We start from the raw sequence: 72,089 nt of genomic DNA on the forward strand, positions 1-72,089 counted from the left end.
ACAGCATGATGCTAAGTGAAATACATCAGACAGAGAAAGACAAATACTGTATGATCTCACTTACATGTGGAATCTAAAAGCAAAACCAAACTCATAGAAACAGAGTGCAGACTTGTGGTTAGCAGTGATGGAGGGTGGGAAGGAGAAGTGGAGAAAAGTGGTCAAAAAATCGAAACCTCCAGTTCTAAGACAAGTAAGTACTAGGGGTAGAATGTACCACTTTCCTCTAGTAACACGGCTGAATGGTATAGAGCAAAGTTGTAAAGAGAGGAAATCCTGAGAGTTCTCAGCACAAGGAGAAAAAAACTGTTTCCTTTCTTTTTTTCTTTTTATTGCATCTGCATGACAAGATGGCCGTCAGCTGCACCTGTTGTGGTAGTCTCTTCACAATACGTGTAAATCAAACCAAAAAAAGAATTAGCTTCCTTTGCATTCTCCCCTCTTAGGTGGCTAGAACCAAAGCTGATAACACTGTAGTGGTTCTGAGGTAAAGTCACATCCGTTTTAGAGAAGGGGTATTCTTTTAGCCTCCTCTCTAACATCTGAGATCGCGTAGTTTTTTTTATTATTATTATGTTATGTTAATCACCATACATTGCATCATTAGTTTTTGATGTAGTGTTCCGTGATTCATTGTTTGCATATGATACCCAGTGCTCCATGCAGAACGTGCCCTCTTTAAAACCCATCACCAGGCTAACCCATCCCCCCACTCCCTCCCCTCTAGAACATCACGGAGATTTTTAAAAAGTCTTTTGATCTGGCCCACAGCTGGGCCGCTCTAAGGCAACTTTCCCTCCATACATGTGGCATTCTGATGTCAGTACCTGAGACCACTTGAGGCCCCTGCCTGTGGCTTTTGACAAACTTTGGCCAGGCCCACAGCCCTGAGATCTGAGAAAATCAATACCTTGGTTTGCCTATAACTCTGCTCTAAGGCATAAGAGAGACCGAAGTGTGCTATCATAAGAAGTATTTGAACATATTCTTCTAGGGTCTTGCTGGCCAGCAGACTCCACTGATGCCCCGTGTGCCTTTGAAGAATACAGGGAATCCGTCTCTGACCTCAGCCAGCACCCCCAGCAGGTACAACTGCAGAATGTACCACATCCACCCCACAGAGAAAACATGGGATGCCTCGTGCACGAGAAAGGTACAGTTCTAGGTGCTAAAATAGGAACCGTTTCCCTTTCTTCCATGGTCTCTCTCCCAACTTGTCACGGTGGCTTTTTATTTTAATTTGCTATTGAACTCTGTCTTTGTTTTAAAAGAATTAAAATGTTGCATGAGTTTCATTGGTCATCTTTATACTGTACGTTGACAGTTTGAAATGAAAATACAAGCGCATTTCACTCTAATGTGGAAACCATCAAAATTGCATAATCTGTTCTTCTTCACTGGTGCATATGTATTTTGTTCTCACCAAGACAGTGAAAACACTGCACCAAACTAACTCAACTGTTTCCATTTCACTTCTTAATACTCACACCTTCTATCAACCCTCTCTACCTTCGGCTTCCTGGCAGGTAAGGAAGGACAGGAGGAAAAGGAGCTATGGGTGGCTCTGCTTTTCCCCTTCCTTCCATGTCCTACTGTGAGGGTGAATGCTTGCTGAATAAGAAAGTAACACAAGTAAGAAACACTATGATGAGGTTCACTGGCCATTTGTGTGACTTAGAACATCATCACCCCCTTTCTGCATTCCAGGCAAGTTCTCACTCAGATGAAGCCATGGCCCTTGGGGTCAGCAGTGCTCCTACTCACCAGTCCCAGGGGCATCGTGCTTGCTGGTCCCCACCTTGTGTCTTGCTGGACTCCCTCACACCCCTGGGGGGCACCAGAAGTTTGTGCTCATGGGGCAACCCCAAGGCTATATGAGAAAGCAGGCATGAGGCACAGAAGCCACACATAGTATGCCTTCTCTCATGTGGCCTGTTGTGCTATCCCATCAGACTTCGTATACAAAGCTCACATTCAAAGGCAAAATGATTAGGAATTTCAAGATGGCAAAAACAGAGTGTTAAAGTGAGCCCAGGGCCCTCCAGAGCACAGGACCCTGTGGGATACAGGTTACACACTCACGATGCTGGCCTGGGCACCTAGACTGGGCTGGGCCACACACCTGGAGCCACATGTGGCTTCTTGAGTTATGTATGGAAAACATTCACTACCCAGACAGGGGAGTCTTGAAAATAAGGACCCATTTCCTGGAGAATAACGAACCCTTGAAATAATGAATGTGGTCATTCAGCCTGGGTGGGTGCTGGTTATTAAAAAGGAAGCTCTGGGCCTTACCTGAGAGCTCGTTGAGCAAATTGTAGGAAATCACTTGAGAAGGCACTGAGATGATCCCTTTCACCAAAAAAAAAAAAAAAAAAAAAAAAAAAAAAAAATCCAGGAGAGAAAATCTGAGGTCTGGGTGTGAGTGAGGAGCCACACAGATAAGCTCAGCCCTGGAAATACTTTAGAGATGAGCATGAGCAAGGTTTTCAAGACCCATGGGGCCTACAGGCAGTGGTTTGAGGAAAAGGGGTTCTCCAGTGTGTACAGTGGGAAACAGCTCGAACAGGCCAACTAAAGTAGGGGGCAGGCTGGTAGAGAGGACAAGAGAAAGAAGAAAGGAGGAAAAAATCCTGTTTTGGAAGCAGCCACGTGAAGACCTTTGGGAAGAAGGGAAGATAGATTATCTGTGAGGTGCTGTTGTTTGAACTCTGAAGGCGGGACTCTGAGTCCAAACTTCAGAAAATAAGAGGAAGCAATTACCAGAAACAGTGAATGCAGGGAGCAAGGGAGAAGATAGGGGAGCATGTTGGCAGGGGGCTCTGAAGCCTGCATGCAAGGGACAGAGGAGGTTACTAATTGATGGTTTGGCTTTGAAGATTTGGAGTGTCATTCCAAGATCATTTGTACATCTATTTGAAACAGACTGCCATGCACAATTGTGTATCATGGTGCACAGACCACAGTGGTCGTCCCCAGGATTGCCCAGGTCCTGGCTTCATGCAGCCGCGTCTTCCCTTTCCCTTGGGCGTGCATGGCACCTGTGACATGTTTCTAACCACTAGAAAACAGCAAAAGTGACAGGAAGTCTGTGGCTGCATATGTGAGATTACGTTGCACAGGACCGAAATGTCCGTCCTGCAGAAAGTGCCTCTCCCTTGCTGGCTTTGGGAAGCAGGAAGCGTGTTGGTGAGGCCCAGGGAGCAAGGAACTGAGGACAACAGAATGCAGCCAGCCCTTCCCTGGTCCAGCGTCAACATAAGCTTTATGACCTATAAAAGTCAAGGTAGGCTTTCTAAAGTTCCATACCCATGTACTGGTTATCCCTTGCTGCGTAACAAATGAACACAAACATGGAGGCTTAAAACAGCATGCACTCATCATCCCATAGTTTCTGCGGGTGTGGCTCAGACCTTGATGGCAGTCTTGTGAGCACCAGAGCAGGAGCCCCAACCATGCTGTGTCTCCCTCCAGACCCACAGGAACTAGGAGATAAGTGTGTGCCTCCCTGGCAGTTTCATCCTTCTCATCATCCTGACCTCAGGACCATGTTGCAGGTTCTAGCACCTTTACTTCAGTGGCTTGGTGGTCACCTCCTGCAGATGAGTTCCCAAACCAGTAGTTCCAGCTCTGAACTGCTCCCGACTGCCAACTTCCATCTTCCATTTCCTAGAGTCACTAATTCAAAGAGTCAAACAGTTACTATCTAGTCATTCGAGTATTTAACCAATGTTTGCTAAGTGACTTCTCTGTGCCAGGCACTGTTCTGGGCACTGGAAATGAACTAACATCCCTGCCTTTATGCCACTTATTTTCTAGTATGGGAGGAGACAGATGCTGAATGTTTGTTGGATAATGTTAAGAGCTAAAGAGAAAAAACAAATGAGAGAGAAGGATATAAAGTGCCAACGTGGGGAGCTGAAATTTTATACAGGGTGGACAGGGAAGGTGGTGCCTTTGGCGTAAAAACATGCAAGTAAGAGGGCAAGCCAGGCATGTGTGAAGGAAGAAAGTACTCCAGAGAGAGGGAACAGTAAGTGCAAAGGCCCTGAGGCAGAGTGTGCTATTTGAGGAACAGCTAGGAAGCCAGTGTGGCTGACATAGAATGACCAAGATAGGGAGAGTGATAGGAGATGAATTCAAGGAGGGAAGGAAAGGGACAGATTTTGGGGGTCTCATAAGTGATTGTACCGTTTTGACTCACAGTGAGATGGGTGTGATTGGGAGATTTTGAATGGGGTTCGCTACTGTGATAGCAGTATGGGGGTAGACTGGAGGGGGACGCGGGCCAAAGTAGGACTTGCTTATTCACTTCTAGAACAGCATCAGACACATACTTATTGGTCAAGAAATAAATGCTTAACACTTGAATGTTGTCAAATCTATTGATCTTTTACAATTTTTTAAATCAATGTCTTAAAAATACTTTCTAAATTTGGTGTGGTAATTAGAAATGGCCTTTCCTACCATTACATTCTAAAGATAATTAACTTACATTTTCTTCTATCACTCTCACAATCTCATTTCTTAAATTTGAATTTTCATCTATCTACAATCTATTTTGGTGAAAGGAATAAAATTAGGAAGCCAGCTTTATAATTTTCCAAATGGCTGGCTAGTCATTCATCCAAGCTCCGCTTATTATATAATCCAACTTTCTCCTACTGACAATCGGGTGAGATTTAGTTCTTATTCTGACATAAATATGAGCTATTGATAAAAACCATTCCTTATGCCTACTTTGTCATCATACCAATATCTCCAAACAGGGGCATTTACATACCATATAAGGTTGTTGATTGATGATCACTACCTAAATTACCTGCTAACACAGTGACTAACAGTTCTATCTCTTACTTTTCATCGCCAACAATTACTCCCTGTGATTTAAAAAGTAGGAGGAAAAAAAACAGAAGCAGAGAGTCACAGAATTTCCCCCAGTCTACATGGGAACAGACTTGAATGTTTAATATCACTCTGCGTCTCCAGCACGGGATGAGAAAGCAAACAAGAAGTTAGATACAAGGAAAACCATTTTCTTTCCCTCCATCTTCCAATCCTGTGAAATATTTCCATTTTAATTGAAAATGGGAAATGGGAAAAATTACGTAAAGAACTCACCAGGAAAGAAAGCCTATCGTCACGGTATTCCAAGAAATGTTGTTAGAAAGTCAATAACCAACATTTACAAAGTGGGGATGGCTGTGACACCCCTAGGAGCATCGGACTCGGACATTTGGGTTGAGTTATGTGACCAGATATTCCACAAGAGGTTCAATCTGTCGTCTTGTGTTTGGTTGATTTCGTGTTCTCAGCTTCAAAGAAAGGGATGCCTGAACGTCCCCCCGGGCATCCTAGGGAAGGTGAGTCACTGAATGCGGGCCTCTAGGGCAGTGGATGTGGGGCCCCATGAAAGCCTCCAAGTTCAGCTTCTTTTGGAAATAAGAGCAGGTGGCGCTGTTGTCCCAGGAAAGAAGTGTGATCAGACACCTGGAGCTCTAAGGTTTGTAAAGGAAAAGCTGCCAGGTCCCACAGGGAAACACTCTCCTTCCTCTGCAGGTAAAGGGACAGGGAGTTCAGAAACAAGACTGGTCTGATGTCCAACCCCACGTTGCTGGGGCAGCTGGTCCCCGGGCAGAGGCGTGCATGTGTCACCAAAGGAGCTTCTCCCAACTGCAGCTCAGGCAAAGGAAAAGGGACAGGGCCCTTCAAAGGACAGCAGTGGACAAGGGTGCACAGATCCTTTCAATAAAGAGTGGACCAGGATGTGGTCAAAGGGTACGAGCTCTCTAAGATAAATAAGTGGCAGGGATGTAACATACAACATGATCACTCTAGGTAACACTGCCCTATGGTATATTTCAAAGTTGCTAAGAGAGCAAATCTTAAAAGTTCTTACAAGGAAGAAAACCATTTTTTATCTTTTTTTAGATATCTATATGAGAAGATGGATGGATCTTAAGAAAACTTGTAATCATTTCATAATATATGTAAGTCGAGTCATTGTGCTGTCCACCTTAAACTTATATGGTGCTGTGTATCAATAATATCTCAATAAACCAAAAGGGAAAAAAAAGATAGAGCCTGAAAAAGGGGGGAAAAAATGTCAAATAGTTGCAACAGAAACTCTCTGGCCCACAATGCCTAAAATAACCATCTGGCTCTTTTTTTTTTTCCTTCTACTTTAAATTTTTTATTGTTAGGCTAATCACCATACATTACATCATTAGTTTTTGAGACCATCTGGCTCTTGACAAAAAAGTTTGCAGACCCCTTCCTCAAAACAATAAATATAGCTTTATTACCACAAAATTGAAAAGTATGTGTAGATCTGTGGTTTTTATATAATTGAAAGTAAATGAAATATTAAAGACAACTAAATTCAATTATGATTTCAAATGATTCGTCTTGTGTTGTGGCCAGCAAGATTTGGATGAGTAATACATTTATAAAGATGTAATACATTTATAAATTTATTTCATAAATCTTCCATTGATATGTTCATAAAATTAAGTTTTCTCTTAATTTTAGTAAATTCAATGTTTTATCATTTAGATTTCACATAATTTATGTTGTTGATAGTAAAGATTGGAAGATTAAAAATACAATATAACTGTACTTGAAGTATTCAGTATTTTCCTAAATTTTCACAAAACTGCAAAGTAAGTGTAAATTTTAAATTATTTTTCATATGTTGTTTCAAAAACTTTTTGTTCTACAATATGCAAAATGTATTAGATTTTAACAAATAAATAAGTTATTATTTTCAAATTTAAGTCAAAGCGATATAAAAATCAAATCTGTATTTACTTTTAAAAATTTAATAAAACCTTTAAAAATATTTTTATAACATTGAAAAAAAGTAGACCAAGGTGATGGCTGAACTGTTTACAACGAGTTTTCAAAATCCACACGTGGAATCATGAGAAACAATAGGAAGAACAGTTAACAAATTGCCAGTGCTTTTTTCCTCAGGGATGAAGTCAAACTGAGGACTACATAAACCCTGGCAGTTTTGAGCAATTCAGGAAGGGGAGAACCCCGAGATGGAAATCCTGAATTTCTTACTAGTGGGTCATATATCATAAGACTGGAAAAAAAAGAAACATGATCCTTTCTGGACCTCAAGGTTGCAACTTCAGTCATGCCTACTACTTTTGGAAAGAAGCTTTTTAATAAGGTTACGAATATAATTTCTATCTGCTAATAGAATTGGTAACAGTGATGAGTGATAAAAGTTGATATTTGCTTTTTTTCCTTAAGTTTTGTTCAGTAAGTTTATAGTTTAGGGGAGGGATGAAGTTCATTCTGCTTAGATTTAACAGTTTAAATACATGGACATTACTCTGATATGCTTAATAGCTTAATGAAACAGAATAGTCCAGGGTTAGGATTGCAGGTTAAATTTAGCCTTGGCTAGGGGCACTGGGGTGGCTCAGTTGGTTAAGCAGTGGATTCTTGATTTCTGCTCAGGTCATGCTCTCCGGAGGTTGTTAGATCGAGCCCGGCATCGGGCTCCACACTCAGCAGGAAGTCTGCTTGAGATTCTCCCTCTCCCTCTCCCTCTGCCCCTACCTCCTCGATCTCTCTCTCTCAACTAAATAAATAAATGTAAACAAACAAACAAATAAATAAATAAATACCCTTGGCCAAATACTGTTTACCTGACAGCAGCCAAATCGAATTCTAATGATAGTAAATATCCAAAGATGTTGAAGTTGAAAGCCCAGCAGCAAAGATGTATTCCCAGGGAGCGAAACGATATTCTAAAAATTTTAAGTACACTTCACCATTTCCACATAATGTCTGATGATGTATTTTCAGGATTTTTATTATTCTTTCTATTCTTTTCTTTTGCAACTAACCAGCTTACATCCTGCTGGGGTTAAATCTATCCCCATTTGATTTCCATCTTTGACCCAGTTGTATTACATTTGTGAAACTTATCACTAGTGTCAACTTCTTTCCTTTTTTTTTTTGTTTTGTTTTGTTTTCCACTTGCTTTTCTACAATATTAAGGAGTAAACATGAAAGTAAATATTCAAATAAGTACGCAAATAGTGCAGGGAGAAAAACCTAACAAATCTGTGGAAACTGAGTTGGTGCCTGGCAGGGGGCCCCCCATGTGGTGTAGCACACAATTTCCTTTGGTTGGACAATATAGGCGAATCCCATGTAAGGCAGTCCAAAGGTATCAATGCATGATTTGGGGAAGAATATGTTCTACAGCAGTCAAATATGTGAAAGACAACAGACAAAATATGGAAAGACCAAAAATGACCTCTGGAAGTTTGAAAAGATACATTGCAACCTTCAAATATCCAGGCGTGAGCCAAGTAGGAAGGGCATATGGCTCAACAGGGGGCGTCTCTCCATTTCTCCTGCCTGGTCTGTAAGCCAGTCAATGGCTCACGATCCAGATGGAGAGAGGCGGAGAGAGGCGGAGAGTTCGTCAACCCTTTCCCTCCCGACTGTTCAGTCCCCTTCTGTTTCTCTCCCACCTCAAAGCCAAACCAAAGGAGCAAACCAAGGAAAGGTCAGGGTCTGAGGATCCCAGGCACATCTGCGGTGAATCCAACTTGAACCTGTCAGTGAAGCTCATGTCTTAGAAGGAACAGGACAGTGGGAACATTTGCTCTGGCTTCAGAGGGGGGAAAAAAAGAAAAAAAAATGAGATTGGTAATGAAGCAGAAGCACCGTGTCAATTGCTTAAAGTTCACTCACATTTAACATTTCACACACCATTTACATTCCTGTTCTCTCTCCACCAAGTGAAAAAGGCAGCGGTGCCCTTTGGGGCTTAGCCAGACTATTGGCCTCCCTGAAGTGCCTCTCTCTCTTTCTCACTCTCTCCTTCCGCTTTTTCCTGACTCAGTGGTGAGAGGTGTTCACGCCAAAGTTGAAACCATCTGTGGCTCAGTGACGCTTCACCCCCAACGGAGCGCCAAGAAATCACACAGGCCCTTCCGGCGTGAAAGAGCGACGATCCTCCAGCAGAGCCCGGCTTCGTTGTGCAGCTCACTTCGCAGACCCCGCAGAGCCTGCTTTTGCGCTTCGGAGCCCTGATGGCCCGGCTTGATCAGTGAGATCACCTGCAGCACTGCTGTCTCACATTGGGCATTCCAAAGAGACCTGACAAGTTTACTTTGCCATTTACTGAGCGACTTCTCTGTTCCAGGCTGCTATAGGCTGAACCATGCCCCGGCCCCCATTCATATGTTGAAATCCCAACCGGCAGTCCCTCAGAATAGAACCATATGTGGAGATAGGGCATTTAAAGGGGATGATTAAGTTACAATGAGGCAATTAGGGGGCCCTAGTCCAATGTGACTGGTGTCCTTAGAAGAAGAGGAACTGTGGACACACGCAGGGAGACACCAGGGATGCATGCAGGAGAGACCGCGTGCAGAGGCAGCAGAGGGTGGTTGTCTTCAAGCCAAGAAGAGAGTTGTGGGGTAAGAGAAACCCTAGCTCAAACAAGCCTAAATTAAAAAAAAAAAAGTGCCCCCTCATCTTCAAACTTTCCCTCAAGGAGACAAAATGGCTGCTGTGATTCCAGACTTCAGGTCTTCACACCATAACACTCCGGGGTAAGACCTTGTCTTTGGGCTTTACTTCCCAGAAACCTCAGCAAAGATTCCTTTGCGATGTTAAGGCTTTCGGTTTTACATTCGTGTTTGAGACGCTGCAGCCAGGGTTATGGAATAGAGTAATTGACTTAAGACAAGGTTCCCACCCAAAACACAGAGCTGAGGGTCTCAGGGTGGAGATGGGAGAGACTTCTGGATACCTTGTTAAATAAAGGTTTCCAGGGGCTGGGGGGAGGAGAGAATGAGGACTTATTATTTAACGGGCACAGAGTTTCTGTTTGGGATGACCAGAAAGCTCGGGAAATAGATGGTGGTGACAGTGTGCAACAACGCGGATGTACTTAATGTGGCCGAACTGTACACTTAACAATGGTTAAAATGGCAAACTGTATGTTACCTCTATTTCGCCACAAGAAATTAATCTAAAAAATAAACTTGAAAACTTTCTTAACACAGTCCACGTGCATGCCAGCTGAAGCCAGTTGGTATTTCATCCCCAAAGTGCCCCTCTGCCATTGAAAATAGTCCTTGGGAACACTCCCTAGCCACAGAACCAGGGCCAGGGCCAACGGGCATAAAAAGAAACCTGCCAAATGTCAACACGGAGAATTATGCTCAGATTGTATTGAACACTGGCCTGTGACAGGGCTCAGGAAATACCGTGCTATTCACGAGAGCAGAGAACCCTTATCTTAGACTGCCAGATATTTCACACGGGGAAATAATTAAGGTCAAGTCTCTTACTGGTGGTTTGAATGGGAAAAAAACAGTGAGCTTTTTAACAAATATTTGCTAGTGACATTTTTTAGTGTCTAGAGGAAGGGAACAAGCTCCAGTGGGGCAAGTGACAGCTACAAATGGAAAATGAGCTGCAGCATCTGTTTTGTCCTGTGTCTATGTATGGTGAGGTACCTACACAGAAGTCTCAGACAAACCTTCCAGAGAGCGGAGTTCTTGCCTTCTGACAGCTACAACAAAGCTGAGCAGATTGCTCTGTGATAAAAGCCATGCCATTGCATCCTGTCTCCAGCAAGTGAAAAACCAGGTGTGAGGCAGCCATCTAGCTGCAAGGTGACTTCACTGTCATGGGACGTTCTGAGTAGCGGTTGTTCGAAAAACAATGAATTTACATCCATCACGCCCTGTGTCAATTTCAGAATGATTTTATCATGCGCGCTCTTGCGCCGCCGCTAAGCTGGAAAATGTGGACTGTGACATACCGAAGCAGAAAAGGAACAAATTTGCATGTTACTGGGCTGGAAGAGCCTTTGATTGTTGGAGACGCCCAATGATGCTGTCAAGCACCGGCAGACAGGGCACCCGGAACGCACCAGATCTCCGCTCCCGGCGGCTGACAGCAAACTATTGACTCAGCACAAGATCAAAGAGTTGGAAGTGTCTCAAGTAAAAGCGTTAAAAACACAAAGAAGCCGGCATCTTGATAAGAGGACATTGAGAGGCAAGAAATGCAGAGAGAGAAAGAAAACGACCTTGAGTCTATAATATGTTACAAGCCTCGGAATTGTAAAAATGCCCGATACGAAAAGAAAAGGTGCAGCTCAAATGAGAGTTGCAGAGCTGAAAAGGTTGGAAGTTGTATGCTTGTCACAATGGAAGAAGAGACAGGGGAGCAATAGAGTTCCGCAGGATTATGACTGAGATTACATGTCTGTGTTCAAGGCTGATCACTTGCTTGCACAAGTAGGTCTGTGACTTCAAGCACCGACACATATGCGTTTTCGCTGAGTGTGCCTCCTTGGTGTCAAGCGCAAGACTTTTGAAATACAAATACTCTTTTAAGAAGAAAAGAACTGATCCCTGGCAACAGTCAAGTCAAAGTTTGCTATTTAAAGAAGCAAATAAAAATATTGGAAATGAGACCTTCAGTAGAAACATTAATGATAAATTTGCTGCTTTGGGAATTGGCTTTTCAGCAAAATGAGCCATATAATAACATACCTATCAGTGGGGAATATATTAATGATTCCCTTCAAGAGAGGGTTTCATCTTCTGGCAGCATTCTAAGTGTTTCAAATCTGACTCCCCGATTTTTTTTTTTTTTGCCCTTTCCTACTTTCCATAAAAACAGCTACCGTCATCATGTCTGGGATCCCCATTGGAGAGAACCACCAAAGAAAGAGAATAACAGGTAGCTCCATTTTTCTCATGTAAACACGTCTCAAAATAAGCCAAACAAAACAAAACAAAAGGGATTGGGGGGGGGGCGCCTGAGTGGCTCAGTCTATTAAGCATCGGACTCTTGATTTCGGCTCAGGTTATGATCTCAGGGTCATGAGATGGAGCTTCACTGAGCGTGGAGCCTGCTTGAGATTCTCTCTCTCCTTCTCCCTCTGAAAAGAGAGAAGAAAGAAAGAAAGAAAGAAAGAAAGAAAGAAAGAAAGAAAGAAAGAAAGAAAGAAAGAAAGAAAGAAAGAAAGAAAGAAAGAAAGAAAGGAAGAAAAAGAGAGAGAGAGAGAGAGGGAGGGAGGGAGGGAGGGAGGAAGGAAGGAAGGAAGGAAGGAAGGAAGGAAGGAAAAGGAAAAGAAAAAGGAAAAGCCCTGCCCTTTAATTCCCCCTTTAATCTTTACCTGGGTACACATACTAGAAGGGGAAACTATAAAAACTAGATAGCATGCTTTCTTTACCCTTTGAGTCCCTTTTCAATCACTTAATATCAGATAAGCCACTGTGGGCACCCAAATAAATATTTGCTTTTGGTACCATCCTGCCCAATAGTCTAGTCTTGAAAAGTGAATTTTCCACAGTGAAGGACATTTCCTGACACCGTTCACACCCTCAGCTGAACTTAGACACTTAGATCTGGTTTCAGTTCACTGATTCAGTATTTTTTTCAGAAAACTTCTAAAAACTTTTTCAAAATTTGCCAGCTTCTCGATAACAGTTTTTAATTGAAAAAGAAATTTCTCCAAACTCCAGCTATGGTATGATCATATAAATAATATTGTATGATAAATTATCCCCTGTGTATATTTGACAAGCATAAAAGAGTTTTGCCTGGTAGCTGAAATGTTCCCCCAAACTTTTACGGTTTGCTGTTGAACATTCAACATTTCAAAATATATTAAAAAGGAAATTCTAAGAGCCTTAATTATGACTACCTTGCCTGCACAGGAAATCATTTCCTTCTAAATATTGTGCTTTATCTGTTCTGATTTCTGAATTCATGGCAAATCTTTCAGTATTTGTTTTTTGTTTGTTTGTTTGTTTGTTTGTTTTCCCAACCCAGGCAATTAACCACCGTATTGGAAAACAGCTCTAAGAACTTTACCACATGGTGCAATTTTCTAATAAAACACAAGAGGGCAGGTTTTGCTTTATTGTAAGCCTAATTCCACTGCTGTTCATCAGGATGGTCTTTGTGCTAATTACAAATTCAGAAACACTTAATAACATACAAAGTGAATGAGTCATCAGAGTGTGTGCTCTGGCAGTGAAATCTCTACGATTTTAATGAAGGACAAGCTTAAGCTTTTCTATGAGGCATTATTAACGACACAGAGCACAATTACACTTGGGGGAAACGGTGATAGTTTTAGCAAAGAATGGCTTGAAGAAGGATGGACCAAATTCAGTCATATTACACCCCTGAAGTCTGACTTGAGTCAATGGGGCAAATAACACAAGTAGGTTAAGGATTTTTGCCAAAGAGACACAGTCTTGATGAGAATGTATAAAGCATACACGCTTTGAATAGGAACCTTGAGTTTTGTTTTATTTTCTTTTAGACAACTTCAACTTATCATATTGCTCACAATTTTCTTGCATGTTGTTTTCAAGATTTCATTAAACTACCTGCCAAAGCGTACCTACCTACCTTGTAGCTAAAGCCAAAGTAGCATGTCATCAGTGGATAGTTTCTGAAGAAATTCGTGGGTCCATCTGCATAAGAAAGGCATTGGTTTGCCTGCCTTCATAATTTGGCCGCTAACTCCTTCCACTGAAACAAGGCTTTTAAGACACCAGATAGTGGAGGACCCTAAAATGATATCAAGAGGTCTTCACTTTCTATCGTAGTCCCTACAAATGGTAGAATTAAGGTCTACCGATGGTGGGAAGAAGAAAATAGCTGGATGCGTACACTTGCATTAGGTTGCACGGAGTAGATGTCCACATAGTGTAATGGACAACTCAGAATCTGAAAGAGAGGTTGTCACTAATTTCATGGCAGGGATTGAAGACCCCACTATCTTATGTTTTATCCAGCACATGTTAAAACAGATACCAGAGGCCCTGAATGAAAAGTTCTACCTTGAGATCAGCTTATTCCTTAAAGAATGTTTATAAAATACTCAGGATGAGCAAGGCTCTGTGGAAACAGGAAGAGTGCAACCTTGGGTTTTGCCATTGCATTGGGGAGAGTAATTATTTCCCCAGTGGCAAGTGAACTGGCTCTTTTCTGTCCCTGTATCAATTAACCACCAACATTTTCTGGGTACTTAAAGTGCTTTGATAAAATGGCATTGGAGCGTAGAGAGAGGTGCCCAATCCGACCTCTAGAAGCTTCCATTCTAAATATGGAAGCGAACTCCACATAACCATTACTTCATTGACTCTAACTTCTTTCTTCTGGGGTCTCCAACAAAATGATTGAACCGGAACGCTTCCCAGGAGGATCAGCAAGTTAGTTGCTACAGGCCCTTGCCTCCCTGGTCAGTGACTTAAGTAGCCACCCTACCCGACCTCCACCCAGAGATCCCTTTAGACTGTGGGCACATCAAAAGTAACTCAACACTTGGGAAGAGGCATGAAGTTGTAATTATGTATTGTATATATATATATATACACGTATATTCCAATATATGTATACCGAGTGCCAAAAAGATGGGAATTGATGTTCACAAATTAAACACAATAGCCTCCAAAAGATGAACAATTTGCAAAACATTTATTTTTATTTTCCTCTTTAATAAATTTTTTACTTCTGGTTAACATGAGATTAAAATTATTCATTAGGATGATTATAATTAACAGTGTTAAATCCTAAGCAAGACACAAATTAATATCAAAGAATTTTAGAATTAGAAGGGAATTTAATTCACAAAGGAAAGAGGCTATTAGATTTCATTCACTTCTGGACGTTAGCTTTATAACAGCATCTCTTTTGAAACAGTAATTCATATACATACAATTTTTCTAATTCTGAGGATATAAGCATGTAAAGTGATCTATTCAATTTCTTCAAGGTTGATGTTTTCCCCCCTATCCTTGAGAAACATAACCCTACGACGCTTCGTGGTATTTTCTGAGTTTATTTGCATAAGATTCCGTGTAAGTAAATACTAACTTGTTCTTTCTAACAGGTTTGTTCTACCTTTAAATTTCTTAAAACGCATTCATCACAAATTGACTGTAATGTCAGGAAATGTTAGAAAATTTTATTCCTCTTCTATGAGCTACAAAATTAAGAAATCATTTCTCTTAGGAAGACATTACAAAACATATTTATAAGAAGTTGCATCTTCTATAGATAAAAGTGGCTAAGTATAAATGATTACCCTCTATTTCTACCTCAGATAAACCTTGCTTTAAATAAATTATGCGGGAATGCAATAAATGAAAATTCTGATGTACCAGAGAGGCAAGAGAGAGGTGGTTATTTGCTTTATGGAATTATTCATATAGTTCATCTATAAAAAGTCATTTTCCCTGCTACTCTTATTTTTATTTTATTTTTTTAAGATTCATTTTATTTATTTGAAAGAGAAAGAGAGCGAGAGAGAGCATGAGAGGGAGGGGCAGAGGGAGAGGGAAAATCTCAAGCAGACTCCCGGTGGAGGGCAGAGCGGGAAGCAGGGCTCCCTCTCCTGACCCTGAGACCACGACCTGAGCCGAAACCAGGAGTCAGGCCCTCAGTGGACTAAGCCACCCAGGTGCCCCTTCCCTGCTACTTTTAACATGTAATTAATTTAAATGTAACTTTTCGGAGACACACCTACCACGCACAATTATATCTTCATTTCAATATTTCTCTTTTGGTTTAAAAACAGGATGTAAAACTGTATTATTCCCCAACAACCCTGAGTTTGGAGCATAAACCTTCCAGAGTGGAGTATGTTCGTGAAACTTTGCCAAATTTTCTCCATAGATACTGTTAAAGGCAGGAACTGCGATCTATGTGTGGAGGGGTGGGTAAAGAGACCCAAGCAGGGCTTCAGCCCATGAAGGACTCTGGGCTTATTTGATTCTCATCTGCTGAGCCCACTCTCAGATATGCCTATGGCTTTATGAGGCTCGCTCAGACTCAAATTTGGTTCTGATGGGGCTATGTCCATTTCTCCGGCTTTCACAGTCTTATTTTGGGGGGATAACACTGTGTCTTGATGAATCTTGCACCATCTAGCTCCCTCCCCTCTATGTAGAAGGCAGCTAGCTCCAGGGTCCACTTCCCCTTCCCACCCATCCTTCACACACATCCATTCCAGTAGAGAGCAGCTGAAATGAGTGGACAGACAGGCTACCTTCTAGAACTTTGGCCTCACCCCTGAAGCATAGGTACCAGATATGAGCAGATGAAATTTACTTTGCAATCTCAGTAACCGCTAACTTCTCAGAAGTAGGGATCATCTCGGTAAGCCTGAGCATCTTAGTAAATAAAGATGGCTTCATTCTTATCTCTCACGATATGATGATTACTTAGTGGAACATAACCATTTAATTCTGAAATGTTATATTTTGTATGGATGGTTTGCTTTTAAATGATAAGACTTAATTGATTAGCATTCATAAGTAACTGTCAGCACAGTGCGGCATTAATAAAATCGGAAGTCAACTCTTAAAAATAAACCAACTGCAGGGCGCCTGGGTGGCTCAGTTGTTAAGCATCTGCCTTTGGCTCAGGTCATGATCCCAGGGTCCTGGAATCGAGTCCCACATGGGGCTCCCTGCTCGGCGAGAAGCCTGCTTCTCCCTCTCCCACTCCCCCTGCTTGTGTTCGCTCTCTCGCTGTGTCTCTCTCTGTCAAATAAATAAAATCTTTAAAAAATAATAATAATAATAATAATAAACCAACTGCATTATATGTGGAAAATTTTTCATCTGAGGCTACCTGGTAAAGAAACTGGTTCAGGATCAGCCAAATGAGACCTCAGAGCAATGGAAGTCTACCCAAGTTGTCAGGATTCTAGCCTCACAGCCTTTTTCAGCCATCCCTTCCTGGAAGAAGTGGTTCTATGCGGGTTAGGAGATTTAACACAGTATATTAATTAACTAGAAAACTCTATAATTTAATCTCTCATTTATTTTTCACTATAGAATCAATGTTTACCCAGCTACTGAATCTCATGATATGTCTCCTGTTAAGAACTACAGATTTTGATAAAATCTGGACAAAAGAGAACCAAACTGATCATCCATTCCTTCCTTTACTCTCCGTCCTATTTGGAAAATAAGGCCTATTTTCCTCCTCAAGACTGTTTTAAAGGCTGGAGAAGAAGAGAGACAGAAAGGAGAAAAATAGGCCACAGAAAGATGATCAGGAAGGCGTCTAAAAGCATAGCTGTTTATAGCTAACCTCATGGAGACTCAGGAAGCATCTGCCACCCCCACCCCCTGCCCCATTCCCACTGAAGACACTTGGGCTAAGAAAAAATGAACCATGATCTTGCTCAGGTCTCAAATTACAATGACCTGCAAATTAAAATGAATCTGCTCTATCAGTTGTGTGTGTGTGTGTGCGTGCGCACGTGCACTTGCACTCTCATGTCTTTTCAGAACATGAGGAGGCTTAATCAATATGGGGAATTATTATCAGATACCACAAATTGTCAGCTCTACCTTTGTTTGATGGTAGAGATAGCCTCAAACATTCCAGTTTGTGTTTGTTAAACAAGTAAACCAGAGACTACAGCTAAGCATCTTCTGTACTGGGGATGATCACCTTAATAGGAGGGACCGCGTCAAACGTCTTCAGCTAAAGGAAGAACACGGAGTACTAGTTTGTTCATCGGCAGGGTCAGTCCTACAACTTGGCTGGCGCCTCTCTAGGGGAAGGTGTGAGCTCTCTAGGCTTCTTCTGTGTACTTCTTGTTGCTTAAATGTGTCTCCACTAGGGGTGTGTAGCCTTTTCGGAGTCTTCTGTACTGAAGGAAAAACAGCACCACAAAAACACCAGCCAAAGCCCCCAGCATCCCTGCGACCACCAAGAGGGTTGTGGTCCAACCTGGAGTTTCTTCAGCTGGAATTAAAGCAGAAGAGAAGGGTCTTCAACTGGGATTTTCATCAGCTGAATACTCTTAGAGACAAAAAGAATGAACCAATTTGCTTTTCACATGATTTTTGTTGATAAAGCAAAACTATACCAGCTAGAATAAAATTTATCTTCTTCCCCACCAACAATTTGTCATATCCACAATTGTTTTTCTTGAGGAAATGGCATTCCATTATTTAAATACAGCTAATTGCATGTTTTAAATTTCTTACAATAAACATACAGAATAAACCCTCCAAGGAAGTATATAACTACTTTTGTGAGTTAGAAACTCATTTGTTAAAGTGTATGCTAAAGTAGTATCTGGGGAACTGGAAATATACAACCCTCAGGTGGAGAAATTCTGCTATTGTCTCTACCTTTTTATAGGGTGATAAATGTATAAGACAGATCAGATGGGCTGTTATAACAGAAGACATTCAATAGCAGGAGCAGATGAAATTTGTACCCATTTAAAGAGTTGTGAATAAAACCTGAATCTTCCACCTGATAAATCTAATACTCGACTCAAATAATATTTTATAAGCACTCTCCACAAAATTAATGGATTTCATTTTAATGTACCTATGCCTATCTGTTGTGTCTTTTAAAAACTCTCTTATCAGCTGTTTTTTTTAAATTGTTTTAAATATTTTATTTATTTATTTAAAAGAGAGAGAGAGCACAAGCAGGGGCAGGGGGTCGGGGAGAGGGAGATGGAGAAGCAGGCTCCCCGCTGAACAGGGAGCCGGACACAAGGCTCCATCCCAGGACCCTGAGATCATGACCTGAGCCGAAGGCAGACGCTTAACCGGCTGAGTCACCCAGGCGCCCTAGGCCAGCTATACTTAAATTCAGTTTCTCTCACCTGGGGTCTTATTCTATACCCTATACTTGCCTAAATGTAAAATCCCCCTTCTAGTTTTTTCCTCCATTCCACAGAGGGCCCTTACTCATCCTGCAGGGATTCCTCCAAGATGACTATAATTTTTCTCCTCCCGCTACAATCCAACATCTGTTGCCAGAACCATCTTCTTAAAAAACAGATGTTTATTCTGACATTTCTTTGTTCAGGAACCAAAAATGATTGTTCTTTTAATTGTGGTAAGATACACATGACATATATTTAACCATCGTAGTCATTTTTAAGTGCTCCAGTCCAAGCATTAGTGCATTCACAGTGTTCTGCCACCGTCACCACTATGGGACTTTTTTCATCCTGCAAAACTGAAATAATATCTCCCCAGTACCCCAGCCCTGCAGCCTCTGCAACCCCCTTTCTACTTTCTGTCTCTATAAATTTGACTACTCTAGAGACCTCACATAAGGGGAATCATACAGTTTTTGTTGTTTTGTGACTGGCTTTTTCATTTAGCATAATATCTTCAAGACTCATGCATGTCATAGCATATGACAGGATTTCCTTCCTTTTTAAGGCCACATAATATTCCATCTGTGCATACACCACACTTGGTTTATCCATTCAGCTATCAGTGGACATTGACTTTTCTTTTGTCTATTGTGAATAATGCTGCTATGAACAGAGGTTTACAGATAATCTGTTTGGGTACTTGCTTTCAATTCTCTGCTGGATCATAAGGTAATCTGATGTTCAATTTTTTGAGGAGCTTCCATATTGTTTTCCACAGAGGCCGCGTACCACCCTGCATTCCTACCAGCAGTGCACGAGGCCTCCAATCACCCCACAGCCTCATCAGCACTTATTACCCACTGCTTGGTCAGTAATAACCATCCTAATGGGTGGAAAGTGGCATCTCATTGTGGTTTCTGCCTAGTTTTTAAGGCCCTCTGTAACCAGGCTCTTTTCACAGATCCAGATTTAATTCAGGGATTCTTCTTCCCAAGGCTTCTCCAGCCAGGCTTCTTCACGCAGTCCTCTACACAGACTACACCTTTCACAGCACTGTTCCCTGCCCTTCTTCAATTTAACATGCTCTCTTCTCTCTGCCTCCCCTACAGAAGATCCATCATCTCTTTGAATCTGACTGAAGACCCCTCCCCTTCAAGAAGTCTTTCCCAAAATTGGACAGCCACATGCAGAAGAATGAAACTGGACCATTTTCTTACACCACACACAAAAATAGACTCAAAATGGATGAAAGACCTAAATGTGAGACAGGAGTCCATCAAAATCCTGGAGGAAAACACAGGCAGCAACCTCTTTGATCTCAGCCGCAGCAACTTCTTCCTAGAAACATCGTGGAAGGCAAGGGAAGCAAGGGCAAAAATGAACTATTGGGACTTCATCAAGATAAAAAGCTTTTGCACAGCAAAGGAAACAGTCAACAAAATCAAAAGACAACAGACAGAATGGGAGAAGATATTTCCAAATGACATATCAGATAAAGGGCTAGTATCCAAAGTCTATAAAGAACTTATCAAACTCAACACCCAAAGAACAAATAATCCAATCAAGAAATGGGCAGAAGACATGAACACACATTTCTGCAAAGAAGACATACAAATGGCCAACAGATGCATGAAGAAGTGTTCAACATCACTCGGCATCAGGGAGATACAAATCAAAACCTCAATGAGATACCACCTCACACCCGTCAGAATGGCTAAAATTAACAAGTCAGGGAATGACAGATGTTGGCAGGGATGCGGAGAAAGGGGAGCCCTCCTACACTGTTGGTGGGAATGCAAGCTGGTGCAGCCACTCTGGAAAACAGTATGAAAATTCCTCAAAAAGTTGAAAATAGAGCTACCCTACAACCCAGCAATTGCACTACTGGGTATTTACCCCAAAGATACAAATGTAGAGGTCCAAAGGGGTACGTGCACCCCAATGTTTATAGCAGCAATGTCCACAATAGCCAAACTATGGAAAGAGCCAAGATGTCCATTGACAGATGAATGGATAAAGAAGGTGTGGTATATACATACAATGGAATATTTTGCAGCCATAAAAAAAAATGAAATCTTGCCATTTGCAACAACATGGATGGAACTAGAGGGTATTATGCTAGGTGAAATAAGTCAGAGAAAGTCAGAGAAAGACAAGTATCATATGATCTCACTGATAAGAATTTGAGAAACAAGACAGAGGATCATAGGGGAAGGGAGGGAAAAATGAAACAAGATGAAACCAGAGAGGGAAACAAACCATTAAGAGACTTTTAATCTCAGGAAACAAACTGAGGGTTGCTGGAGTGGGGGGGGGGTGGGAGGGATGGGGTGGCTGGGTGATGGACATTGAGGAGGGTATGTACTATGGTGAGCACTGTGAATTGTGTAAGACTGATGAATCACAGATCTGTACTTCTGAAAAAAAAATAACACATTATATGTTAAAAAACAAAAGAAGATAATAGGAAGGGGAAAATGAAAGGGGGCAAATCGGAGGGGGAGATGAACCATGAGAAACTATGGACTCTAAGAAACAAATTGGGTTTTAGTGGGGAGGCGGGTGGGGGGATGGGTTAGCCCCGGTAATGGGTATTAAGGAGGGCACATACTGCATGGAGCACTGGGTGTTATACGCAAACAATGAATCATGGAACACTACATCAAAAACTAATGATGTAGTGTATGGTGACTAACATAACATAATAAAATAAAATTTAAAAAATAAAAAAAAGAAGCCTTTCCCAAATGCCCCACTTCCTTCTCCAAACTTCAGCTATAGTTATGTCTCTCTAGGCAAGATTGTAAATTTCTTTGTCAGACCAATACGTGAAACATGAATTTATGTCTCCTAATGAGTTAACACATTCTGGGCAAATTCAGACTCTCAGTCTACACCTGTTAATTAGCTGATGTCGGAGGAATGGAAGTAGGGGCAAATGCACATCCCAAACTTTGTGATTGTTACTATGTTCAATTCCAGAGAAAAGAGAATGAAGTTTCAAAAAGATATCTCAGTTGTCCTGAGAAAGGAAACTTTAAATCAATAAGGAAAACAAGCAAAGTTGCAGGACTAGAAGGAAAAGCAAGGGACAGATTCCAGGGCTTAAAAGACTGAAGTCAGAGAGAGAGAGAGAGAGAGAGAGAGAGAGGGAGATGTCAGCTCACAGGTCATTATGATTACACCATAGGCAGAGATTTAGGGAAGATGGAATAGACACAAGTGGAGAAAACTCACCAGCAGATGGGCTGTGTGTTTTTTTTGGGTTCTGGACAAAATAAGATATTTTTTATTATTTTGTCTTTTCTTTCTCAACCTGTCCTAAGATTGTTTAAACGGCCCATGGAGCTATAATTGGGGCTTGGGCAAATAGAAAAATATGTGCCCATATATATACTCATCAAAATATCCTGCCATATTTTTAACCAAGTGGAAAAAAGCTAATAAAATATCTACAGTGTAAAAACATGACTTGAAGAACTTTAATTAAGAACACATATACATGAAGCCCCATGCAGCCCAGTCTGTTGGCAGGCCAACATTAACCTCATAAACCCACCCAACAGGGCTGGTATGGGCTAATTGGAAATAACTGGTCTCATTACAAAATAATGCAGGGTTGAATAAGCAACAATAACAACCGCCTGTCTTTATTTAAAATCTTGATAGTGTATTCATCTTTTTTGCTTTAATTTTGATTTTAAGAAAATATTACATTACATTATTGTTTATCTCAATTACTGAATTTTTTGGTCTCGCCTTGAACTTTGTGCTCAGGGCAAGTGCGACACTCGCTTCACCCTGAACCAAGCCCTTCCTTCAAATGATGATTCTCCAAGTCCTGATGACCTCCATCCACATGTGGCTAGTGCATTTTGATTTTATTGGCTAGACATTTCAAACCAGTTTCTTATTAATTCAGATTATTTATTTATTATATATTTATTATATGCTATTATTTATTAATTCAGTCATCAAACTAGTCCCTTTTCTGATATTTAATTGGTAGTTTAAAGGCTCATTTTGTTTAATATATATATTCTAGAAAATTGCTAATAAAATTAATTAGTACTGAGTACTGAGTACTTGAATATAAGGTCTTGGTTTGCATTTTTGAAAAGAAAGAAAGGTCCTTCAGAAGATGAATGGATTATCCCCATACAAGTTGTATTTGTTACCTGGCAGATCAATGGCATAGCTATAGCCAAGTTGGTCTGCAGTTAAAAAGAATTCCTCATTCGTCACCGGAGGGAAGAAAGGAACCATGTTATACATCCGATTGTGACCAATGGGTGCCAGTTCCTGAGGCCAAGCATCCACAGAAGGATTGGATCTTTTCATCCACTCATCAAAAATGGCGTCGGTAAAGGAATGAAGTACCTGCAAGACAATTGAACATGGCATTTGACATTGATCTGTCTGTCCCAATCAGGCCAATCTCATTGGAGCTTTCTCTAAAGTGGAATGGGGTTCTTCTGGACATGAGGATCTTCTCTATACCCAACCGTATCTTAGTGACATCCCCACTGACATTTTTAGTTACGTTTTCAAGGCTGCCGGGCATCTCTCCAAACAGGATCATCAACCCCTTGTCAAGTGAACAAATGAAAGTTCATTTGCAGATTTAACACTGGTTTGGGAACAGCAGATGCCTTTCCTAAGTGGGTGTTAATTATTAAGTTGGAGAGAAGGGCAAGTATAAGATAGATATCTTTGGTTTGGGTGGGTTTTTTTTAAAGATTTTTTATTTATTTATTTGAGAGAGAGAATGAGAGAGAGAGAGCACATGAGAGGAGGGAGGGTCAGAGGGAGAAGCAGACTCCCTGCTGAGCAGGGAGCCCGATGCGGGGACTTGATCCCGGGACTCCAGGATCATGACCTGAGCCGAAGGCAGTGGCTCAACCAACTGAGCCACCCAGGCGCCCTGGTTTTGGTTTTAACAGAAGAGGAAGAAGAGGCTGTGTTTAACGATATCGAAACACAAATGGAGAGAAAGGAAGGAAGGGAAGAGAAGGGAAGGGAAGGGAAGGGAAGGGAAGGGAAGGGAAGGGAAGGGAAGGGAAGGAAAGGAAAGGAAAGGAAAGGAAAGGAAAGGAAAGGAAAGGAAAGGAAAGGAAAGGAAAGGAAAGGAAAGGAAAGGAAAGGAAAGGAGAGGAGAGGAAAGGAAAGGAAAGGAGAGGGAGGAAGGAGAGAGGGAAGGAGGTGGGGAGGTAGGAAAGAAGGAAGGAAAAAAATCTCCAAAATGGGTTTTCAGATTTTTCCCAGCAGGACAACCCTTCTATGTACTCATTTCATAACACTCTCATTTGAATTTTCAGTGTTAGGCCAGCAAAAGAAAGTCTAAAAAATGTTGTGATGTGCACGGTGCTCATTTTTATTTTCTCAAGGAAGTTATTACAATCCTTCTCAATTACAGCAATTATTATATGTTTTAAAATATTAACAGCAAAATTTCCACATTTATAGCCCCAATTTTGCAACACAACATAAATGTGAGAGTTCAGCCCAACTTTAATGCTGGGTTCCTCTTTTATTTCTAGGCTGTAAGTTCAAGGACCTAGGGACACTGTTCCCTTCTCTTCCCCTGGGTCCCAAGTGCTGTCATCCCGGAGCCTGTCATATGGGGATTGGGGAGTACTTATTCCAATAAATGCTTATCAAATGAATTCATGAATTCATTCACCCTTATTCCTTGTACTCCAATTAGAGCACTGGCCAAATTATACTATAACTTGTTACTATTTTCTTTAACAACACCCCTAACTCCTAAAGGTCAGAGATCGGGTCTTTTTACCTTTGAAGCATCAGCTTAGCATGCAACCTGGACAGAGCTGATGTTTAAATAAGAATTTGTTGTCTGAAGACTGTGCCATGCAAAGTAGTTTTGTCTTTTGTACAATTCAACTAAAGAGGCCCCTTTCTATCTGGTGCTGTTTCCTCAACTTGCAATCCCATTTCTTCTGTTTTCTGGCATCAGTCTATCTAAGACCAATGCAATGGTGCCTGCCCCGAAGAATGTTGCCCTCATCAGGCAACAGCAAGAACTTTCTACCTATATTGTCTCGCATGGCTACATATAAGATAGTCAAAAGAATCAAGTGATTTACTCAAGGAGCTTTTTCCCGAAGGCATTTTTACAGTTCATGGCAGAGACAATCATCTTAAAAACAAAAACATCAAATTTTAAGACCTGGGCTTTTACAGAGATAAAAGATTTTTTTTCCTACTTCTAAAATCTTAGATTTGAGTAACAAAATTGAAGCTCCAAAGAAATAAAGGTATAATGTTTATTGCATAAGCAACAACTTTGGAAGACATGTGAAAATGCAAGTGATCAATGTTTCCTACAAGGAGAGCTTAAAGAAAGTCATCAGCCCTGGAAAAAGAGCTAAGTGTTAGTTATGGGTGTAGGTCGCCAAAAACGTACCTCACGTCCTGAATCCTGGGAACTCCAGATAAGGTTAGAAGGTTCCCATACAGGGAAGTTGTGCTTCATCCTCCAGCCGTAGCCTGGGGAGCCTGCCAGTTTCAAATAGAACTTTTGCCACGAACATGGAGCCCAAGCAGTAGAGGCTGAATGCCTAAGGATAATATGCACTATTTGTTGCTTACCAAATATCCACTCTCTTTTTCCTCTGTAACTTCCTTTTTTTTTTTTTTTTTGAGTGAAGCAATGTATCAAACTATCACTGAGATTGAACTAGGAGTCACTGAATGGGACTTCCAAGAAAGCTCTTTAAAGGTGGAGGTCTCAGCGTAAAAGTGACCCTTTTCCCCTTTCCATTTATCCTTGCTGTTTCCTGGAACATGGATGTGATGGTTGGAGTTGCAGCAGCGATCTTAATTGCTAATTAACAAAGTTAGGAAAAGAAGCCACTCACCAAGGGTGGTAGAGCAAAAACACAGAAGGGTCTGTGATGACTCTGGAGATACAATACCAGCCCCGGACTACCCGCCACTGGGGATCTTTTACATTAAGAGAAAAATACACCTCTTTTTTTGTTTGGGCTTCTATAACGGGTTTTCTGTTCCAAGCAGCTGAACCAAATCCTAAGTGATACACAGAAAAAGTACCTAGGGGTGTACCAGAGTGTATTTTCCAAAGGTCACACAGTATCTCCTGAGCTTTTAGATACTGTCTGAGTTCAAGTCAGAGATCAAATTCTGATTAGAAAAAGAGACAAGGGACCCTTAGGACACAGGAAGATCCAGATTCAGTGCTGCAAGAAGCAAATAACTTCTGGAAAACACCAGAATTCACCCAGTACAAAGCATAAATAATTAAGGAGGGGACAAGACTCAGCAGCAATTCATAATTTGGAGAGATAAAAGAACAGGGAAAAATAATAAGGAGAGATTATAGGTCCCAGAAGGGCTATAAAACATTGTACAATAAATGCTCTAGTAGGAACTATATACAGAGCACCCAATTTATAGAATGTAGTAAAAGAGGTTAGTGTGTGCCAAGAAGATGCAAAGAACGCAATAAACAAAATACTGCAAGCAATAACGTATCCACAGCCATAAAGAGAAGTGGTGCAGCCTGTAGAATAGATATTTTTGTTAGAGTTGTGAACATTGCTCCAAAACAAGATACCCTGAATTGCTCTTGAGAAACTAATAGTATCTTGGTTTCACATTAGTCAAAAATGAGCTCAGTTAATGTCTCTGTAAAGGCTAAATGTAATTGGAGGGTAATAAATAAAAGCAAAAGTAAAGTAACAGTATACTATGGTTGCTTTATATCTGCTATAGAGATACATAGTTATATTTGGGTATTAAAAATTGAGTGCTTCAGAAATGAGGTTACAAATTTGGTTCACAAACCCATTCTATCTTGTTCCAACACATAAGGATAGGTACAGGAAGAAAAAAACTTTCACCTTGGAGGCAGTGTTGAAGAAAGTGTGATTCTATGGGCTTTCAAGGTAAACATGTTTAAATGCAACCCTTGCAGAAAAAAAAAAAAATCAATCAATCAATGGCTATTGTGCTGGAAGGCATAAAGAAACTTGAATAAAATATAGGGAAAGTGTGCATATCTTTTTCAGGATCACTGGGGGATAAAGTTACTATCAAACTTAACCTTAACTTAGATGTCTGCACAATCAGATTCCTGCCATAATGGCCACAGACACCAGTACATCACCAAAGACCAGCACACTGTGGTGTTCACCACTTGAGTTCATGTGTTCCTGTCTAGAAGACATCATTCATGGTCAGAGTGAGTCTTATTGTGATAATGTTCTGCTCCTCTGAGAACTCATATATGATCACTCAGAAATCACACAACAGACACCCAGTTTCACATGGGAGGTTCCATTTAAAACTTAAGATAGGGATGCCTGGGTGGCTCAGTCAGTTAGGCTTCTGCCTTCAGCTCAGGTCATGATCCCAGGGGCCTGGGATTGAGACCCACGTTGGGCTCCCTGCTCAGCAGGGAGCCTGCTTCTCTCTCTCCCTCTACCCTCCCCACTCATGCTCTCTCTCTCTCTCAAATAAAGAAATAAAATCTTTAAAAAAAAAGAAAAGAAAAGGTACCCTTTTTACATATGTTTGTATAATAACATTGTATACAAAATATAAATAAGTATACACAAAATATATGCAATATACATTGTATGTAAGATATATTAGCATGTATATAAAAAGAAATATCAGTTATGTATGGCGGCAGATGGTACCTAGACTAATTGTGATGACTGTTTTTGCGATATATACAAATATTGAATCATTACGTTGTACACCTGAAACTAACTTAATTTTATATGCCGGTTATATCTCAATTTAAAAAAGAAATATCATTTGAGCCCTTGAGGAAGAAAGCTTATACTTTAAGGATTAAACTTTGAACACATGCAAAAAGAGGACTATAAGAGGTTCTGCTATTAGTACGACAACTTTAAAAGAAGTCACTGGTTCAGCATATGTCATAAGCAGGTGGGAGAGAGAAAACCAGGGGATGTCAGAAGAGATTCTAGATAAGAACTGAGATACTCCCAGGCCATTCATGTCTAAGGAATTACCAAAGCCCTAGGAGAAAGGAACCCAAATCAATGCTATAACCACTTTAGATTTGTATACAAATGTGGTTTGTCATTATACTACTTAATTTCATCAATGACAAAGAGTATGCAGTTCATCTCTTAGTATAGGTTTAGTTCTTCTCAATAGAACATGGGTTTATCCTTACAAAGTTTAGAGTTGAAAAGAATTTCTTCAGGTGCCATTTAGCCCCTGTCAAGTTAAAAAACCAAACTATCCCCTAGACCAAGAGTATAGAAATCCTGCCACCCTGGGATGCTCTGCCCAAGCAGAGGGCCAGCCACCATCTCCAATACCTCAGCTCTTACAAAATTCACCAAGGTGTCACATTCCTTAGGAATTATTAACTTTATCTCAGTTGTTTAAAAATACATACATTAAATAAATAAACGTAACATTATTCAACCTTCTGGAGGGCAATTTGGCAGTATCTACTGACATTTCAAATGCATTTATTTAATCTTTGACCTGGTAATTCTATTCTCTTGACTTACTCTACATGTTCATGCACTGAAGCATTGTTTGCCAAGCAAGAGATTAGAAACCACCTACATGCCCATTGACAGAAAACTGGCTAAAATTTTCAGGATAAAGCCACAGTATAGAATACTATACAGCCATAAAAAAAGGAATGGAATGGCCTTTATGAACTGATATGGAATGATTTAGAAAAAGTAAAAAATAAAAATAATGAAGTCACAGATGTGTCTATAGTGTGCTGCCATTCAGAAAACATATTTGCTTGTATATTTATAAAATGAATCTGGAAGAATAGGGAAAAATGGTAATTACTAGCTGGGAGATGGTAGTGATACAAAGACTTCATTTTATGTCTTTTATATTTGAACCCCTTATGTGCATTATCTATTTTAAAATTTTGAAAAGAGAGTATTTAGGAAACGATGTAACAACCTAAACAGTTTGCCTTATAAGTACAATTGTACAAACATAGAATAGGAGGGGAAATAAGCAGAAAATTGAGATGGAATTACAGACAATTAAAAATCTTTTTGCCAAGGTGCCTGTGTGGCTCAGTCAGTTAAGCATCTGCCTTCAGCTCAAGTCATGATTCCAGGGTCCCAGGATCGAGCCCCGCATCAGGCTCCCCGCTCAGTGCGGTGTCTGCTTCTCCCCCTGGTCTTCCCCCTTCTCATGCTCTCTCTCTCTCTCTCTCTCTCTCACTCACTCGCCCTCAAATAAATAAATACAATCTTTTAAAAAAACCTTTTTGCCAATATTTCTGTAACTCTAAATCATTAAAAACTGTTAAACTATTAAAAAATTAAAAATTAATGTAAAACAATGTTAATTTAAATACTGAAGGTGTTAGCCTAATTATACTTTTCCTTTTTTTCTTAAGATTTATTTATTTGGGGGGGAGGATTAGAGAGAGAGAGAAAACCTCCAGCAGATTACCTGCTGAGCGAGGAGCCTGATGCAAGTCTCGATCTCACAACTCTGAGATCATAACCTGATCTGAAATCAAGTTGGATGCTTAACCAACTGATATGCTTTTTCTTTTGTAAGAAAGATAAATAAAATGGATCCATTTTTAAGTGCTTCATTCTTGGGGAGAGAGAAGCAATGTCCTATATTCGTCTTTTTAAATTTTTAACTAAACTCCTACCAATTCACAAGTATTTTATACTTGTTATTATGACCTATTAATTTTACTAATTGTACTACAGCCTAGAACAGTAGAGTCAGAAGGGTATTAACTTCATGTAGTCCATTAGATTCTTGTTTTTAGAAACTCGTTTTCTCTTTTCTTGCTTTTCCCCCCTAAATTAATGGACTTAATCTTACCCAACTATTAGTCATTGTTAAGAAATAAATGATGATAAGACTATGTATACGTCTTATTCCATGTATGAGTTCAGTGTATAAGATGACAAACAAACACGTGAGCTATGCAGTGAATATTAGCCGTGCAACCTATGAATCCCCTAGTCACTTAAGAATTGAAAGAATTAGAACTTGCGAAATGTACCTTTCTAAAAGAATAACATTCAAATACAGCCCTAAGAATAGTTGCTTTGAAGTTGGAAGGAAAATATTTAGTCTCTAACATTGTTTCTTTCTTGGCAGTTAACTCAACTATTTAACGTTAGGGTCTTTTGCTTTTCTTTTTTTTCCCCCCTAGATTATACCTAACTAAATTCAATACTGAAGACAGCACTACTTAGCATTTCTGTGACCGAATCATATTTTCCAGATAAATGTGTGCATGTCCTTCAATTACCTTATGAATTATTAGAACTTCAGAGATTGGTTTCAGAGTTTTTCTTGTATTTTAACATTATATTCTTTACTCGTTATTGTGATCAGATACAACTTTGCCCCTCTCTTGCTTGAAGAGATTTCAGGAAAATAATTTTAATAAATGTTGCATGCAATATATTTGCATAAACTGCCTTATGAATTTGAAATTCCAGAAGCTATCACTCTTTTAACCAAAATGCTGTAACCTGGATCTCAATATGTGCAAGAATTATTTAAGCCTAAATTGGTTTCAACATGAAACTTTATGTAAATAGCCTAAAGTAATTGTGAGTTCTGGAACTAGTGCCAAAACACTTCATAGCTGCAAAAAAAAAAAAAAAGACTGTGGCTTTTCATCTGCTTATACGCACATGACAACTTATACCAAAGAAGAACAAAATTTTAAATATTAAAGGTATTAAAAGTAATGAAGGCAAGGATGATTAAATATCTAGTGCTTTGAACTACACGTAAGTCACAGAATTCCTCATCCATAAAGTCATAATGTGGCTCCCTAGAGCAGGAAGAGAAACATGACTGATAGAGGAAACATACTACAGAGAAGGGACATTAATTCCTTAGAGCAGGAGTTGGCAAACTAAGGCCTGTGGACCAAACAGAGCTCACCACCTGTTTTTTATTTCTCTCTCGTAGAGAGAGAGAGCATGAGAGAGCATGGGGTAGGGGGGCAGAGGGAGAGGGAGAGAATCCCAAGCAGGCTCCACAGTCAGCTCAGAGCCCAATGCAGGGCTCAGTCTCACGACCCTGAGATCATGACCTGAGCCAAAAATCAAGAGTCAGACACTTAACCGACTGAGCCACCCAGGCGCCCCTCACCACCTGTTTTTTAAATAAAGTTTTATTAGAACACCACACTCACTCATTCATGTATTGTCTATGACTGCTTTCATGCTACAGAGGCAGGGTTGAGTAGTTGCAACAGAGATATTGGGCCTGTAGAGCCTAAAACACTCACTATCTGCCAAGCTCTACACACAAATTGGGCTTCCTCCAAAGAAGGAGATAAGATGGAATAATCCTTGAAACCTCGGGTGTTGAAAAGCAAGTTACTAGCAGCACCCTTCTTTCCTTTCGTAGGAGAGAAAGGTTGTGTGGAGACATATAATCCTGAATTTGCCAGAAGATTCTGCTGTTCTGCTCATAATATTTTGGCATACTGGATAAGAAGTACTGTGACATTTTTTCTCATGAATATGGACTGGGTGTATAAATTATATAGTTGAAAGTGTATGTTTTACAAAAATTTATTTAGAGAAATATAGTATAGATAACTAGATGTAAAGATACAGAGCAGAGAAGGGAGACACAAGTACTGCATGGCATAAGCTGATGGCTGAGATAATGGCCAGAAAAATGATGTGAAATACCCAGTTAGAACCAATAAACAAGGCAAGCATCCTACAGAAGAGCTAACACAGCTGTGGAGGTATTGCACAGAAGCCCCCACCTTGCTAGAGGCTGGGATCAAGAGTCCACATTCCTGACAACTCCTTCATGTTTTGTTACACAAATACGAGGGAAGAAACACTTTTTAGAAAAAAAGGAATAGCTCATCAACTGCTCCATGTCTGGATTTCCCACAGCTCACCCTGGCCAGGCACTCATCTATCTGGGAATCCAGAAACCTACCCAGACCTTCACACCACCAGGCAAGCTCAGAGCATTGTGAGCTATACAGTTACCCTCCCTCTTCATATCTCCTTTTTTGGTACCCGGGGGGAGATAAAAAATAATAAGTCACCTTTGAAATACCTCAGTATTCCTTTCAGTAAAATTGCCTTAGGGCGCAACTGTCTGCCATGGAGAACAAGATAAGAAACCTTAATTAAGGTTTGGAAATTCAAAGCCAACATATAGTTCTCTAATTCTTTCCCAGCGACTACCATAAAACGCATTGTTGTCTTATGATAAATTTTGTATTGTACTTGGCAGTTTCTAAAGCAGCTTTGTATTATTCTAATCTATTCAGTGTTGCATTAATGAGCACACCACTCTCCTCCAACACCAGATCAAGCCCTGTGACCTGCACTTTGCAGAGCGGGAAACAGAGGCTTCACACACTTTCAAGGAGACTCCCAAGATTGCACAATTCAGGACGAAATAAAAAAGTTATTTGACTTGTAATCCAGTGTTCTTTTGACTATGCCATGTGGCCTCCCAGGAGTCCAGAAAAACAAACTGCTAGAAACTGATGGTATGGACTGATTTATGGCCCCCTCAAATTCATGTGTTGAAACCCTAACCCGCAATGTGACTGTATTCAGAGATGGGACCTAAAAGAGGTAATTAGGGTTAAATAAGGTCATATGTGTGGGGCCCTGAGATGATAGGACTAGTGCTCTTATAAGAAGAAACCCCAGACATCTCTGCCTCTCTCCACTATGTAAGGACACGCCACCAAGAAGGCAGTGGTCTATAAGCCAGGAAGAGAGCTTTCCCCAGGAACCACATCACTCAGCACCTTGATCTTGGACTTTCAGCCTCCAGAACTGTGAGATATGAATTTCTGTTGTTTAACAGTCTATTTTATTTTTGTTACGGCAACTTGAGCAGAATAAGATACACTACTAAAATTAACATTAAAGTGAGGAAAATTCTGGAAAAAGAAAAAACCCATAAAGTGTTTGCTTACTACAATGCAATCTATACTAGATAATATTTAAACTAATTTGAATTCAAAATACTGGCAAAATAAAAAAAGACCAGTGGTGAAATTTCTTCTTCTAATTGCTTTGAAACCATCCATTCAAGACACACAACCCTGAAGATAATGTTAAAATAGTGGATAGTGAGTTAAGTATCTGTAAAGCAGAGACACTGTAAGGGTTTAGCAGCTGGAGTACAAATGTTTAAGACATCTAAAGTTTCTAAACCAACTCTGGTGAGCTGTACTTAAGGGGGGAAAAAGCAGCCCCCCCCCCCACGCCAGAGAGGGCCTGGCTCTATCAAGGAGGCCTTGGTGGGGACGCCTGGGTGGCTCAGTTGGTTAAGCAACTGTCTTCGGCTCAGGTCATGATCCTGGAGTCCTGGGATCCAGTGCCGCCTCGGGCTCCCCGCTCAGCAGGAAGTCTACTTCTCCCTCTGACCTCTCCCCTCTCATGCTCTCTCTCTCTCATTCTCTCTCTCAAATAAATAAATAAAAATCTTTAAAAAATATTAAATTAAAAAAAAGAGGCCTTGGTGTTCCGCGGGGCATAAGCAATCATGGAACATCAACATCAAACAAGGTCACTCTGTGACCGTGATGGATCAGGACAAAAACAAGACAACTCCATGGTTGTGTCTGAATGTAGACAAAATATGAACATTGTCCAAGCCATACAATACCTAACAAGAACATAGCCCTTTCCCGGCTATCACAAGCGACTCCCACCGCTCTACCAATTACTAAGAATTACTGGGGTACTCAATCATAGAATTGCCCCGCTTCCTGACAGCATCCAATCCAGAGCAAAGCCCTGCCTCCTTACACCCTCCCCATCTCAGCTAGCACAAGCCCAAATCCTTTTCATTCCTTTTTAGCCCCTGAGCGCCTCGCTGGGTTCCCAGTCTCTCCCAACAACAAGGAATACACCATCCTTGGTCTTACGGAACCATGGCACCACGTGCTCCACTACAGGTGCTCCTCGCAGTCTCTGGCTGGAGGGCGCTGACCAAGGACAGCTGCGATAACATGACCCCGACCTGCAGTGGGTCTCCAGAGAGCCCCTTGGTGAACAGATTTTTAAAACTAACAGAGCTTGGGATTCTCACAAGTTTTGTGAGTCTCCAGAGAGCCCCTTGGTGAACAGATTTTTAAAACTAACAGAGCTTGGGATTCTCACATTATAATCCCACTGCCGAGTTTCTTTCTGTTTTTCCTTTTGTTTTAAAGTGAGACCGAAATCGGACTCAAACATATATCAAGGGAGTTAGTTCATCACATTTTGAATTTTAAAGAACCGTGAGGTTCCTCTGTAGCCAACAACAGCTCTCTCTGTACTGGCTGTATTTCCCCTCCGAGATATGAAGCTACTTAATAAATTAAGGAACATCAAATGTGGTTTTTGTATTAATTGAAGACATTTGTCATTTTTTCTGCCCAGCACTCCTTCCCCACCCTCCGTCCCCCTTCTGGCTAACACAAACTTACTTCCCCACAGGGAGCTCCCTAAAGCTGTGTGGGTTGGGGTCACACACATGTGTGGACAGTAGGGGTGAACATGTGACCTTGCTCTGGCCAATCAGAGTACCTCCTTTCCACTTGCCATACTGATTGGTTCACGGAGGGCAGGTAATCCAGGCCCGGCCGGTCCTGGGACCGTTCTCCACTACTATGGTAACGTGGCTGCTTCCGGCCCCTGCCCCACGTGCTAAGCTGGTAGCGTGCTCATTTGTGGCTGCCGATGGCTAGCTCGGTTACCACATGGAAAGAAGTTGTTCATGAAGACAGAGATAGAGTTGACATCATTTGAGCCCCCAGATTCAGCACCCCTCCGTTTCCCAGTTATTTAAGTCAATAAATTAATTTTTTTATCGTAAATTAGTTTGGGTAGAATCTACTCATTTGCAAACAAAAAAGAAATGACTGAATATAACTGCAAGTTTGCAAACTGACCCAAACCAATTTTTCTGTTCAGCACTACCAGGTTCTCTCACACATTGGTAGCGTCCTGCGTTTGGGGGTGGACATTGGCCATAGTCCTCACCCTCTCAAGTAAACTCGTAACCATGAAAGCAAGTGAAGACAGGATTCTGGTAAACCTACATTGATTAGCAAGTAGCAACAGAAGGAGTAAAAGAACCCGTTCTTGTATACCCAGGGAGGTCCACGCCATCTTCTGACGAGTGTCTTACGTGGAAGATCCAGTCCAAAGTGGTCACAGTGATATTAGGACAGCAAGAACAGCTCATTTTCAGGCAGAATGCTTTGTGAGTGAGGGGGCCAGGAAGAAACACCAACAGAGCTGTGGACTTGGTGTGCTGGGTGGCTGGACTTCATGCAAGGCTCACAGTAGTTCCACCACTCATCTTCACCATCACTCATTTTATGATTGAAAAATTATTGTCATTATACTAATTTATTATATAAATTGTGCTAAATTGTGATATAATTTATAATATCACTATGCTAACTTATGAATCCACCTCTGGACTATAAACTCCTGTCTGTTGTCATTCCAAAACTAATCATCTCCAAAGCGTGGGTTTCTGAAAAGGGGACTTTAAATGCTATCTAACCACCTCTCAGGCGCAGAATAAAACGAATTTAACATTTGAATACATCCCATTGTCCACAAAGAGAATATAACACACACCAAACCTTAATCTTACTGAAAAGCAAATAAATCCAACATCTTACGTAGAAAATTTTTCATCTAGTCTGAGCCTTTGAACATACCACAAAGACAGGATCGTTGGCAGCAGAATGTGGCAAAGCGCTTGTCCCATTCAAGAAGGAATGAACCAAGTTGTGTAGGCTCATCACTTGAGAGTCCAGGATGCCATTTGCTTTATCAAACCCTTCCAGGGCATTCCTGAGAGAAAATCAGTCTGTCAGCGACAACAGTTACAATTGATAAACGTCTCTTTTTATTGTTTCCAGCCTAAATAACAGTCTTCTGACTTGAGATGGGGAAGCTCTATCATAGCTAATTAACTACAAATTAATCCCAACTTTAATGATGATCTTCTATCAGGGGAGGGAACTCTTAATCAATGCTCCTTCTGCACCTGCTCAGTTGGATTATACCTCTTTTATATACTGTATGACAATTCTATATCTTCATATCTGTCTCCCATGGCAGACTATGAAGTCCTAGAGGACACAGACTGTGTTTTCTCCAGATTTTTATTGCCAGAGCTCAGTACAATGCCCAGCACATGGTCCGTAATCAGAAATATTTTTTGAATTAACATATAATTTTATATTCCCATTCCTCAACTAAATAGACCTCCAGCTTGACCGTAACATATCCGCCATTCTAAATGCATCCCCAAATTCCACTTAACCTTGTTTTTTTCTCCTCCCCATTTTTAGGTAATTCAAATTGTCCTTATCCAAACTCAGTGATCCTCAAATTTAAGCATACATGGGAATCACTGGAGAGAAACACATATTTCATGCCCCACTTCAGAGTTTCTGATTCAGGAAGTGGGGGCTGAGTCTTCACAATTTGTGTTTCTAACCAGCTCCCAAGCGATCCCAGTTATGGTAGTCTGGGCCCCACACTTCGATAACCACTCCCTTAACTCAAATCTATAAAGTTTGCACTCCATTTCAATAGCATTTTTACTACCGTGAAAAACAAACGTATGCTCCTTTTCAAACAATCTTAAATGTCAGCCTTTATAGGACCTTTGCCACTACTCAGAGCTGTGTCCAACCCCCGCACAGACCCTGAGCTCTGCTGCACTTGGCACAACCTCTGCATTTTTCAGTTTACCCCACCTCCGCCCCAAATAACCCATCAGCTGTATAGTTTACACATAGGAAAGAGAGAATCTGGTTTGAGGGGAAGACCATGAATCTATCCACCATGTCTTTTTGGAGCCCCATTCATCTTTGCTTAAAATCTTATTTATATCCATACTTATTTCCCACAACTCTCAAAGTCTTTTTAGATGGAGCGAATTATTAGTTGGCCTTTAAATTTCAAGTATTGTGGTGTCATTGCTGTGCCATTTAGTCTGTAATACTCCTCTGAGATCTCAGACTTCAATATTAAGGTCTGATACATTTAAAAGAAAAGAAAAAGAAAGCGCATGATACGTTTAAGAGAAAAGAAAAAGAAAGAGCATGAGCAAATATTTTTAAATTTAATTTTATTATGTTATGTTAATCACCATACATTACATCATTAGTTTTTGATGTAGTGTTCCATGATTCATTGTTTGCGTATAACACCCAGTGCCCATGTAGTACATGCCCTCTTTAATACCCATCCCCAGGCTAACCCATCCCCCCACCCCCCTCCCCTCTAGAACCCTCAGTTTGTTTCTCAGAGTCCATAGTCTCTCATGGTTTGTCTCCCCCTCTGATTCCCCCCCCTTCATTTTTCCCTTCCTACTATCGTCTTTTTTTTTTTTTTTAACATATAATGTATTATTTGTTTCAGAGGTACAGGTCTGTGATTCAACAGTCTTACACAATTCACAGCGCTCACCATAGCACATACCCTCCCCAATGTCTATCACCCAGCCGCCCCATCCCTCCCACCCCCCACCACTCCAGCAACCCTCAGTTTGTTTCCTGAAATTAAGGATTCCTCATATCAGTGAGATCATATAATACATGTCTTTCTCTGATTGACTTATTTCACTTAACATAATACCCTCTAGTTCCATCCACGTCATTGCAAACAGCAAGATTTCGGGGGTTTTTTTTTGATGGCTGCATAATATTCCTGTGTGTGTGTGTGTGTGTGTGTGTGTGTGTGTGTGTGTGTGTGTGTGTGTATACCACATCTTCTTTATCCATTCATCTGTTGATGGACATTGCTGCTATAAACATTGGGGTGCATGTACACCTTCAGATCTCTACATTTGTATCTTTGGGGTAAATACCTAGTAGTGCAATTGCTGGGTCGTAGGGTAGCTCTATTTTCAATTTTTTGAGGAAACTCCACACTGTTTTCCAGAGTGGCTGCACCAGCTTGCATTCCCACCAACAGTGTAGGAGGATTCCCCTTTCTCCGCATCCGCATCAACATCTGTCATTTCCTGACTTGTTAATTTTAACCATTCTGACTGGTGTGAGGTGGTATCTCATTGAGGTTTTGATTTGGATTTCCCTGATGCCGAGCGATGTTGAGCCCTTTTTCATGTGTCTATTGGCCATTTGGATGTCTTCTTTGGAAAAATGTCGTTCGTGTCTTCTGCCCATTTCTTGATTGGATTATTTGTTCTTTGGGTGTTGAGTTTTGATAAGTTCTTTATAGACTTTGGATACTAGCCCTCTATCTGATATGTCATTTGCAAATATCTTCTCCCATTCTGTCGGTTGTCTTTTGGTTTTGTGGACTGTTTCTTTTGCTGTGAAAAAGTCTTTTGTCTTGATGAAGTCCCAATAGTTCATTTTTGCCCTTGCTTCCCTTGCCTTCGGCGATGTTTCTAGGAAGAAGTTGCTGTGGCTGAGGTTGAAGAGGTTGCCGCCTGTGTTATCCTCTAGGATTTTGAAGGACTCCTGTCTCACATTGAGGTTTTTCAACCACTTTGAGTCTATTTTTGTGTGTGGTGTAAGGAAAAGGTCCAGTTTCATTCTTCTGCATGTGGCTGTCCAATTTTCCCAACACCATTTGTTGAAGAGACTGTCTTTTTTCCATTGGCCATTCTTTCCTTCTTTGTCGAAGATTAGTTGATCATAGAGTTGAGGGTCCATTTCTGGGCTCTCGATTCTGTTCCATTGATCTATGTGTCTATTTTTGTGCCAGTACCATACTGTCTTGATGATGGCAGCTTTGTAATAGAGCTTGAAGTCCGGAATTGTGTGCCACCAGCTTTGCTTTTCTTTTTCAACATTCCTCTGGCTATTCGGGGTCTTTTCTGGTTCCATACAAATTTTAGGATTATTTGTTCCATTTCTTTGAAAAAAGCTGACGGTATTTTGATAGGGATTGCAGTAAACATGTACATTGCTCTAGGTAGCATTGCCATCTTCACAATATTTGTTCTTCCAATCCATGAGCATGGGATGTTTTTCCATTTCTTTGTGTCTTCCTCAATTTCTTTCATGAGTATTTTATAGTTTTCTGAGTACAGATTCTTTGCCTCTTTGGTTAGATTTATTCCTAGGTATCTTATGGTTTTGGGTGCAGTTGTAAATGGGTTCCACTCCTTAATTTATCTTTCCTCTGTCTTGTTGTTGGGGTATAGAAATGCTGTTTAATGAAGTACCCTGGTGGGGTGCCTGGGTGGCTCAGTCATTAAGCATCTGCCTTCAGCTCAGGTCATGATCCCAGGGTCCTGGGATCTAGCCCCGCATCAGGCTCCCTGCTCCACAGGAAACCCGCTTCTCCCTCTCCCACTGCCCCTGCTTATGTTCCCTCTCTCTCTGTGTCTCTCTCTGTCAAATAAATAAATAAAATCTTTAAAAAAAAATGAAGTACCCAGGTTCTGAACACTGTACCTATATAGGCCATAATTAGAAATACAAAAGATGGTTTTGAATAGCCGTTAGAAAATATTAAAACGACACTATTCATTATAGTGGGTGGATGATGACTTTCCTAACACTGTTTCCTTGTTATCCTCACTTGTCAAGCCTTCTGCATTACTTAGCTTTGTACATGGCTCCCAACACCCGGATCTCCTTCCAGTTCATTACAACCACAGGCATGAAAACCTTAAAGTATTTTAAAATGCCAGTCTAACAGAGCTCAGAGCACCAACCTGAAGCTGAAGGTAGAGTTCTGGAAGAAAGGAGGGCTGTCAAACTTCTTGAGAGACAGACAATCTTGTATGTCTTTTAAAGTTGGCAATTTCTCACTGTTTAGTCCCACTTGATTTCTTCTTAACAGACCTTCATATGTCCCATTACAGAGGGTGACCCGGCGGTTATAGTCATCTAGGCTAAGGGTTGTAAGGAGAGTAAAAATGGAATGTTTTAATTTGTGGATATTATCATAACTTTGGGCCAAGCAAACCAATCAAAATCTTAGTCATGATAAAATCTTATTATAGTTACCCATCCCAACATGTTGGGGAGCACTATCCAGAGGGCTATAGGAAAAGCTTAGGGTGTAGAAGGGGGGAATCCCTGCTAGATTGGCCTACACCCCCGCAAACACATGCATGCCCAGACTAGGGGTGTGTTCAAGGAAGCTCGACAAAGACACTGGGCAGGAGAGCTAGAGCCCTTAGGTTAAAAACAGGAAGATTTGAAGGAAACAGATAAATAAAGGAAGGCAGGGGCACCTGGGTGGCTCAGTCAGTTGAGCATCTGCCTTTGGCTCAGGTCATGATCCCAGGATCCTGGGATGGAGCCCCCATCTTGGGCCCCCTGCTCAACCGGGAGCCTGTTTCTCCCTCTCCCTTTGCCCCTCCCCCTGCTCATGCTCTCTCGCACTGTCTCTCGCAAATAAATAAATAAAACCTTTAATAAATGTATAAATAATAAAGGAAGGCAGAAGAACCTCTTGGGGAATCTTTTTTTGAGATGTGTGCTAGAAAAAAAGAAACAAATTTAAGGAATCACTGAGGATAGGATTCTCCATGGGCTACAGGCTGCTCATTTGCTTACGCTGTGTTCTTCAATACTTCAGAGATCATTCTCCCCCGCCCCATCCCCTGCCCCTCTCAGCTCACCATCGCCTGATGGTCTAGCTATACAGGACTGTTTCCAGAGACTTTTCCAGCTTCATACATGATGTTCCCTCCACCTAGGACACACTCACCACCCTCCCCTCCATCTGTTTGTGGTGTGTGCCTCTGCCTCTTAGAGAATTCCCCTGACTCTCTTCTTGGCTTCGCACTTACATCTATCATGATACTTTTCACATTGTATTGTAACTCGTTTACAAGCAATCTGCCTTTGTAAATATAAAACGATATCCAAAAGGGAAGCTATTTTATTCATCTTTGTATTGTCAGTACTATTACACTCCTTGGAATATGATCAGTACTTAAGAAATGTTTGGCTGAATGCAGAAACTAATTCTAATTTTAAAACAGTTGATCTAGAAAGGATAAGCCCATTCGATTCACAGGTGCGATTTCCAGACCTCTATTTTTTTTTTTTTTTTTTTTTTTAATAAGAGGGCTCAGGGCGCCTGGGTGGCTCAGTTGGTTAAGCAACTGCCTTCGGCTCAGGTCATGATCCTGGAGTCCCGGGATCGAGTCCCACATCGGACTCCCTGCTCGGCAGAGAGTCTGCTTCTCCCTCTGACCCTCTTCCCTCTCATGCTCTCTATCTCTCATCTCATTCTCTCTCTCTCAAATAAATAAAAATTTAAAAAAAAATAAGAGGGCTCAGAATTTTTCAAAATCCCCCTTCCCTCAGGAAAATCATTTTCAGAAACATGTACAAAGAATCCAGCCTGCATTAGAAACAGAAATATAAAGTGCCTCTCCATCTCTCAGACTTAGGAAAATATGGTCTCTGGATTTCCAGTGCAGGTACGTATATACCATTACCTATCACAGATAATTTCCCAGCTGGAGAATCTTGAGTTCTGACTAATTAGAGTTGGGTCATCTTGTCTTGCAGCCCCAAGCAGCTGGTCTGTACACACGTCACAGTCGTTCCTCCCGGTGGCAAAGTTCCAGTAGGGCAAAGCAAAGGACTCATTGTCGATGAGTTGCTAAAAGCAAAGGGTGTGCCTAGTTATGTAACTCAATATATCAATATCAAATACAACAAGAAAGCACATAAGGCAAAGATTGATATGGGTCTTGACCAAATGCAAAATAAAAAATACCAAAGGCATAGTTTTGACCAACCTGGAGATCCCTTTCCAGCCACAGCAAATGGTACCGGTGCCAAGTAACAAAGGCGGGGCCTTGGTGTGAGAAGTCTATGGCCTTGTATGGGCGCCCTGGTCCTAAAGCAATTGGGAAACATATTAAAGATCATGGAATAGCATTTTTTTTAATGTTAATCCTTACATTAAATGTGGGATGTGTCTGCAGAGCCAGTAAGTCCAAGCTATTCTCATCGGGAAAAAAAAAAAAAATGGTTTTTGTCATTTATCTCTCTGAAAGCAAGAACAGCAACAACAAAACAATTTCAGAAGCAACTAGCACTTCTAGGATAAATTCTCCATCTCTCAAAAGTTTGATTGTCAACAGAGATCCAGACACATCTAGGTCGTTTTCAGCTTTGAGAGTCTCTGTCAAATGTTTAATTTTTAAGTAACATTTCATTAAGATGAAATAATGTTATCCAAAGGGCTAGATCATTAAGACCTCAATGAAATATATTTTCAAAGGATATTTTCAAACCTATTCCTCACAAATGCTCACATTTACAAGGGAAGGATTAATTAATAATAAAACAACTTGGACTGCTTTTAGTCCTAATTCAGGCATTTATGTCACCAAAAAGAACTTCCATGGATTGTGCCTCTGCCCTCAGTCAGTTACAACCACCAGCTGACAAGCATGGTAGCCAAGACTAGAAGAGAGAAAAATACATTCAAATCAATGTGGCTGGCCACTGGAACCACCAATTTTAGTGAAAAGCTTTGGGCAATTTAATGACCCCCTTACTGCCCATTCCATCCTTCTTCCGCTTTCATAAAAGCTTTTGATGGTTATGTAGAAACTTTAGCTGGCTTTAGCTCTTTTTCAAAGTACCTATAATAACTTCAGAGAGCTGAACAGACACGAATATAAATTTAATTCCTAGGTATGACCAGAAACTATAGTCCTCTTTCCCTCTTGAGAGAAAACCCTCTCATAGAGCAAAAATTCCTCTGAGTGATGACAGGAAAACTATAAAGATTTATAGCCAGAAGAGCCTCCTTATCTATTGATAAAGACAGAAGCTTACCTGAGAGGCAAGAGTTTTTAAGGACTCACACTGAGGAAAGACATGCTATCACTTCCTGATGGCTACACAGTCTTTTTTAAATGTTTTAATTCAAAACAAAGCTTAATGTTCCCCAAACGAATGAATGAGGTGAAATCAAGCAATGGGGAACCAGTGATAAACACAAGGACAGAAAATTCCAGTGAGAATCTGACTATTCAAAGGGAGTTTGATGTCTTCATTCACCCTGATCCCAACAAGGGACCCCAAAGGTGGGGATAACAGGTACAGCCAAAGAAAGCATCAGGAGTACACAGAATAGAACCAGGAATGGAGGCACATCCCCCTGGAGCGGGCTGACGTCTGTGGTGTTCACTGACTGAGAAATATCTGAGGGCGTAGCTGGTCCTACTAGATTAATGAAGTTCTTAACAAACAAGCTCCCAGTCCAAGTCTTAGGCTCTAGAAGGGCGGGGCACCATTTACCCAGGCATCCACTGTAATGGTTCAAAGGGTTAATTCAGGAGGAACTCTACATTGCTGGAGCAGCTTATGCTCTTCCTTGACAATACGACTCTGAAAAAACCTGAGGATCCCAACAGCAGTGCACCATATTACAGGCACCATGAATGATGACCAAAAGTCTAAAGACTAACACATGCGGGTTTAATGAGATATGCACTTTCCACACGAACACTCTAATTCTGCACAAAGAAGCTTCATGTGCTTTAGCACATGTTCTGTTAATTCCTCTAATTTGAGGAAAAATGTCAGAGAGGGCTTCCATGGCCAGATTTAGACATGTTTTCTTCTGGAATCAAAAGGAATTTGCCTCCGCTTCACCAACTCTTGCCTTTGAAGATTAATAGCTTCACAGAGGAGAGTTTAGACTTTGAACGCAAAATACCCACTACAGGAGAAAACATATTCCCAAATGTCAACCAACGTACTGGTAAACTGTGCTCCATCCTAGCTTCAGGGAGCATTTGATAATCCTCTGACTTTCATAAGCCTAACCCTTCCTGAGGTTGCTCTCTTGTTAATTAACTTCCCTGAAATTACTTCCCCACCCATCCCCCCACAGCCCCAAACTATAATAATATACCCTCTGCTGAGGAAAAAACCCACCTAATAATGTATCTCTAACAGAGTAATAATGGAGCCACACAAAGAAATCATAAATGCTGCAGTTGGCAATCTGTGGCTGGGTCCCGTTGGGCCCCAGCAGGCCGAGCCAGTGCTGGGTGGTGATCACGTAGTTGGGGTGTGTCGTGTTCTTTGCAAGGTCTAAGGCGTCCAGGAACTGCTCCCTCTCCTGAGCAGTCAAGGAATGGATATTTTTCCGAATTACCGGGGCTTTCCTCTGATTGCAGTCGTGGCCGGTCCAGCCAAACTTGCAGACTCCACAGTTGTAGCCAGCAAAATGTCCTGGTTTATTTTTAAAAGGAAAAAAAAACGGGGGGGGGAGAGATGGAAGAGGGAGTCAGTTTATGTAGCTTGGAAGAAATTTCTGAATTTGAACTCTAGGATAAAAAGGAGGAAAAGATGAAAGTGTTTGCAAAAAGGCAAAGGAAGCCAATTTCCTTCCCTTACTCTCCTCTTGAAATGTTTGCATCTCCAAGTGAACAGAGTACTAGAGTGCCTTAGAAATATTCCCAGCAAAGAAACAATATGAAAGGGGTCACAAGCTGTTATGGGTGGACCGTGTCCCTTCAAAATTCATATGTTGAAGTTCTAACCCCCAGTTCCTCAGTATATGACTGTATTTGGGGCTAAGGTCTTCAGAGAGGTAATTAATGTAAAACTGAGGTCATGAGGTGGCCCCCAATCCAATATGACTGGTGTCCCTACAAGAGGAGGAGATTTGGCCACTAGGCATTACAGATGGAAGACCATGTGAAGACCAAGGGACAAGGCAGCCACCAACAAAGCAGGAGAGAGGACTCAGAAGAATCCAACCCAGCTGACACCTCGACCTGAGACTTTAGGCTTCCAGAACTGGAGGCAGAACGAGTTTCTCTTTCCTCCCCACAGCCCCACCCCCAGGGCTGCCCGCTGTCTTGGATGGGCACGCTGCTGAGCCCTGCTATCCTGTGGCACACACAACAGGGCCCACACAGAGTGAGTGTGGCTCATTGACTTAGAGAAGGAAGAAGATATACACCCAGCTCACGGTGGAACCAAAATAAATAAGCTGATTTCCAGGAATTTAGGTGAAATCTAACAATACAAAAGCTGGTTTATTTCACAAAGGAGACAGCATTAAGACAAAAATCAATGGAGGCCGGCGGGTCATAAAGGTGAATTAGCTGCCACGGTATCACCAAGTGCAAATCATTGCAGGGCTCCCCGTCCACGGCACAAATGTCCCTGCTTTAACTACCCAGGGAAGGAGTACTAGTCATATGAACTAATAAGCATCTTCCTGATTAGCATTTAAAGTGGAAATTATTTCAGCTTGTCCTGGACTTTTCCCTTTTTAGTCTTGATTACTGCCTTTGGTATGACCAGCACCTCATTCCCTAGGTGGTGATAAGTTAGAGAGTAAACATTTAAATGTTATTGGAGCAAAAAGTTGAAGCAAAAGGGGATGGTAATGCTCATCTCCCAGGGGATTAGAGGGGTTACATAAAGCGTTAACATGGGAGACCAACTTTGCTCTCTTCCTCCTCCCCAAACCCCCTCCCCTTCCCCCATCCCCCTCCTCCCAGACCTTTTTCCTGGCTCTCACTTCAATCCACAGCACTTTTCCTTCATCATCTCCTTAAATTCCTCTTTGCCTGGGTTACCACTCCTGCTTTCTGCCTCACGATGGGTTGTCTACAAGGTCATCCTTGACTCAACATGTCAGGGTCAGATGCTAGTGCCCTGAGCTCCCCTGGTACCTCATATGCCCCCACCATGGGATATATCACACCAACAGTAATTATCTACTTGTCTCAGGTACAGGCAACTGGAAGGCAGTTACCCCACTGCCTAGGCCTGTGCTCGGCCTTATACAAAATGAATATTTGTTGCATGAATAAAAGAAATATAAAGCCAAGTCACCACGATGTGCACTTTAAAAATCGTACACTTTTATTTGTAGTCATACCTCAATAGAGCTGAAATTTTTTTTGAAAATTAACTAAAAACAAAGAAGTATAAAACATGTGGTAGATAATCCAATAAACATAAAATTTCTTCTTCCTCTCTCTCCCTACCCTTGTGGATTAGAAGGAAAAGCAGGCCCTGTAAATAATTTTGATAAACTGTAAATACCAAAGCAGAGGTAAGCAAAAAATACTATGACCGTAGTAGAGAGAGGATCATTTGAATTTCTACAGGCAAAGAAAATTTTACAATAGCATGAAACAAAAGGATCAGCGTTTGTATTATGTAAACAAAAATGCACAGGCCTCCTTTTCTATTAACCCAATGGATTTTTTGATGGTTAAAGAAAATGTCATTAAAGATATCATGAGTAGGAAAAATTTTTCTTAAGGTAATTTATTTGGGTTCAATGCTCCTCAAAACATACAAAATATCCTACCTACCCTCACAGAGCTCAGTTATCTGTACACTTCTTTGCTTTAACATCATATGAGAACATAAGTAAAAAATACTTAAACAGAAAAAATTCTACTAGCCCCAAGAATTAAACATGTTGTAGAATAGTTTCAGTTAAACATTAAAATTTACATTGATTACTAGAGTGAAGCTATTAAATAGAAATTATTTATAAATATTTATTGAGCAACCAACAAAGTACCAGGTACTATACAAATGCTCCGGAGTTATTTTCCCCCAGGGAATCTACTAAAATTGTATATCTGTTTCAAAACACCTTTGATTAAAACATATCACCTTCTCTGGCAGCTTTTACAGGAATAGAATACTTTTGAGGAGTGAATGAGAAAATGCATCCGAAGAATACTAAATGCCCAAACTTCCAGCTACTTACCTAGAGCCAGATGACTGAAGGTGAATATATAGCCACAGCTTTGCAATAGGAGAGTAAGTCTCTCCTTCGAAATGCTAAGGAATAGCACACTTCAATTTTATAATAATCAATTCAATACAATTCTACATTTAAATGCATAAAACTTGTCTTTGAATTTTGTTGAAATTGAGTAATTCCTAACTTACGCCATGAGTTTTAATACTCCTTCACTTCCTTTACCACAATTATTTTTGGTTGCTAGAAACAAAATGATCAATAACTAATTATCTCCCTCATTTGTTTATTCAACAGATAATTTATTAACACCGACCGCCTAAAGGGCGGTCAAAACTCAGCATGCCTCTCTGTGCTCCCACTTGTTATGTTGGAAGAAGTTTCCATGCTTTGTAGCTTTGGACTTCACTCTTCCAAATCTGTCATAGTAGGATAAGAGTTCTACATCACAGAGTTCTCATGGAAAACAAGCCGGTTATCATATTAAGCACTTAGAACAGCATCTGGTACATAGTCAGTTCTATATTAAATGTTATTATTACTAGATACCACATAGAAACAGTATTGTAAATATTTGTTTTCCTGCCTGTCTTCCTCATCCACGACACTGTGGACATCTTAAAAATCATATTGCGGGGGCGCCTGGGTGGTTTAGTCGTTAAGCGTCTGCCTTCGGCTCAGGTCATGATCCCAGGGTCCTGGGATCGAGCCCTGCATCGGGCTCCCTGCTCCGCGGGAAGCCTGCTTCTCCCTCTCCCACTCCCCCTGCCTGTGTTCCCTCTCTCGCTGGATCTCTCTCTGTCAAATAAATAAATAAAGTCTTTAAAAAAAAATCATATTGCGTTTTTCCCCTTTGTACCTGAAGGGCCTAGCATCACTGGTGCTAAATAAATGTTAGTCGGGTAGGTGATAAATGAATCAATGAATAATGGAATAAAAGGCATTAGGTACTAAAAGATACAGATAGGCATAAGGCACAACGTCTTCATCCAGGGGATGAAGGACGTGTGTGCAATGAACCACCAACGCAAGTCAAACTGTGGGGAAAAGTGAAAACAGAGGAATAAACCAAGCACCACAGAAGACAAAAGACGATATGATTAATTCTGACTCAGAAGACCAGAGCTGCTTCACAATTATGTTGAGCAAAGACGTTTCTTTTTACAAAACCATACTTGCCCCTGAAAAGCAACGTAGAAGGTAAGAAGAAAGAATTGGAGAGGGGAAGGAGGCAAAATGGGGGGGAAGGGGATTAAGAAGTACAAAGTTCAAGTTACAAAATAAATAAGTCATGGGGTATAATGGACAACACGAGGGATACAGTCAACATTATTAGGTAGGAACTTTCAGTACGCAGTGTATACAAATATCGGATCCCTGTGTTGTACATCTGAAACTAAGATAATAACACTTATCAATTATAACCCAATAAATTAAAAAAAAAAAAGCACTTGTCTGCATGTGAGCTCACCTACGGCCCAGAAATGTAAAAAAAAAAAAAATCCTTTTCCAGCATCTCTCCAAAACCTCTGCATTCGGGCCCCTTTTATGTTTAGAGCTTCTAAACATGGTCCAAAGAATTCATGAAAATGTTGCCGACAACAGAAAAGTGCAACAACGTGGAAACCCAGCACACAAAGTGCTTATTTCTCTAATTTAGATTCCCTAGTGGTTCCCTACATCAACTTAACCTGAGTTCATTTATTCCCCTACTCTACCAATAGCGGCAGCAAAAACTACAAGACGGGCCTCTTAGGAGAGATGGCCTTTTCTTACTAGAAAATGGAGAGAGAAGGAAAACTAAAGGACCCCGAGATACCAATCTATCTACCACTGAGTATGTCCTTGGGCAAAAATTAAATTTAAAAAGACAAAGTCGTAAACCTACTTAGGACTGGGAGAGCAATGGAAAAGAGAGTGAGAACCAAGCCAGGCACGTTCCTACACGAACTGTATCAGCTTAACCTCAGAAGGCTATTAGACTAAATAAGCTTAAAGACCACCGATTAGTGAATTTACAAGGAGCTCTAAATAGCCTATTCCTTTTAATTAGAGATTCTATTATTTTAATAACAATACTTTATACTCACAGAGAGCCTTTCATCTACAGAGCTCAAAAAGATTTTACAAGTGCGGTTTCATCATTATCCCCATTTCAGAGATTGGAAAAACGGAGGCGCTTAGTCACTTGTACAAACAAGCAGTTCTTTGACAACTGTTCAAAAACGATTTGGTGTGCATGTTTTCCAAAAGTCCAAGAACACAGCTGCAACTGGTATGTTCTCAGAAATGCCAGTTGGCTAGTGAGATGTGTAAGGTGAAGAGCTAATGCCAAGTCTCCCGAAATTCAGCTCTTCCTGACAATTAAGGTTGGTGGGTTTTGGGTTCCAATTTATCCCTAGAGAGATAATAGAGAATAGAGAACTTCTCTCTAGAGGATTTGAGCACATCATTTAGGGGGTTTCCCCTCCAGAGTTTGTTTTTATCTCTTTGTTAGGCTAATATCTTTTACCAGCTTCAAGCTCATGAAGACAATGGGGTATTTTATTTTATTTTATTTTATTTTATTTTATTTTATTTTATTTTATTGTGGTAAGAACATTTAACACATTTTTAAGTGTATAATACATTATTGCTGACTCTAGGTGCAATGTTGTACAGTAGCTCTCTTAAGCTTACTCATCTTGCCTAACTGAAACTTTATGTGCACTGATTACTACCTCTCTATGTCTCACTCCCCTGGCCCCTGGTAACTAGCATTCCACACTTTGATTCTATGAATTTGACTTTAGATAGCTCATGTAAGTAGAATCATGCCTTATTTGTCTTTCTGTGACTGACTTATTTCCTTAGTATAATACCCCTTAGGTTCATCCATGTTGTCACATACTGCACGATTTCCTTCTCTTCTTTAAGGCTGAATAGAGTTCAATTGGATGTATATACCACTCGGCTAAAATGTGGAGAAATTGGAATCCCTGTGCACTGTTGGTGGAAATGCAAAATGGCACAGCCACAATGGAAAAACACAGTATGGAGCTTCCTCAAAAATTAAAAATAGAACTGCCATATGATCTCACAATTCCATTTCTGGATATTTGTCCAAAAGAATTGAAATCAGAATCTCATAGAGATATTAGCATTCCCATGTTTATTGCAGCACTATTCCCAATAGCCAAGATGTGGAAACAATCTAAATGTCCATTGACGGATAAATGGTCTGTTTATTTTTCCACTGCATTAACAAAGTTCAGGGTCACCAATAGTCTGCTTTCCAGAAGCTAAACTAGATCTCTTCCCTAATAAATTTTGGGTGACCTAGAAGAATCCCAGGAGTCCTACTTGCAAAAAATTATGAGGATAACAGACAGGAGGGCTTTTGGGTTCGGGTTTTGGGATCAGGTTGAAATTCTGAAGACTGCTTCCCAAACCATGAAAAGCTACCCTTGGAAGGCAAGCAACTCACCCTTTGGGGGAGAATAAGCTGAATGAAGGTCCTATGTCTTGCTTTGGGACACATGACACATCACAGAATGGTGATTACTGTTTATACTAAGTTGGTTTCCAGCTCAGCCACTAGGACTTGGTCTGATGCCCTGAGACTCAAAGAATAAGACCATTTAGCCAACATAAGGGGAGCCATCCAGAGCTGGTATGGAAAGAGCTATGGTCCTGAATGAGTCTACACAGATCAAATCATGGAGGAGGGGAGGAGAGCCATAGGCTAGTAGTTGGTCTCAGGAGCAGCCAAGGCCTTGACAATGGCTGGGAATGGAGACCATACACACTGAGAAAGCTCTGTTCCTTGGACTGACCTACAGACATGTGATGTCCTTAACAGTCCAGACTCACAGGCCAAACCCTCTTTCTGAGCCACTGTCTCCTAGGTATATGTTTATCCTCCTCAGAACAGGGGATCCCTTTTTATGTTAGGAAGTGGATCACTGTGCCCCTAACTTCCTGTCACTTCTGGAGGAATATTTATTTATAGGTCTACCTCCTGGAAAGGGAGATTATAATTATCCTTTTCTATTCTGCCATTCTCTAGTCTCTCCATCCTCACCTTTAAAAACCAAAACAAAACAAACTTGCCTACGAGGTCAAAAATATAAAGTAGATGATGATAAGAAGAGGTAAGAGTTATATCTGATTTCTTAATATCTTCTGCCCCAGGATTCCATAAATGGAGAGGCCCAACCGTTATAAGTGGTAGCACTCTCTCGTTGATTTGGCCTGGAAATAAGTGTTCTAGAAGAACTTTTGAGTCATAGACAAAGAAGTTACTGTGTAGTGTGGTTTTAATCACACAGGTAATATGAAACCTCTGCTTCTCAGACACAAGCCAGGAGAATCCATGAGATAATGTCTATAGAAGACAATGTTCAATTAGCTCAGAAAAAAATGGATAGTATATGTTCAATATGCTATTTAAAACTTTCGTCACCATGAATGCCCACCGCAAAACTAGTAGTCCCTTGGAGTCGCAGAATTAATAATATGACCACAAAACGATTATACAGCCAGAATTTTTTGCCTGTTAAAAAAACTAACATCATTCCTACCTCAACATTGCAGTCCTTTGTACGTTTCCTTAGTTTACCTTTTTATATCCCTACATAGCCCCATTATCTGGATTCCCTATGTGCCAGCATTCTATGAGAATGTAAGGAAAAATAATAATTTAGGAAGGAAAACTTGGTACGCAGCTGGGTGCTGTAGAACAGTGGCCAAGGGCTTTGCTAATGTTGCCGCATGCACTTTCTGTGCGTCCAATGCTCTGCCAGCCTTTGAGTGTTTATCACCGCGGTGCATGGCTGCTGAACACAGACAGGCGCTACTGAGGAGGATTTGAGAAGGCTCAGAAGAGCTGGAGGCATAAGAAATGCACAGAGGTTTCAAAGAAGTCATAAGAGAGACCAAGGTCTGAAAGAGGGACACTGAGCAAATGGTGAAATGCCCACAGCCAACCCAGGCAAGAGCAGAAAAAGCCACTGTTATCTTGGGATTCTCCCTCCCCAGCCCGCAGAAGCTCTGTCCCACCACAGCCCTCCGAGTGGCAAAGGGACAACCCAGGCACAACCTTAACTAACAAGATGTACTCTGCTTGAGACCCGTTCCAAACACGAGAAACGCTGAGGCTGGGACCTTGGAAACACCTGCCTTGGATGCCTGTCTTCTAGATGCCAAGGCTACCCACCCCCCTCTTCTGCAAGTGCAAACCCATTTCAGAAGGGGAGGCCACCGAATCCAGCTTGAAAGGACTTGCTCTGAGCTTCAAAGCTGACTCTGGAGCTCGTTAGCTTCCCCCTTCCAACAAACAAGCCAATGGCATGTTGGCATGAGTTCACATAACCAGGCTTGGCCCATGTAATATCCATTTGGTTTCCATAACTAGATGTAACAGAGGGTGTGAAAAATAGAACCAAGACATCAGCCCGACTCAGTTTGCTGCCTGTGAAAAACAAACTTGGTTGGCCACTTAAAGCCTAGTCTAACAGTTTTAAGAGTCTCATCTCTTCCTGAGAAGGGGCTCCTTTCCCAACTGGGGCCTCCCCGCCCGGCTCAGGGCATGGCCGGGTCTGCCGGCCTCCCTCACCTGTGCATCGGCAGGTCCGGTGGAAGAATTTCCTTGGCCAACCTTCTCGGTCATCCTGGTTCCGTAGCACGTAAGGACCGCTCCAGGGCCTGGTGTCAGCTTGCACCTCCATGCACTGGCCCCGGCCCTCCTGGGAGCCACAGATGTTGTCGGGCTCCGGACCCAGCGACGGGCAGCACTCCTTGGTCATCAGGCTGTCCACCGTCATGCAGACCCGGGGGAACTGTGCACGGGCTCCAGGCAGGATCCCACAGCCCAGGCAACTGAGCACAAGCCCCCACCCGAGAGGGCTCATGGCTTTATCAGCAGAACTCCCTCTTGCTTTCCACTCCCTGATTCTACCCTGCCTTTCTCCTTGTCTTCCACTCTTGAGCTCTTGAGCGCTCATTCAGTTGATTTTTGGTTTTGGGGGGTGGGGGAGTTGATATCGTTTTGTTTTGCACTCTATTCCTCTCCTCTTTAAAAAAAATACCTGCAAAAATCGCAGAACCCACGTGAGTGCACGTGTGTACATGCACACGCACGGACTATTTTATGTGATTCAAACAACTAAAACAAATTTAAGGCCATTAGAAGCGCCTCTAACAGCCAGATTTAATGAGGGTAGCGCTTCTCACCATCTTTCCCCCGTTAAATCAGGCTTTGTCTAATTGAGTTAATTTACGGGGTACTGCAGTCATACTACTTATTATACCGGTATTTCTAAACCCCTCCTTTCCTCCTTAGCCCATAACTTTAATTGCCTTGAACTCAGTTCAAAAGCCAAACACCGTGCTGCCTTTATTTGGTCTGGCTTGCCAAACCACGGGGCCTTGTGGGGTTTGGGTAAGGGCTGGGAGAAGCCATCATTAGGGGGATTAGGATTAGAGAGACCCTCATTGTTAGCACATGACCCAAAGTGCATAATGAAGTACATACAGTTGCTGGCTTTGTTTCCAAAGGGCAAAACCATCTTCATTATCTGGGCTCATGTGCCCCAGCCAAGCTTGTGACCTCAGACTTCCCCGGGAGTCAATAGATGCAGTGAGCTCCTCGTTGTTGTTAAAAGGCCTTTACAGACAAGCGTGCATTGCTAACCACAATCCACTCCTGACTGCTCCCTGACATGCTAGAAAGACCACTGCAGGAGGTCACACAACTTCAGAAATAAAGAAACATTTATTTAGGGCCGACGTACAAGGAATTGCTTTGTCCCACAATTAAGGGCCCCTTTCCCTCCAAATGAGAATGTAGTATTCTCCTATTCAGTACATCGAGGCAGTAGATTTTCTTTTTTTAATTACCCAAAGTAGCATGCCACCAGAAATTCAAAATTATAATTGTCTGATTGTAAGGAAGGCAGTGAGACGATTGGGAGCAAGGCCTTGCAAGTGACATCTTTTGATTCACGTTCAAGTTGAACGTTGTTAGGCTTCGGTCTAGAACAGAATGCCTCCCCCTGGTGCTTCTGGGAGCAGCAAGGGGAACGTCCTGACCGGTAGTGATGGCGACTGTTAGAGCACCCTTGTACTCTTTTACCCCAGTTACGCCTGTGGAAACAGGACTGACTCAGGTCCGTTAGGGTCTGGGTCTGGGTGTAGACAGCCGACGTGCCCCGGCTTCTGACGGTTTCCAAGAAGATATTTGGGCATAAAGACAGACTGTTCCAAAGAGAATTCCTAAGGTTAAAAAAATGTTTATGTAGATGTTCCTCCCCTCGGCACATCTGTGTCATCCCCAAGATTTTAAGTTGTTGTGACTCATTAAATGGCAGTTCTCATCTCTGATTTACTCCGATGCCAGCCAAGACCCAAGCCCACAGAAGCAACATCTCTGAGGCTGTGGCCAGGCCAGGATTTGTTACAAGTTCTCTAAGCCGTGTTAATGTGCAGCCACAGTTGAGAAGCAGAGGGTTAGAATAAAACAGAGTTCCAAAGGAAATGTTGGAATAGAGAAGAAGACCAATGGAGAAATGTGTGTTCCTTTCCTGAATTATCATAAACTGAGGGGCTTAAAATAACAGAAATGTTTTCCTCTCATAATTCTGAGGGCAGAAGTGCAAAATCAATGTGTTGATAGGACTGCACTCCCTCTGAAGCCTCTAGAGGAGAATCCTTCTTGACTCCTCCAGCTTCCAGTGGCTGCCACCGTTGCTCTGTTTCGCTGGGTTGAAGCAGCATCATTCTAACCTCTGCCATAGTGACATGACCTCTCCTCTTCTGCCTCTGTCTCTCCTGTGCATCTCCTGTTAGGACACTTGTCATCAGATGTAGAGCCCACCTGGATAATCCAGAATGGTCTCATCTTGACATTCTTTAGTCAATTACATCTGTAAAGACCCTCTTATCAAACAAAGTCACATTCACAGGTTCTAGGGTAGGGACATAATTTCTCAGAGGCCACTATTCAACCCCCCAAATTTTCTTTGGAACATTACAGCTCTGGTCCTGACCTCAGCTGTGAGCCCCAGACGCATATATCCAATTTCCTACTTGACCTCTCACTTGGAGATCTAGACATTTCTCAATTAACATTTCAAAATAAAGTTTTACTCTCTTCACCCAATTTTTTTCTCCATTGGTCTTCTTCCTCTTAGTTAAGGAGCCCCAGCACAATACCAGTAGTGGTCCTTGATTCTTCTTTTTCCCCTCTTCCCTGTATATGCTTCTCGGTGCACTTAGAGTAAAATCCAAGCTCCTTTCCATGCACTAATCGAAGTGAGGGCCACAGATCCACAAACATGTGTTCCTGGTCTGCATCAAAATAAATACAATAAGGAGAGAAATTGACAGTCAGCATTTAGAAACTATCATGGCAATTTGGCATTGCCACAATGTTTAAGCACATGATCAATGGACTCATCGCATTGAAGAGGAGTCTAGTGAGGAGGTTGTCAAACTTGCATGGACATGATCTGGTAACATAAGCTACAGACTAATCCCATTGGGTTGCATGTTGGCCTGTGGCTGAAAAAATTTTTTTAATTATTTTTTAAATTCTTCACCGTGGATAGTTTAAACAGAACTGGTGTGTAAGGTCCTCCATGAGCTGTGCCTTGCCCACCTCTCTCTCCCTCTTGCTCTGCCATCACAGAGCACACCCATCACTCTAGTACTCAGCCATGTCAAGTTCATTTCCACGTTGTTCTTTCTACTGACATTCCCTCTGCCTGGAATGTTCTTCTTCAGAATCCTCCTTGTCACTCAGGTGTCAGCTCAAATGTTAGCTCCTGAGAGAGGTTGTTCCTGACCACTCACTCTACTGTGTCTACAACAAGCCACCTACTTTCCACCACATTGTGTTATTTTTCTTCAGAACACTTATGACTGTCTAAAATTATCCTGCATTTTGGTTTAGTTGCTGATGGTCTGTCTCTTCTATTCTGGTATAAATTCCAGGGGAGCAAGAAACTTAACCATGTTGCCCTTCCCCGGTGCTAAGAACAGTGTGTGGCAAAGAGAGGCTACTTGATAACAGTTGGTGAGTAAACATCCTCAGTTCAATTTTTTATGTTCATCAGAAGAGTCTCACCATTATAGGGATTGACTTTATACAAATTATGTGTTATTATTTTGACTATATAAAATGAATTTAGACTACTAAATACTACTATTATGTTAAGGGTTCCTTATAAGATTTGTTACGCTACTAAAAATGTTTGAAAACCACTGGTCCAATCCAACACTCCAGCCTTGGCCCCCACCACATCACCACCACCAACAAATTCCCTCCTCACTATTTCTGACAAGATATCAGCAACATCTGGTTAAACACCTCTAATAAGGAAATTCCTTTAAGAAATAATTCTAAAGGTTAGGAAACTCTTCCTTTTTAATAAGTATTTAATATTTAATATAATTTGAATTTAAATATAAACAGTGAAAATTCCCTTCACCAATGTTTCCAGCAAAAGCCCTTGGGAACTCCCCCGACCCCAGCTCCCTGGAATGTGTACAGTCCATTTTCCACAGAATTTTGTTCCTTATCTTCTCTTTTTTCAGACTAAATTTCCTTAGTTCCTTCCATTTTTCCTTCATATGACCAATTTTAAATCCTTCCATTAGCCTATACTCTCTTTTTCTGGAAAATTCAGTTTGCCATTTGACCCCATGGTGCATGTTTCCTATAAGTTAATTCAATGTTCCTGATACAACCTAAGTAAAGATGACTAAAAAATTAGCTCATGAGGTTTGCTTAGCAGCCACATCACTCATCAATTTTTTATCTGTTAGCTTAAGCTAAGTCAGGTAGCAATTAAGACCTCAAAATCTCATGGGCTTGTGAAACAATGTCTGCCACCCTTCAGCTCTGGTTATGCTCCACATTGCCTTCCCCCCAGAACTCAGGGTGAAGGAGCATCTTTTCCTTACTCTCCTGATACTGCTTATCTTGTAACAAAGAAGTCAGCAATGGGCCACTGCTTGAAAGTAGTCTACCTCGCTCATTTCTGCTCACATTCTATTGGCAAACTCAAGTCTCATGGCCAAGACTGCTCTTCTCAAAGACAGGAGCTCTGTAAAGAGGACTCCTCCAGGGAGGGTCAGCAAGTATTTTATTGCATTTTAAACCCACTTAAATCCCTACTCTTCTTTCATATAGCTTTCACGAAGCTTCGTCAAAGTCAAGTGCCTCTCCTATCTCCATCCCCTATTCCTTTCCTCTGGACTTGCCTTTGGGGTCTGTATTAGTTTGCTAGGGTGGCCATAACAAAATGGCACAACAAACAAAATTTATTTCTTACAGTTCTGAGGGCTGGTGGTCCAAAACCAAGGTGTCAGCAGGGTTGGTTTCATCTGAAGCCTCTCTCCTTGGCTTGCAAATGGCTGTCCTTTTGCTGTCTCTCCTCATGGTCTCTCCTCTGTGCACATGGGCCCTAATGCCTCCTTGTGTGTCCAAATTTCCTCTTCCTGTAAGGACACCAGTCAGATTGGGTTAGGGCCCACCCTAACAGCTTTGCTTTAACTTCACCTCTTAAAAGGCCTCATCTCCATATGACAGTCACATTCTGTGGTACTGGGGATTAGGGTTTCAACATGTTGATTTTGAAGGAACACAATTCAGCTCATAACAGGGTCAAAACACGATTTTACTTTTATCTCTATTAAGTTAGAATTACCTTTTGATATCAAGCCGTCTGCCAACATGAAAACATGTCTTGGGAAACCACCAGGTGGGACTTCCAAGGCATTTTTGAGGTCATGTAATACACCTCATGGTGCCATTTTATGAGGATCCAGGGGAGAGATTTCTCACAGGGCTCAATATCCAGGAAAGCTGTACTTTCACATAGCAACTAGCTTGTTCCGGACTTTTAGACCCCGTGGATCTTACAATGGTGTTTCTTTCTCTGCCTTGGCCAGTTATGAAGCTTAGAGCCAATTTGCAGCCCCCATGTCAAGCAACTGATTCACACAGTACTTATCTAGTTTGATATTTTCTTTTCCACGTGTTCCTGGATTCTGGGATTCTTATTTTATCCTTTTGCAAATTTATGCATTTTTCCAGCCTATCTCAAATCTCTAAATATCAGATATAGATAGATATACACACACACACACATATACGTCTGTGTAAGTCCAAAGGTAAGAAACACCCAACCAAGTCATTGTTTGTAGGCAAGCCAAGGGTTAGAGAAGAATTCAGGAATTCTTGAGAAGTTGGTGCAAGTAATCAGACATCTAAGAACCAAGCCAAGAGAAGCTAAGAAGATGTCTGGTCATGAGCATAGCTATAATTAATACTGCCTTATTTACAAAAGCAAAAGTCTTTGCTAGAGACTGAAGAGCAGGATCCAGGAGGAGATATCTCATGGGCAGATTGAGACCCATTTGCTGCCAGTGGAAGCCATAAAATCACAGACTATTCTAAGGAACGTTCTGAAACCCAGTTGAGAGGAGGCTGGGTATCACAGAGCTAAATAATTTGAAAGTAGAGAATGCCTTATTAAAAAGCAATTTGTTTTACAGTAGAGGGAAGCATCTTAATAAAAAGAATGTTCTGCCGACTTCCATTGTGCATTTCAGCACCTAACACCTTCTTGCACGGAAGAGGGATTCAGTGCGTGTTCCTGGGAGTGAATTGAATCAGATCCTTGAGGGAGTCCGTGAGTGAATGGTACAGGGTGGGCATGCAAAACCTTGCAGATAGGATACCAGCCTGTGCTTCCCAACATTCAAAGGAGGAAGACATGGCTCAAAGCCTGGTAAGCAATCCAATGGGGCAGTAACTGTTTTAGAGCTGTTGCTAAGGTTAGTACAGAAAAAATCATTTACATCTTTCTTCTGCCTGTCAGTGAGTTGCCTGCCCTTTTCTCCACACCTCTGAATGTGAAAATCCTCCCCGTTTTTAGTCCCTGCTGGACTCCTCTGCCTGATGCTTTTTGATCCATTCTCTGCTGCCACATCATGGGGAGAAGAGATTATTTTTTTCCTCCTGTGTCCAAATTGTTTCCTAAATGCTGGGCATCTGTCCTGATAAGGGTTTTGCTTTCTACATCTAAGAGCTTTTCTTTTCTTGGTGGTGTAAATTGTTCTTCAGGGGAATTAAGGGTTGGGAATGTGCTGTGTGGTTTCTGGTATTTCAGTCAGAGGCAGTCTTTCCGTCCAATTTGGGGATAGTCTGTTGTTAAAGCTGTGTTTATACATCAAACACATTTTGTAATTTCAGATTTTTGCATCGCTCATCCTTATATTCACCTCAGCTCTTTGTGATGCACACTGCTGCCCTCCGATTCTTATTTTATCCTTTGTTTTTTTTATCCCCCACCCTGGGAACAGGTATTAATTTAGATTTTTTTCATGTGTACCCCTACAACTTAATGACTCACTTGGGTAGGTACCCTAGCTACTCCTCCTTCAAAATATGGATCTTTGGAAGGAAAGGAATCACTCCCCTTTCTGCCCACTTCTGATCAAACCCAGCAAGTACCATTTAGAAGTTTGCAAAAAATCGTACCAGTTGAAAATGTAAACTCTTCAGGACAGCTCTAATACTAACAGATCCACCAGAGTTTATAAAGTTGTGGCTAGAACTATTTGGGGTCTAGAAGGATCACCAAAATGTATTGTCAAGTGAAAAACATAAGGTACATAACTGTGAATTCATTGTGCTGACGTTCATATGTGAATGGGTTGGGGGAGGGAGGGAGGGAGAGGCCATGCCGAGCTAGCTGGGTGTAAGTGAATGGGACAGACAAAGGAAACAACTTGGCTGTCTTTGGGAAGGGACCCTAAAGGGTTGGGAGATCAGAGAGTAAATGAGACTCATTTTTGTTCTATACGTTTGTACATTTTGGATTTTGAACCAGGCATATACAGGACTTATCCTTTTAAATTGTACATTAAAAAATTGAAGTTAAAAAATTTAGAATGAGGGACATTTGTGAGGATGACATTAGGCAGAGAAACTTTTTCTGTGAGTTTAGTAAAAGCACTATGGCTTTGGCACACCCCAGATTGGTTTTGTTGATCTTGACCCTGCTACTTCCTAGTTCAATGACCTTGGACAATGTGGTTACCTTCTGTTAGCTCCAGCTTCTCCATCTGCCAATCCAAGATGATAATATCTATGAAATTTAATTCTAAGGGTTAGGGCGCCTGGGTGGCTCAGATGGTTAAGCGTCTGCCTTCGGCTCAGGTCATGATCCCAGGGTCCTGGGGTCGAGTCCCTCATCGGGCTCCCTGCTCAGCGGGAGCCTGCTTCTCCCTCTGCCTCTCTCTCTCTCTCTCTCTCTCTCTCTCTCTCTCTGTCTTTCATGAATAAATAAATAAAATCTTTAAAAAAAAATAGAAAACAATAATTCTAAGGGTTAAATATGGTGCCACACATAAATTGCCTAGCAGAACCTGGCACGCAGTAGCTACTCAGCAAATAGTGACTGTAATTATTGTTATTTCCATAAAAGAATCCACTGACACCATGGTCAACTTTTTAAATTTCTGTACTGGCAAATCATTAGTCTGACCCATTATGTCATGTTTTATTTGTTTGGAGAGCCATTACCTTCTTAATCAATAGCCCATAATGCCTCTATTTCAACGGACAACCGAGAAGGGGGGGAAATCCCACTAGGATACTAAAAAATCCTCCCCACTGAATCTTTATTCCAAGATTTATCAATTAATAAACATATGCATGCACGCATGCACACTAACGCATTCATACCTATATGCATACACACACCTAATCCAAGAACCTAATTTTAACTACTTTCTATAATATGTTTCCCTCTGGGAACTAAATCAGTGCTTCTAACTTTGACATATGGAAAATATTCTCATCCATAATGCAATGTTACTACCTAGAAATGAAAGGAACTCTTCTCCCTTTTTTTTTTTTAAGTTGTATTTATTTAAGTAATCTCTACACCCAACCTGGGGCTCAAACTCATGACCCCAAAGTCAAGAGTCACACGCTCCTCCAACTGGATCAGCCGGGTGCTCTGGAACTGTTCTTTCTGAGATTCTGCAAGATTAATTAAGTGATATGTTTATAGGTATACTATTATCTTAGCCTTGGAACTTAGGAACCTCCATCAATTATAACAAAGATATGGGTGAACAAAGCTTAAATAAGCCACAGAGACTATGGATAAACCAGACTTGAAAGCATTCTTATTAATTTTAAGAGCTGACAAAAATGAATGCTATCATTAAAAATAAAAAAAATAAAATAAATCTTCAAAAATGACTTGATCTGAATCTGGTGCTTTATACGAAGCTCATTATTTTTAACTGCTGTCAAAAAGCATCTAACCATGGTGTCTGTCTGATATTCTCTTTGAAAATGACTCCTTCTCATTTAATCTCAGCTGCTCTAATTCAGTTCCTTTTAATAAGCCACGTGCACACACACACACAGCCCAAAAGAATAACTCTAAATTTCCAATTCATTTCATAAGCTATAGAAAAGAACTATGTTCTTACAAATCATGGCAGACAGCAGCCCGCCAAATGTAAATTTCCCTGTTATGAATTTTTCATTTCTAAAAAAATGTTCTAGTCTACGAAGAAAAGCAGACAAAACAAGATAATTTCATAGGGGCTTTGGTTTAGCTTTTGTTATAAAAGAAGCTTATAATAACATAATATTTGTACAGTCACAAAATCTATTGAATTTATGCCGTGGAAATGGATTCCCTCTTGAGCAGGGCAGTTCAAAGGCCGGGTCAGAACTCAGCAGAAGGTGCAGAAATGATGGAGGATGCGGACTCTCGGTGGAAACATGTTTGTCCTCACTGAAGACCCGAGGAAATATAAAACTACTTGAACAAGCGAAGTCATGGTGCATAAGGGGACCGGGAACCATGGAGGGTGAAGAGTTAAAAAAAAAAACAAAAAAACCCACACCTCCTTATCTGTCTTCAATTTCCACTGAGAAAACTTGAGCTCATAGAATTTGTGTGAGTTACCCAAGATTGCACAGATGGTATATTAGTTTGCTATGGCTGTCATGAGGAACTGAAAGATAAACTGAAGCATTTTAAATTTTGAAGAGTTTATTTCAGTAAACATCAATTCAAATTGGGAAACCCCAAACCAGAAGTGATCAGGAGCCCTCCCCCAACAGGAGCTGGGGACAAGGCTTTTCCTCAGAAAGTGGGGAAGCAAAGCAAGGAAACTATGTGATTGGCTATAGCTTCGGGAATGCCCCCTTGGCTGTCTGTGATTGGTCGTCCCTAACCTTTTCCACGCGTTCACTCTGGCTTAGGTTTTGGTTTGCTTACGTAGGCTACCAGCGCATTAGAGCCACCTCAGACCGATGGCCTCCTCATTTGACTGCTTTCACACGAAGTACCACAAACTGACTGGCTTGAATCAATAGGCATTGATTCTCTCCCAGTTCTGGAGGCTGGAAGTTGGGAGGTCGGGGTGCTGACAGGGCCAGGCTCCCTCTAAAAATAGTAGGGAAGGGTCTATTCCAGGACTCTCTCCTAGCTTCTGGTGGGTTCCTTGGCTTGTGGTAACACAAACCCCCATCTTCACATGGCCTTCCCCTCGTGTGCCCATACGTATTCAAATCCCCCCTACTTATAAGGATAGCAGTGCGTTGGTTTCTGGGCCCACACTGGTCCAACACAACTTTGTCTTACCTCTAATTAGATCTGCAATGGGCTTATTCCCAAATAGGGCTGTACACTGAGGTACTGGGGTTAGGGCTTCAACATATAAACTTGGTGATGGGGGACACAGTTCAGCCCATTACAGATGGTAAGTGGTAAACTTGGGCATCAAAGCTCATAAGCTCATTCGCTTTTCGCAACGAGGTCCCACTCACCACATTCTCAGGCTGTTGGGTTTAGAAGGAGAGATGGTATGAGTCACATGGATGGGGAGGACACACTGAAGAGAAGTCATCTAAGACCTAGCTTATTTTTAGTGATACATTGAACTCTGCTTAATCTCATAGAAAATTCCAAATGGGGTGGAGGGGAGCCCACTTCTGTGAAGGTTAGCCTGTGTCAGGCAGTGCCAGGCATTCCTTTCAGTCCACAGTTAGGGTTACCCATGGTCTCTGAACTGTATCACTTCACAGACTATAGATCTGGAGAAGTTTAAAAATCATTTAGACCAGGGCTCTCGATTGAGAAAACCAAGGCCCACCCATCTAGTCAGCCACAAAGCCTCAAGTCTCCTGATTCATAGTGCAGTGCTCTTTCCTGACACTAGGCGATCAGGAGAGTAAAATATGAGAAATCTATTTCCTCACAGGGACACTTTTTTCCCCTCTCATCTTTGCCTCAAGCATCTCATATTTAAAAGTCACTCTGAATTCCCATCTCTCTGGGGCGCCTGGGTGGCTCAGTCTGTTCAGCATCTGCCTTAGGGTCAGGTCATGATCCCAGGGTCCTGGGACTGAGTCCTGCTTCAGGCTCCCTGCTCCGCGGGGGCCTGCTTCTCTGCCCCTCCTCTGGCTTATGCGTATTCTCTCTCTCCCTCTCTCCCTTTCTCTCTCCCGCTCTCCCAAATAAATAGATAAAATCTTTAAAAAAAAGTTCTCATCTCTCTGCCAGCTCAACAGTGAGGGATGGACAGCTAGCAAGGGCTCAATAGTATTTATTAAAGGAATTCATGTATGAGAACAAGGAAGCACTGTGCCTTTAAGGATAAACTTCAGGTAAACATCCACGTGGCCTCCTGACTTACTTGCCTCTCCATCGATTTGAAAGACCCAGGGAGCGCCTTTACTTCCTTCTGAATTGGGAGGTGGCTTGGGCTCCTCCTGGAAACACTTTCCCTCTTTTTCCCTTGAACTGAACTCTTCATGGAGTTTCTGAATGTGGCTGCTCATCTTCTTGCAGAAGAAAGAGAAGCCTCCTTGGGTGTGGCCCACCGCTGGTTGTGACTGGAGACTGCATTCACCTCTGGTTGCCACTGTCAAGGTTCCTTTGAGACTGTGCACAGCTGAATGAGCCCCTTCAGGAATGTTCCTTCCGTCAAGTCTTCTTCCTACAAACAGACTTAAGGTTCACAGGTGAAGTTATTCTGTCCAGAGTCCCCACAACCTGATGTTCTTTCACATTTATATGTTAACTTCATCCAAGAAAATAATCCAGATTTAGGGTGATTGCTGCACCAGCCTTTAAAGAAATATTTAAATATTTTAAGATGTAAAGAGAAAGCTATCTTGAGGGAGGCCTTTATCAAACAGTGTGAGAGAAAGGGCCAATGTTGCAGAATCCTGCTAAGAAAGGGAGAGTTGACTGCTATGTTCAAAGTTTGATGAGGACTCCACACTGTCTCTTTTCCCTTTTTCTAGTATTAAACTCTCCAAGGGGCGCCTGGGTGGCTCAGTCGTTAAGCGTCTGCCTTCGGCTCAGGTCATGGTCCCGGGGTCCCGGGATGGAGCCCCGCATCGGGCTCCCTGCTCAGTAAGGAGCCTGCTTCTCCCTCTCCCGCTCCCCCTGCTTGTGTTCCCTCTCTCGCTGTGTCTCTCTCTGTCAAATAAATAAATAAAATCTTTAAAAAAAATAAAAAATAAACTCTCCAAAATGTGTGATCTGTACTATAGTTCTGCAAGATGGTACCATTAGGAGAAATTGGATCAGGGGCACATGGAACCTCTTTATTTCTTACAACTGCGTAGGAATCTACAATTATCATAAAGTAAACATTAACTTTACAAACTCTCTAGAAGAACAGAGTCGGCAAGCACACTGATAGAACAGCAGTTTCCAGGGCCCTAAAGCACTCTAAAGGCTCTTCATTGTTTTTGCAGTAACTGATGGAAGCACCGTATGATCACGCAGAATGACATTTGTCATTGGAATGGGTTCACCTTTGAAAACCAAGAGCAGCACAATTCTCCTTCTCTTTCAAGGCCTACTTCCTGGTTGAAATCTTAAGGACCCCCCTTGACTGACCCATTCAACTCGGTGAATGGACCCAGATAACTAATTATAGAGGGGTCTTTCCAAGGGAAAGGGATGGCTATTTTGTTCATCTTTATATCCAACATCTAACACAGAGCCTAGCACCTAGTAACTGCATAAAAAATGTTTGTTGGAGATGTAATGGAATGAATGAATGATGGATGATAAATAATGACTCTCGTTGCCTTAGGGCTCAAGGTAGCTGGAGATGGGAACCATTCCAAATTACTTGCTGATATCTTGCAAATCAAAAGCCCAAATTTGGGGTTTAACATAAAGTTTTTTCACACTATTTCTGATGACAATACACAAGTTATTTTAGAAAATTTGCAAAACACAGAAAAGGATGAGGAAGGAAACTTAAATCACTCATAATTGCACTGTTGAGGAAAAAATTCTATTTAATCTTTTGCTCTTTATCATTGCAGAGGAATATAATTCTTCGTTCCTTCAGTAGTCTTTTTAATCAAATTGGAATTATAATACACACATTTTTATAATCTACTTTTATTCTCCATTAATTATACAATGAAAATGCTTTTCCATAATTTGCAGTTGTCAAAGCACAGAGCTGAAGAAGGCTGAAAGCTTCACTCAGTCAAAACTGTGTCAGTCATATCAAAATGTGGCAATCAGAGAGAGTGGAAGCAGTCAGGGGGGTTCAATGGGCTTGGAAAGTTCATTGTATCAGATTGTGAAAATGCTTCATGCCTGTACCAAAGAGAGTAGACTCATTTGTAACACGACTCTGAAGGATAGAACAGTTTTGGCTATTGTCATAACTGAAGTCAAATATAAGGAGCTATTTAATGAGGGGAGAGTCGACATTAGGACAGATCTCTGGCTGCATATTATTAGTTGACATCTTCAGGAGACTTGCCAACTTCTTGAAACTTAGAATTCTACAGAATCCAGGGGAAATGCTTCCCCCTCCCTTGTGCTTCATGAAAGAAGTCAGACAAAATGGGTTCATACTATACGATTCCATTTATATCAACCTTAGAAAATGCAAACTAATCTCAAGTGACGGAAATCAGGGTGTTTGCCTGGCAGTTAAGGTTCTGAAGAGGGAATTAAAAAGGGCATGAGGAAACTTTGGGGCAGTAGGTACATTCATCATCTTGATTTTGGCAATGTCTTGCTAGTGTGTAAGTATGTGAAAACTCATCAAATGGTAGACTTGCAATGTGTGTGGTTTATTATATATCAATTATATCTCAATAAAGCTGTTAAAAACAAATAAAGGTGCTAGAAGCAACTGAGATGTCCTTCAATAGTTGTATGCATAAACAAACTGAATGGTACACCCATAAAATGGAATTCTAGCCACATATTTTTTTTAAAAAGCCTTACCAAGCCACGAAAAGACATGCAGAGACCTAAAAGTATGTTGCTTAGTGAACAAAGCCGATTGAAAAAGCTATAAACTGTATGATTCCAACTCTATGTCATTGTGGAAACTGTGGAGACAGTAGAGAGCTCAGTGGTGGCCAAGGGGTTCAGGGGAAGAAAGAGAGGGATGAATAGGTGGAGCACAGGGGATCTTTAGGGCAGTGAAATTATTCTGAATGACGCTGTAATGGTAGAGACACTTGTCAGCACCCATAGGATGTGTAACACAACGAGTGGACCTAGATGCAAACTACGGACTCCAGTTCATAATAACGTATCAACGTTGGCTCATCAACTGTAATAAATGTAAGGTGTTTAATAATAGGAGAAACTAGGGGCAGGGGGAAGGGGACATATGCAAAATCCCTCTACTTTTTGCTCAATTCTTCTGAAGCAAACTACTCTAAAAAAGGAGTCTATTAATTTAAAAAAAAATTTAAGATGCCAACAGTTACAAAATGTGGAGGTTGCACCTCAAAGTTCAAATCTCAAGCTCATCCCAAAAGACTGAAAACTCCAGAAACTCTGCCTTCAACCCAACTGCAACCCCCCAAGCTCCCATGCCCAGTTCTTGCCCCCACATACCCTACACACCCAGGGCCCTGTAAATCTTACAGTTAGTGACACCTGCCTTCTAGGGTTGGCCTCCCAGGGTCCTGCCCCTGGAAGACGCCCCCCCACCCACCCCCAGAAGACATTTCCCTAGAGATTTGATCTCATTCCTTTGTCACTCCATTCCCAGACTCCATCTTTTTGTTTGGAGTCTTTCAGTTTATTTTAGGTGCAGTCTGACTCACTCCTTCCAACTGGGGATTCCCTGAGACTAATTTCTTCTCTTTATTTTTGGAGATTTCCTAGGCAGGGTCCTACTCAAGGCTGCCTAATTGGGATTATTCATTGATCATCTCTTCCTTCCTTCCTTCCTCATGTGCACCCACTCTCTCCTGTGCAGCAAAATTAGGGCATTCATGTATGAAATCTTGTTTAGACCTTTGCTGTCTGATTTCTTGTGGGTCTTCTCTAATACCGACTTCACATTTACACTTTGGTGAAGGAATGATTCATTTCAATGTAGAAAGTTTATAGTGTATCAAGGAAGCCAAAGAGGAAGGCATTAACCCATTATTCCTTTATTCAAAGAAAACTATGGTTTACATTTTGATGTTTATACCTTCAATCTTTTTTCAGCACATAAACATAATTTTAAACAAAATTGTGATCATATTACATTCTGTAGTATAATTTGTTTCCATTGAACAATATATTATGCACATTTTCTCATCTGATTTTAAGGGCTATGTAATAACTCACAGCACAATAAGTAATTGTGATGTTATCATAATAGCTTTAATCAATTCCTCTATTTTTGGACATTCAGTATTGTTTGCAGTTTTTCACCTGTATTAGTAATTCTGCAACAAACATCTTTGCCAATTGATTTTTATATTCATCTCTTATCATTTTCACAGGTTAAATTCCTAGAAGTCAGACTGTTGTGTTGAAGTACTTGTTTATTTGTAATGTGTTTGTTACATGTTTCCAAATTGCCTTCCAGAAAGATTGCACCATCTCCACTCCCAAAAGCAGAGTACGCGAGTGCCCAAGAAATGATTTCATCATTAAAGCCAAGACTTAAAGGATACATCGGAGTTTAAACTTTAGCGGGTTGGGGAGTGCTTGTCAAAATGTAAGATGCAAAAATTTGGAGAGAAGAATATAACATGAGACCTTTGTGGACCATGTCACGACACAATATTTCTGTTAAATGTTAATTGCTACTCACTCACTCTATGTTAATGGCTCTAGAATTGTAGAGAATAGAAGATATGACAGTGTCTCAAAGCAAGAGGGAACATGGTTTAACTGTAACACTTTTTAAAGTCGTAAGAGGTTTACATGATCATTTTATATTTCAATTATGAGGAATTTCTTTTAAACCTGGTTATAGATAATGTAATACGGCACCTCCTCAGAATTCACACAAAGACAAGGCCCAGGGACCTTGCCTGGCAAGTCTGTTGTATGAAAGAAACCTAGGTAGCAGGTTCTTCCCAGATGCGTGGAACATACCTGCATGCCTCTGGGCATTGCCAACCGACTCTTCCGTCTGCCTTTCTCATTCTCCATTCAGTCTGTCATCAACATCCACTTACCTTCAATGACATGGTGCTCTTACCCAACCCTATCTTCTGACCTTGTTCTGAACCCTGTAAAGTGCAATCCAGATTAATCGACTCAGAACTTAAGAGGTGTATTCTATGCTAGTTGTTTTTGGAACGGATTCTGGCGTGTTACCAACCTTTTCACCCATCTCAGAAATGTTACAATGGCATGTACGGATCTCATGGATCTTCTCCAAGTATGGGCTGGTGGTAAGGTGCATAATTTGCATGTGCTAAGGCATAGAAACAGGAACCGTGAAGAAAAGAAGGTATTTGCATGTGGTGTATTTTGGACTCGATATGTTGAGCATCCTTTTTAACTGCCAAAGCATTAGGGTGGCAGCATTGTGTGAAATCCGGTTGGCCGTCAGTTATCAATATAAAACCAAAGTCCTACTGCCACCTACTACTACTCAGAGATTTCCAAAGGTCACCAATTCAATGGAATGACCAATTGTAGGTCAGCCAAATCATCCTAGGCTGGTTTCCCAATGACCCCATATCGCCATGATCCCCAGCACCTTGGGGCAACCAGGGAGGCTCCAAAATGCCCATGCCAAATGTTAGCTTGCTATTTGCCAAAACATAGGTAGACCCTGTAGATTCCAAATAGAGGTAAATCCCCAAGTTTTACAAATGATAACTCCCAAGCCTCCTAGGAATGATTCAAAGTTGCAGAAGTGTTAGAAAATCTGATGGAAAAGAAAAGAAAAGACATGGGCTGGGCCAGAGCTTGAGAAAATTATCCAGAACCAGAATGGTCTCAAGAATGGAGTCAACTGGACTTACACATTGCCTACGTTTTCCTTTTGTTTCACTGTTTCATTCTGAATACTCTTTAAATAAAATTCTTCCTGTCTGGGCACCTGGGCGGCTTAGGTCACGATCCCAGGGTTCTGGGATCGAGTTCCACACTGGGCTCTCTGCTCAGCAGGGAGTCTGCTTCTCCCTCTCTCCCTCCTCCTGCTTGTTCTCTCAATCTCTCTCTCTCTCAAATAAATAAAAATCTTAAAAATAAAATAAAATAAAATGCTTCCTGTGTAATTTTCTCCCTGTTATACCCACCCGCTCCCTTGGTAATTCTAAAGAGAAACAGCAGACCCTAACGTAAGCAAAACTAAATTTCACTGCAGCATGTCACAAGATAGCAAAACAACCTCAACGGATAAGCCAGGAAAAAATAAGGAATAAGTATCTCCATTAAATTGGTGGACTTTGAGTAGATTATTCTCTACAGTGTGGGTGGGCCTTATCCAATCAGTTGAAGGCCTTAACGGAACAAAGACTGACCTTGCTGAGCAAGAAGGAATTCTGGCAGCAGGTGGCTTTTGGACTTGAACTGCTACATCAGTTGTTCCGGGGTCTTCAGCCTTCTGGCTCACCCTGCAGATTTTAGACTTGCCAGCCTTGATAACCACATGAACCAATCCCTTAAAATCTCTTGATAGATAGATGATAGATAGATGATAGATAGATAGATAGATAGATAGATAGATAGATAGATAGATAGATAGAAAATAGATGTGCATATATGTATATATGCATATATATAGAGAGAGAGAGATACACATCCCTCTACATGTATAAACACACACGTACACATTCTATCAGTTCTGTTTCTCTGGAGAACCCTGACTAATACAACCGCTCTATACTTTTCAGATGGGAAGATTCCACAGTTGTAAGAACAAGGCTATCTTTTGGGGGCCAAACAGAGCTGCTATCCTCAGGAAACAAACAGGATGGAGGACAACAGCAAAACAATCACAATGTTGGATGAGTCAGACCACGTAGATGAGTGTATGGGGAGCCTCACCGGACAATAACTGTCCTGCTTAATCCATTAGCAAGAGAAAGCAGGTGGGCCCAGCATAATGAGAGGGACTCTGCTGATTATCTGTTTATTCCCACAGTTAAAATTGTCAAAGAAACATAAATAAATAAATCAGAGCTGAGGAGAAAAGCTTGAGAGCTATACATTTAACCTCCGGAATAAAATTTAGCTCAAAGAAGGCTAAAAGTGTGAGATACTTACACCCATTCCAGAAGCAGTTAGAGTACTGAGGAAGGACTTTTCCTCTCTGAAGCATGAAACAGTGGCTATTGGTGACAACAGCAGAAAAAACAGCATTCTCTTCAGGATGCTCAAAAGCAAAACTGGCTGCATGATTTAGAAACACACAGAACATTTCTGATTCTTATTGAAAAATAAACAAAATGTAGCATCGGTGGTTAAACAACATTCTAGTTTTACGCTAGACACACACACAAAAAATGAAATGGCAAGTAATTTGACTCCTGGGTCTAACCTCAAGCTCCAAGACATGAAGTATATTAAACTACTCTCTCCTTGCAACTCTGACCTGTCCTGCATTCCAGAAATGCACCCTTTCCATCAGAGATGATTATACCCCCTGTACTCCAGCCCAAATGCAGCTGCCTTTCACCTGTTAAATATTGGTTCATTTAAAAAAAAATCATTCAGATAAGCAAGAAAAGCAAAAACTTAATAATACAATCCATCACGCAAAGATAACCCTATTAACATTTGGTGGCTATCCTTCCAGACTTTTCTACCACAGCCAACCTTACACGAGTCATTTTTAGTTCCTTTCTTTCTGAATAATTATTTCCCAAAGGTTTTAAAGCAGTTTGGGCACATTCTTCTCCCTGAGCCTCTGTTTTTTACCACTTATAAAATGAAAAATGAAATGAAATGAAATGAAATGAAATGTAGATGGTACGCATAACAGCTATGTGATCGGGTGGTTGGGGAAATTAAATAAGTTAGCGCACCCAGTACTTAGAAAGTAACTTGACCTTCCCACACCTCCGTCTGCTCTTCCTTCCTTCTTCCCTTCCTCCCTTCCTTATTGATTTGTTCCTTGAAAATATGTTCACTGAGCACCTACTCTATGCCAGGCACTGCACTAGGTACCAGGCTGACGCTAATGAAGAAGAGCCATGAGCCCTGCATCCATGACAAACAGACACACTGAGGTGGAGAAAGTGACAGGGCAGTGGAAGAGTGGCAAGGACATCAGAAGTCGGGGATGAGGAGGAAGGGAGTGTCCCAAGCATGGGGAAGAGTATTACAAAGGCCCTGAGATGGGTCATTGAAATACGGTTGGAAAAGGAAAGAGTTTGTGAGGGACCAGGCTGGAGCCAGCAGAAGCTGGAAGAGATAAGGAGGGATTCTCCCCCTCGAGCCTCCAGAGAGAGAGCAGATGGCCTCCACCTGGAGCTCAGATTCCTGGCCCCCACAACCATGAGAGGATGAGTTTCTGTTGTCGTAAACCACCCGGTTTGTGGCCATTTGTTATGGAAACCCTAGCAAACAAACACATACTTATAATTCTCCTTTTTAAAATTGCTCCTATAATTATCAAGGTGAGCTTCCCTAACTACTGGAATCATTCACGAGTTACATGTTTGTTTTTTACCTGTAAAATGAGTGATGTTAATTGTGCGTAAGTGAGGCAAGTATTTTCTTTCTCCATTGTTTGTTTATGTTTTTGCTTAGTGAACTCATTTATCCAAGTCAAAGCAAAAATAAACGTGAGTCTGTCCTAATCCAAAGCCAAATCTGTGAGATGTGGAATTAATAAGATGCAACTGTAAAATGGTGAGAGCTTTGCTATTTTTATAGAATGCAATGCTTGTGTTCGCATTTGGCTAATGGAATTGATCATCAGCCAAAATCATCTGCTCCAAACTTACACTCTTATTTTTAGTGCTTCAAACCATTTGGAAAACACCATTCCGCTTCTGTTTGTTTCTCAGAGTGAGGTCAGCGGCTTTACTGCAGGTAGATGCTTGCTGTCTGTTAGCTTAGGCAGAGGTTCTCGACCGACGCAGCGCACACCCTTGGCGGTCCTGGTGCATTTGTTTTTGATCCAGGAGGTATGTGTTACTGGAATTCAACGGAGAGGAGCCAAGACTGTCGCACTCAAAATGTCCATAACCACCAATGACATAGATTTCCAATGCAACATTTGTGCCACGCCAAAGAGAGTCTGTTTGTCTTTAGATGTGTGGAAAATACTAAAAAGTAACTTGTATTGTCTTCCTCTCTTTGTATACAGGGTTCCTTATGCATAACTCCCTTAGACCCTTTTCCCATCAGATGGTGTGTTCACACGTCCCTCTCTCTTCCCCTACTCTCTGTGTTACATCAGAATTGAGACACACTTCATTCATCTTGGTATCC

The 72,089-nt window shown here is 41.3% G+C and overlaps 1 protein-coding gene across 1 annotated transcript; it reads right to left on the reverse strand.

Annotated features, from left to right (window-relative positions):
- Positions 1–17,611: 17,611 nt before the first annotated feature.
- Positions 17,612–52,364, reverse strand: DCT (dopachrome tautomerase). The gene is made up of 8 exons (XM_028112103.2): positions 51,977–52,364; positions 43,572–43,871; positions 41,414–41,514; positions 41,108–41,274; positions 39,365–39,544; positions 35,376–35,511; positions 22,846–23,047; positions 17,612–17,784 (listed from the first exon to the last, which is right to left on the reverse strand). Exons 1-8 carry the CDS (start codon positions 52,362–52,364, stop codon positions 17,612–17,614), a joined length of 1,647 nt encoding a protein of 548 aa, XP_027967904.1.
- Between the last annotated feature and the right edge of the window lie 19,725 nt (positions 52,365–72,089).

Source organism: Eumetopias jubatus, unplaced genomic scaffold (genome assembly GCF_037043125.1).
Source record: "Eumetopias jubatus isolate StellerSeaLion01/CBP00866 unplaced genomic scaffold, mEumJub1_p1.0 scaffold_3, whole genome shotgun sequence".
Lineage (NCBI taxonomy): Eukaryota > Metazoa > Chordata > Mammalia > Carnivora > Otariidae > Eumetopias > Eumetopias jubatus.

Bases quoted from the DNA above. Each gene is read 5' to 3' on its own strand.
- DCT (XM_028112103.2), bottom strand. From the start codon at position 52,364: ATGAGCGCTCAAGAGCTCAAGAGTGGAAGACAAGGAGAAAGGCAGGGT. The intron at 43,872-51,976 runs GTGAGGGAGGCC...AAAATAAACCAG, and splicing joins CCGGACCTGCCGATGCACAG to GACATTTTGCTGGCTACAAC. The intron at 17,785-22,845 runs GTAACAAATACA...CTTTAATTCCAG, and splicing joins CTATGCCATTGATCTGCCAG to CTGAAGAAACTCCAGGTTGG.